Source organism: Garra rufa, chromosome 14 (genome assembly GCF_049309525.1).
Source record: "Garra rufa chromosome 14, GarRuf1.0, whole genome shotgun sequence".
Lineage (NCBI taxonomy): Eukaryota > Metazoa > Chordata > Actinopteri > Cypriniformes > Cyprinidae > Garra > Garra rufa.
Window position 1 is genome coordinate 14,501,179 of NC_133374.1, and position 72,089 is coordinate 14,573,267.

The window sequence follows — 72,089 nt, forward strand, 5'->3', positions numbered from 1 at the left end:
ATGAAAACCCAAAATTCCTATCTCAAAAAATTAGCATATCATGAAAAGGTTCTCTAAACGAGCTATTAACCTAATCATCTGAATCAACTACAACTGCAAAAGATTCCTGAGGCTTTTAAAAACTCCCAGCCTGGTTCATTACTCAAAACCGCAATCATGGGTAAGACTGCCGACCTGACTGCTGTCCAGAAGGCCATCATTGACACCCTCAAGCAAGAGGGTAAGACACAGAAAGAAATTTCTGAACAAATAGACTGTTACCAGAGTGCTGTATCAAGGCACCTCAGTGGGAAGTCTGTGAGAAGGAAAAAGTGTGGCAGAAAACGCTGCACAACGAGAAGAGGTGACCAGACCCTGAGGAAGATTGTGGAGAAGGACCGATTGCAGACCTTGGGGGACCTGCGGAAGCAGTGGACTGAGTCTGGAGTAGAAACATCCAGAGCCACCGTGTACTGGCGTGTGCAGGAAATGGGCTACAGGTGCCGCATTCCCCAGGTCAAGCCACTTTTGAACCAGAAACAGCGGCAGAAGCGCCTGACCTGGGCTACAGAGAAGCAGCACTGGACTGTTGCTCAGTGGTCCAAAGTACTTTTTTTGGATGAAAGCAAATTTTGCATGTCATTCGGAAATCAAGGTGCCAGAGTCTGGAGGAAGACTGGGGAGAGGGAAATGCCAAAATGCCTGAAGTCCAGTGTCAAGTACCCACAGTCAGTGATGGTCTGGGGTGCCATGTCAGCTGCTGGTGTTGGTCCACTGTGTTTTATCAAGGGCAGGGTCAATGCAGCTAGCTATCAGGAGATTTTGGAGCACCTCATGCTTCCATCTGCTGAAAAGCTTTATGGAGATGAAGATTTCATTTTTCAGCACGACCTGGCACCTGTTCACAGTGCCAAAACCACTGGTAAATTGTTTACTGACCATGGTATTACTGTGCTCAATTGGCCTGCCAACTCTCCTGACCTGAACCCCATAGAGAATCTGTGGGATATTGTGAAGAGAAAGTTGAGAGACGCAAGACCCAACACTCTGGATGAGCTTAAGGCCGTTATCGAAGCATCCTGGGCCTCCATAACACCTCAGCAGTGCCACAGGCTGATTGCCTCCATGCCACGCCGCATTGAAGCAGTCATTTCTGCAAAAGGATTCCCGACCAAGTATTGAGTGCATAACTGAACATAATTATTTGAAGGTTTACTTTTTTTGTATTAAAAACACTTTTCTTTTATTGGTCGGATTAAATATGCTAATTTTTTGAGATAGGAATTTTGGGTTTTCATGAGCTGTATGCCAAAATCATCAATATTAAAACAATAAAAGGCTTGAACTACTTCAGTTGTGTGTAATGAATCTAAAATATATGAAAGTCTAATGTTTATCAGTACATTACAGAAAATAATGAACTTTATCACAATATGCTTATTTTTTGAGAAGGACCTACCTGTATATGGACTGGGCTTAGCACGCTCCCTTTTACATGAAGGGTCCCTCAAGAGCGTAACCCCCGTTGGAGCACAGATGTTACTCCCTGCAGCTCAGGGTTAGGAATCTGTCCTCTGTCCTTATCCACCTTTTGGATGGTCAGTCGACTAACAGTTTGCGGACTGTCCGTCCTGATTGGGATGTAGCATCGCTCCCCCTGCCTAGTAGGGTAACCCCCCCTTCTATCACCTGTCATGATTGACAAGCCTGGAGCTCTAGTAGTGAAACCCCCTGGGAAAACACTCTTTTAAAATCCATTTGCTATGGTAAGTGTCCCACGCTAGTCTCTGGGCACTTTGTAAAATCCACAACAGTGGTAAGTGCACATGCAAGTCTCTGGGCACTTTCTAAAATCCACATGAGTGGTAAGTACCCACCAAGTTCTGGGTTCTTTTCTCAAATCCTATTTGGTGTGGGTTACGTGTTTCATTTCGTTCCCATCCTTGAGTTGTTCTTAAAACCCCGGTCTCCTTGGGCCCAACTCCACTCAGGTATCTTCTCTGATATCTCCTGACCATCCGTTATCCAGGGAGTCACATTGCAGTGGCCCAATTATTTAGAACGGTTTCATTTACCCACAGGACAGGTCCGTTGCCCTCAATCTGTGAGTCAGTTCCTGAGGGAACAAGACCCAGTGATAGCGGCAACTCCTTGTTCTGGTAAGTCTAAGTTCTCCTAGATATTTAGCCATTTCCCCCGAAGGAATCTCTTGATTCCAAGCTTGAGCTGTGCCCTGGGTCAATCCTTCTGACCCATCCAGGTAAGCGGGTAACAGTTCAGGCCTTTGGCCGTGGGGGATAACGTTACTTCTGGAGTTGGTACTTAGTGCTCGCTATATTGGCATGCACTCCCCTCAGCATGGCAGCGTGGTTATAACCATTCCCCTAGTGTCCTCTAGAGGACACAGTTCGAATTCCCTCGGAAGGGAACGTCTCAGGTTACGTATGTAACCATGGTTCCCTGAGAAGGGGAATGAGACCCCGCGTCCTCTAGTCTCGTCGCCATGCTTCGGACAAAAAGCTTCAGAAGAAGCAGCGAATGCTGCTGACCTAAGGGAGACTCGGCACAGATGCACTGGCACACAGCTGTGCCCGGGGTCTGTGCAAATATGCGTTCTCCCAAATGCGTTTACTGGCACAGACACTGTGCAAAGTCAGGGAGGATGAGGAGGACTTGCAAGTTGCGCCCAACAGGACCTGGTTCCCGAAACTAATTCTCCTCACGACCGCTCCTCCGTGGTGGATTCCTCCTTGGAAGGATCTGCTGGCTCAAAGATGGGGCACTAGTAATGCAGGGATCATGGTTATATCTCGAGGTAATCCACAAGTAATAAAAAAAATGAATAAAATTTCAACTTGTTTTAAAATGCATCTTTTTCCTCAGGCCTTCAGATGGGTTCAACATGTTTCATTTTTTAACAAGCGTGCAGTAACTTAACACTTCATTTATTTCTTTTTTCCTTTATTTCCACCTCTAAGTCAGAACTAGTGGCCTACAGAAACCTAGTGGCAGCATGTTACCATAACATATCATATTAAGACAACACAACAGTAGACCAATCTGACCAAAGAAAAACTTTTGTTATATAAATAAATAATCATTTAAAACCAGCCAAAGTTCAGCATATTATGTTGACGTTAGCCCATATGGCTCCAGCGAGGTTTTGTTCCTTCCTTGCTAGACACGTCTTTAGCAAAGCAGTGCGGAGAACCGCTTCTGGGGCATTTCTGAAATGTGCCACAGCGCGGCTGGTATTAAGACGAGGCCACGATCAGCTCCGGTGGCTGTGTCGGAGCCATATTGTCTACAAGACAAACTTGCACGTTTAAGTAGAACCTGTTCGTCAAGTGGTGTTCTTCTCACAGAGAGGACCCCTGAAGGTGCTCAATCAGAGCTGTGCTTTCTTCCTGCAGCATGGGTTAGAGCAAAGGTTTACTTTATAAAGTAAAGATATAAATAAAACAAATAAAATGCATTAAGAGTGTCACAAAAACATGTAACAATTTCTAAGGAGTAGAGCGAGGAGACATGGGAGTAAACTTAAACATTCTCTATGCTGCACGCAAATTCAGGCTAACTCAAAAACTTGCATATACAAGCTCAGACCTGCCGTGAGATTGGATTGTAGCCACTGCTCACGTCCATATTGATTAATTCCAAGTTTTGCTAGAAACGACCATATGCCCAATTTTCTGTCATACGTTTGTTTCATAAATGAGGCCCGCTAGCTCTGACCCTCCTCACAGAGATCCTTCTCAGAACTGACTTTAGACAGACAAAATGAACCTTTTCTGTGTCAGGGGTCAAACCAATTCACACTCAAAAGGGATATGGAAATTAGATGCATACATAAATACATACATTTACAATTGTCAGAAACATTCAAAATAAATGTTTTACATTGATATAGCCAAAAATCCAAAATAAAAATAAACAATACAATATGTTTCTTAATACATCATTCAAAAAAAGAAAAACAATAAACCAGTGACCACCATGTTTAACCCTTTTAGTGGTGAGTTTAAAATATTCTAGCGGGCCCCCGAGAGTGAGTTTTTTTTTTTTTTTTAAGCGACCATTATTTTAGAACGTTCGTCCTTATTGTTTCCATGGCAACGCGTCAAGCTTGTCATGTGACACAACACAGACACAATAACACTGTATGACACATAGATCACTTTTATTTCGTTTTTCCTTTTTTATTCAGAATACTCACACACTTGCTTATTGTCATGTATTGGTCGTCTTGTCATCATTAACTCTTGCACTACACATCATGGACTTCATTCCCCACAAGCCACTGCACTAATCACTGCATTCACCTGCTCCTTGTTTCTCACTGCACTGATTACCGCTCACAGCTGCACCTCATCACATTGACTGCATTTAAGCTTCTCACACACACAGCCACCTTGCGAAGTCTTATTGTTCCTAATGGTCTTTATTTCCGAGCGTTTCTTTCCGTGTTTGTTTTCCCGTGTATTTGATTCCTGGACTCCCTCCCGTGTTTGATTCTTGCTGCCAGCCCCGACCTTTCCGCCTGTTTTTTGACGACGATTTCTGCCTGCCCCTTTGTGTTTGTTTGTTTGAATAAAATGCTGCAAATGGATCCGCACGTCTCTGACCTTCCTTGTGACACTTATCATGCAATGAACTATCTGATATTCCGATTTACAAATATGTGTGAATTAGTATGTTTCGTCGTTTAAAATCTTATATAAATGCTCTGGATCGTGATCTGTAACGTGAGATGGGTGCAGCCATGTTTGTTCGCGCTGCGGTTCAGAGAGTCCTGTCAGCCGGCTTTAGAGCAAGTAAATTCATCCGTTTCTCCCGAAATACATGCAAGTAAGTGGCTGGTGAACTAGAAGAGGAATAGAGTGAACTTTTTAGTTACTTAGCCTATGTGTATGTGATATTAATAAAACACATCTGCAAATTATATTTGAATAGATTGTTATTTGCTGCTTCCATATATGTGTGTATTTTACAAACTCTAAATGTCTCCTTTTACTAGTACTTATATGTATTTAAATGTCTGAAACCTAAAATAAGTGTTATGTGGTTAAAAACACTGCATAGTTATGATTATATGACAAGCGTCCGTCTCTGGCTCAGTGCCAGCCAGCGCGCCAAAGCGCAGTTTGAATTTGTCAGTTGCGTGACGTCACCGAACGTTCTAAATCCCATATGTGGGACCGTACTCCCAGGGGCACAGAAATTAGAATCCCATATGTGGAACCGTACCGCTCAAAGGGTTAAATGGCCTAGTTTAGACTATGCCCACACTACCCATTGTTCTTCAGGATGGCATTAAATGAGGAACGGGAAGACCAGCACAAAATTCTGTTAACAACTTCTCACCCTTATGTCGTTCCAAACCCCTAAGACTTTCATTTATCTTTGGAACACAAATTAAGATATTTTTGATTAAATTCAAGAGCTTTCTGACCCTGCATACAGATCTGGCCATTAAAAATGCGTCTATTTTCACGCGGCAGCCTGCAATTCGGCACGCGTGGTCACGGATCCTCCTGCGGGCGCTTTTTCAGATTTTTTAAAAACATTGTTGCGCTTCATATAATATCCACCAGGTTGCGCAAGGAACAACATTCTGTAGCCAAACACCATGGCCAGCTCTAGGGGGTGTTGGTCACAAATACCAGTACAATAGTTCAATGATTCCTCTTTCCTGAAATTATGGTTCAAACTAGGGGTGGGCGATATGACCTAAAATTAATATCACGGTATTTTTCATCTTTTGAACGGTGACGGTATAATATCACGGTATTATGTTCCTGGTCTTGATCAAAAGATCACAAATATTGCCCCTGTTCTAGAGCGATACTCTCAGAGCCCTTTCTGTCTGAGAGTGCCACCTTTCAACTACTTTTTGGACATTGAAACGGTCCAACTCAGGCCATTCAATGCTGATGAATAAGAGTTTGTGGAGTGAATCCACTGAGATGTGGCTTCTCCAGTCAAGTCAATTTGCTTCATTGAACTGAAACCCCTATGAGGTAGTGCTAGTAATAGTTCAGCAAGTAATTATGATCAGCAAGATTTCTGTCTTCATTTTTATAGTGTCGTCCATGAAAATGAGGCTCAGAGGTGCCATGAGTGCAGTCAAATCTATAAATTCGTGTTGAGATTAGTGTTTTAAAAATAAAATTTGGAATACACAAGTATTTAAGATTTCAATAACTGAAAGGATCTACCAGCAGCTGGCGGCAAGACACTGAAATTAATTAGGCCTACTGATTCGTTTGAACAAATGGTTCATTCAAGTGACTCTCTTTATGAATGGGAAATTGAATCATTTCACTAGATTAGTTTAAAAATGCATGTTCACTTATAACCGCTGTGTTTGATTGGAGAACTGCGCATCTTCATTTAAACACAGCGGTGTGACTTGTTCCAGAATAAATTTTGACGACGAAGAAGAGAAAAATCGGGCATAGTGTTCTTTACAGACAATGTAAGTCACTTAATAACTTGTTTATTTAACGGCTGTATTAAATTAATATCTCATTTGCAAACTCCCATAAAAATATTAAAAGCTGTCCCTCATCTTAGTTTGCGATATCACAAAGCTGTATTATAATCAACGACGCTGTCTGTACTGCGATCAATCTCTTATTTACACTCTCTACACTATGTTTATAGAAGGAATCGTGAGATATGTCTGTGATACATTACTGTGCTGTGAACCTAGACAGGTCGGCGTTTCGCTTTCCGGTGCATTTTGAACTTACACAAGAGGAACAAAGCAGCGATCGTATTTATCCCCGCCATGGTGGATCGTGCCGGTTGTTATTCGTGCGAGTGATGGGGAAACCTCCCGCGGATAAACTAGAGTGAGTGACGCGATGCACATGCTCGCTTGGCGTTTGGTGAGAACGCACCGACTGTATGTGCGCACGCAATTGACGAACAGTCGCAGGCAAATTAAACTTTAGTGCCTTATTATTTAGAATGAACTATTATTGATTTAAATGCAGCCGTTCAAGGAACATAATTAATTTATTACGGTATTGACGGTATTAGAAAATCCATGTCGTGGCGCAATGTCACACCACGGTGTACCGCCCACCCCTAGTTCAAACCAATAGCAAAAAGATATTCATAAGCAGGTGCAGTTGTATTGTTATTTTCTTTTCTTTCTTTGTTTTCCTGACGAACATTTATTAGACTGCATCGGAAATAGAAATGTTAATTTCGGTTATTTTATTTTTCCCAACCGACAACTGACGTCGTTAAATTATTTATAGACCGACAAGATTGTTAAATTAAAATTAAATTTAAATTAATACGTGGCTGTGACACATTAAAAACAGCTAAATTCGTTTTCAGGGATTAATTGTACACAAGCAAGAAGCAGCATAAACATCAGAACATCACGCGCAGAGCTTATGCACAGAGAAAAACCCAATAAACTTATATATAATAATAAATAAAATAGGCCCATATGCGAAATAAATGTTTTTCTGAATGAATAATAATTTAACAAAACGAAATAAAATAAAATTAATAAGTAGCAAGCCTATACAGAATTGAAGGCAATTTATGTGATGCGCCCTTAAAGCAGCATCTTGTTTCCATTTTTTTTTACAAATACACATCTGTTTTTTTATTGTGATTGTACACAAATAAAAGAAATATGTAAAATAGCATAGTTTTGAGCAATGCCGTACTCTTGAACAAGTATTGTAAGCTGTATCCACTTTATTAAGGGGGAAAAAATCAAGTGATCCTGACGGCGCCGCGGGCAGTTAAATAACTTGACAACTTTCACCTTCAGAATAAAATACATTATATATTTCAGCGTTTTAAAGCAACATCAAATTAAGATATGCATGTTTAAGAGGTAGTTCGTCTTTTTCTTTTTCTAAGATACACAATTTTAGATACACTGACAATTACTTTGAGTAGAGAGAAATAGAAATGGAGAGGATAAATATAGACTACAGTTTTTATAGAGTTAAAAAATTGTTTTATTTATTTATTTATTATTATTATTATTATTATTATTATTATTTAGTATTATTTTGATTTTTGTTGCGATTTTGGTGCTGTACATTATGAAAGCGAGCTGCCCATGCCCTTTTTTTTTTTTTTTTATTAATTGAAGGAAAAGGAACTGTTTACAGTTAAACTGAAGTCAAAAGATGTAGCAATATGAGATCCTATCCTAATAGTCTATTTTGAGAGTAAAGGCATAACAAATTAAATTAAAAACTGCAGAGGACTGTATTTTAATAGCATGCGATTCATGAAATATTACCGCGCAACAAACGAGTAACAGAGCTGATATGCCTTGCGTTTTGGACTATGAACCCTGGCAAGATTACTACTTAAGGAAATAAAACAAATCAAAAACAAAAACTGTTTTATTATGTAGCTAGTCCTTAAAGATGCATTTCTCTCTAAATGCGCGTCCAACAAGGAGATGAGGAGGAAAACTTGCAGCAATGCATAGATTCCAATGACAGTGTACTCAAAATTACTACACCTCGTTCCAAATTATTATGCAAATTGGATGTAAGTGTCATAAACACACAGTTTTTTGTTTTTCAATTAAACTCATGGATGGTATTGTGTCTCATGGCTCTTTGGATCACTGAAATGAATCTCAGACACCTGTGATAAATAGTTTGCCAAATGAGCCCAATTAAAGAAAAAGTACTTAAGAAGGATGTTCCACATTATTAAGCAGGCCACAGGTTTCAAGCAATATGGGAAAGAAAAATGTCTCTCTGCTGCCGAAAAGCGTCAAATAGTGCAATGCTTTGGACAAGGTATGAAAACATTAGATATTTCACGAAAACGTAAGCGTGATCATTGTACTGTGAAGAGATTTGAGGCTGATTCAGAGCACAGACAGGTTCGTGCAGGTAAAGGCAGAATGAGGAAGGTTTCTGCCAGACAAATTCATCAGATTAAGAGAGCAGCTACTAAAATGCCATTACAAAGTAGCAAACAGGTTTTTGAAGCTGCTGGTGCCTCTGGAGTCCCGCGAACATCAAGGTGTAGGATCCTCCAGAGGCTTGCAGTTGTGCATAAACCTACTATTTGGCCACTCCTAACCAATGCTCACAAGCAGAAACGGTTGCAGTGGGCCCAGACATACATGAAGACTCATTTTCAAACAGTCTTGTTTACTGATGAGTGTTGTGCATCTTTGGATGGTCCAGATAGAGTAGTGGATGGAACATGTCCCAACAAGACTGCGACCACAACAAGGAGGTGGCGTTTTTGGCCGGAATCATAGGGAGAGAGCTGGTTGGCCCCTTTAGGATCCCTAAAGGTATTAAAATGACCTCGGCAAAGTATGTCGAGTTTTTGACTGACCACTTTCTTTCATGGTACAAAAAGAAGAACTGTGCCTTCCGTAGCAAAATCATCTTCATGCATGACAATGCACCATCTCATGCTGCAAATAATACCTCTGTGTCATTGGCTGCTATCTGCATAAAAGATGAGAAACTCATGGTGTGGCCACCATCCTCCCCTGACCTCAACCAGATTGAGAACCTTTGGAGCATCCTCAAGCAAAAGATCTATGAGGGTGGGAGGCAGTTCACATCAAAACAGCAGCTCTGGGAGGCTATTCTGGCATCCTGCAAACAAATTCAATCAGAAACTCTCCAAAAACTCACAAGTTCAATGGATGCAAGAATTGTGATAGCGATATCAAAGAAGGGGTCCTATGGTAAGATGTAACTTGCCCAGTTAGGATGTTTTTGATTGAAATAGCTTTTGATTTCAGTAAATATGACCACCTAATGCTGCAAATTCAGCAAATGCCCATTTTCAGTTCTTTACAACCTATACAATGTTTTAACTCTGTTGTGCATAATAATGTGGAACAGTGCATTTTCAGTTTTTTATTTTTGAAATAAATACTGTTATCATTAGGAGGTTTGTTCAATAAAATTCGAATTATACCCTAATGGTTGATGACTTAAAAATTATACTGACTGTCATTTGCATTGACTAATTATGAAAACCAGAGTAAGATATCATTTGCATAATAATTTGGAACGCGGTGTAGTTGCACAGAAAATGTGTCCTCTGTTAATTGCATTTGTTTTCTGGTTGTATTTTAATTAATATATGCTCAGAATAGGCTCAGTTGAAAGTTCTGAAATTAAAAAAGGTCTGCCACAAACTTGATTTTCAAAAGGCCACTTAGTAACACAGATATCTGTTAGTGTGTTGTACATCCTAAATATAACCACAAGAGGGTGACAAGGTAATACACATGATTACTTTAAATCTCCCATCCCTTATATACTGTTTGTTTTTACCACTAAGGCCTACAAATATATAGTTAAATTATTTACTGTACTAGTCAAACATTTAGATGCACTTTATTCTTATTACAATTTTCCAACATTTCTTAAGCAATTCTAAGAATCTAAATTATTTTAATAACCTTCTATCGGGAAGGGCTCTATGTGATAACATTTCACACTAGCTGTCCAAGTCAAATCAAATATCAAGGAAGGAAAAAAAAAACAGAACAAATACATTAAAGTATAAGCTTCAGAATTTAATGAGAGGTTGTAATTCTGTCATTATTTTTTTCCTTTGTGTCAAACAGGTTTTTTTTTAATTGCTTAGCTAAGTGTGTGTGTGTGTGTGTGTGTGTGTGTGTGTGTGTGTGTGTGTGTGTGTGTGTGTGTGCTCGTGTATGTGTGTGTGTTTTCATTTGTGTGAATAGCTGCACGAATTCCTCAAATTAATTCCCTCTGGATTGTAACAGTACCCTGAGGTACTATTACAACAGTACGGTAATGAATATTAATTGTATTTAGGTGCTTGCTAAATGCCTGAGAGGTCAATTTGTGTTTCAAATATCATCATTTAACAACACAGTTGTTTCAGCTGTTGGTTTGCAGGTCTGTTCTGCTGTACCCTGGACAGTAAGGAAAAAGATAGGTCAAATCCAAATAAAACAATGTAAAAATAAATAAATAGTCTTAACTTTTAGAAGGGACGTGACAACACTTCTTTTTGAAGGAACAGTTCACCGAAAAATGAATATTTGCTGATAAAAACATCACAATAATCCCCAACATGAGTCCAGTCCATCAGTTTGCATCCTGTGACTCAAAAAGCTCTTATGTCTGTAAGAAACAAATTGATCATTAAAGTATTTAACTTTGAAACTGTTTCTTCTAGCCACGATATCTGTCTATAATCCATAATAGTTCTACTTTTAGTGAAAAAGTCCATTACCTGGTGGTAAGTAAAGACAGTCTGTATTTTTAGGGATTAGTGTTAAGAAAATCGGTAAATGTGTAATCCCAGGCCTCATGACAGTGATTCACAGTTCTAACACTTATTTTAATAATCTCTTTAATGGGATTATTTGGAAGTCTCTAGACCAGTTAGACTACAAAATGATTAAATAATCAGTTAATTATTAGTTAATAATACAGCACATTTGGGTTCCCACTTCCCAGGACTGTATCTCTAAGGCATATGACTTAATAACCTATAATAATTGATTCCAGCTTAGTTGACAGTAAACAAATTAGGATTTTCTTGCATGGTTTCCCTACTTGCATTAGATGGTCATTGGCCATGGATCACCTGCTAAAGGCCATCAATGACATCTTACTTTAACAGCATAACAGGCTTTAGTCTTCCTGTCTGTTTTCTCGCTCTCTCTCTCTCTCTCTCTCTCTCGTGCGCATGCGTGGGCGTCTGTGGAGTGAGTGCGGGAGTGTGCGGTGAGTGCGTGGAGTTTCCCTCTGTACCCTTTGTTGTTTTGAAGTCACATAGCTTTTTGGTGTCTTTTTTTCTTTTTCTTTTTCTTTATTCTTTTTTTCTCCTCTTTTCTCTTCATCGTGGGGTTAGTTTAGTGTTTGTTAATCTGTGCTAGGGGGGCGGATTGGGCCGCGTGCTACCTGTAAGGAAACATGACGGCCCCAGGTGCACGGGTGTTGAATACACTCACGCGGCGTCATGCAGTGAAGGTGGCGTCGGCTGTGAGTGTAGAGGACTGTTGCATGGCCATAGGAGAAATTGTTGGGCATGAAAGCATTCTGTCGGCTTCAAAGATGAATAGTGCTACTGTTATTTTTTTAAACGCAGTAGAAAAAGCAAATGAGTTAGTTGAGCGAGGAATTGTTATCGATGGTTTGTTTACACATGTTCTGCCTCTTGCAATGCCGTCTAAAAAAGTTACGCTATCAAATGTTCCTCCATTTATCAGTGATGAAGTATTAATTCAGTCTCTTTCTCGTCACGGCAAATTAGTATCCCCGATCAAAAAAATCCCAATTGGAAGCGGATCCCCATTACTAAAACATGTTATTTCATTTAGACGATTTGTCTACATGATTGTGAAAGACGACGCTGAGCTGGATCTTACTTTTAAATACCGGATTGATGATTTTGATTATGTTGTATTTGCGACAACTGGTCAAGTTAAGTGTTTTGGCTGTAATAAAGTGGGTCATTTAATCAGGGATTGTCCCGAAAAAAAAAGAAAAGAAACGCTAATAACTACGGATGACACGACTGGTCCTCCTGAGCCAGTAGGGGCTGCGGGGGGGTATGCTGAGTCGGATGCGCTAGTGACGGAGCAAACCGAGGCCAGTTTAGTTGTGGAGGAACCGTTAAACCTTCAGCCAGATGTAAGAGTAGAAAGAGAATCTGTCAATGAGAAACCAAATGAATTGGAGACTATACAGTCTGTTAAAGACCAAAATGTCCCGTTGGACGGTATTGGAAGGGAACAGATTGTAATAGGTGAAACAAGCATGAATACGGGCAGTGGTGAAGAGAGTTTGATATTTAAGGTGCCGCGTAAAAGAAAAAACAGTGTAAATACCGGGGAATTAGGATTTAGCAAGAAAATGGACAAAATCGAAAGTGAAAGTCAGGGCGAGTCAGGGAGTGACAGTGAGTCGGACTGTAGTGTTTCGCTATCGCAAATTGAAAACATGAGTCGTTGTTATGAACTAGAGGACATCAAAATGTTTCTTAAGTCAACTAAAAACAGAAGAGGAGTGAGAGTGGACGAATATTTTCCTGACTTAAAACAGTTCATTGAAAAGACACGGTATTTGATGGCTGAAGGTTCATTTACCAATAAAGAAATTTACAGATTGAAAAAACTAGTGAGAAAAATTAACAATGAATTGAGTGATGGTGCTGAAAAGTAAGAATTTAATAAAGCTAGCTGCTTTTTTCTTTTTCTTTTCCTTTTTACTTTTTATGGCTGAAGTCAGTGTTGCATCTGTGAATGTAAATGGTGCAAGAAACATTAGGAAAAGAGCAGTGTTATATGAGGTCTTTAAGCAAAAAAAACTAGATATTATTTTTCTTCAAGAAACTCATAGTGATGTACATAATGTGACTGAGTGGACAAGAGAATGGGATGGAGTCTCAATTTTAAGTCATAACACTGCTGTAAGTGGAGGGGTTGCTATATTGTTTTCTAAAAATTTTAAACCAGTTAGTTATGATATTGATGAAATCATAAAAGGGAGGCTTTTGAAAGTTAAAGCTTTATTTGAAAATCACGTCTTCATATTTATTTGTGTCTATGCTCCAACTTCAGGAGTTGAAAGAATGTTGTTTTTAAATCAGCTTAATGCAATTTTGCAAAATTGTAATAGTGAAGAGTGGTTATTTGTAGGAGGAGATTTTAATTGCACTGAGGGAGAACTTGACAGGAATCATATCGAACCCCACGAACCCTCACGTAAGAGAATTATTCAAGTAATTAAAACACATGAGTTGAGTGACATTTGGAGACATCTTAATGGCAACCAGAGACAATATACTTGGTCCCATACTCGGGATAATGTTTTATCTCTAGCAAGATTAGACAGGTTATACACTTTTAAACATCAATGTGGTATTTTTAGTAAATGCTTTATTGTACCTGTAAGTTTCTCCGATCATAGTATGGTGTGTTGTAATTTTTTTTTGAATTCTATCAGACCAAAGAGTGCCTACTGGCACTTTAATTCTTCCTTGTTGTATGATAAGAATTTTGTGAATTCTTTTAAATATTTTTGGGTTAATTTTAGAGCCACAAAAAGTCACTTTCAATCCTTGAAACAGTGGTGGGATTATGGTAAAGCTCAGATTAAACAATTCTGTCAACAGCACACTCGAAACATCACTGTTCAGACGTTAAGAGATATGAAAACCTTGGAGACATCCATAATGAGGCTTCAAGAATCAGTTGAATTAACAGGGGAGAATAGATGCTTGGAAGCTCTTTCAATTAAAAAGACTCTGCTTAGTGATCTTTTAAGGGCAAGAGCACAAGGAGCTCTGGTTCGGTCCCGATTTCAGCAAATTGATCAGATGGATGCGCCGACTAAATTCTTTTTTAATTTAGAGCAAAAGAATGGTCAGAAAAGGTTAATCCATGCCTTGCGTTCTGAAGCTGGCATTTTATTAACTGATCCCACTGATATTAGAAAGAGAGCTGTTTGTTTTTATGAAGAACTGTACAAAGGTGAATGTGACTCAGAGCCTGCTGTTGGCAGTGGTTTTCTGGAAAACCTGTCAGGGGTGTCCGAAGAAGACAACCAAGAACTCAGCAAGGCCTTGTGCCTAGAGGAATTGTATGAAGCCCTGATGGGTATGGAGTCTGGAAAGGCTCCCGGCATTGACGGTCTCCCTGTCGACTTTTATAAGTCATTCTGGACAGTGTTGGGGGAGGACTTGCTCGCAGTGCTCAATGAAAGTTTGACCGAAGGGCGGCTGCCCTTGAGCTGCCGCAGAGCAGTCCTTACACTTCTCCCAAAGAAAGGAGACTTGACTGAGATCAAAAATTGGCGGCCTGTGTCCCTTTTATGTACAGATTACAAACTACTCTCTAAATTATTGGCGAAAAGATTGTCAGTGGTGATGAGACAGATCATTCACCCGGACCAGAGCTATTGTGTATCTGGCAGGTCTATTTTTGATAACATTTCTTTATTGCGGGATTTTTTAGATGTCTCCAAGATATTTGATTTAGATTGTGCTCTAGTTTCTCTAGATCAAGAGAAGGCATTTGATCGTGTTGAACATATTTACCTGTGGAAAACATTAGAATCATTTGGTTTTTGCCAAGATTTTGTGAATATGATAAAAGTCCTATACACTGATGTTGAGAGTCTGCTGAAGGTTAACGGTGGTTTATGCACTCCTTTCAAGGTTGAAAGAGGTGTAAGACAAGGATGTTCCTTGTCAGGAATGCTCTATTCAATAGCCATTGAACCGCTACTACAACAGATAAGGAGTAATATGAGTGGGGTACAAATAGCTGGGTCTAATTGCACTGTTCATTTATCAGCTTATGCCGATGATCTGATAGTGATGGTTAAATGCCAAAGAGATATAGATATTTTAATGAAATTACTTGATGATTTTAAAGGCTTATCTTCTGCTAAGGTGAATTGGAAAAAAAGCGAAGCTGTGGTCTGTGGAAAATGGAGGAGAGGAAGGTTAAAATTCCCTGAAGGGTTACATCTGAACACAGAAGGTTTAAAGTATTTAGGAATTTTTTTAGGTAATGAGAGTATCATTCAGAAAAACTGGGATGGAGTTATTGATAAACTTAAAGGACGGTTGGCAAAGTGGAAGTGGTTAGCCCCAAAAATGTCCTACAAGGGGCGAATTTTAATTATTAATAATTTGGTTGCTTCATCCTTATGGCATAAGCTAGCTTGTATTGATCCACCTCCAAAATTTTTATCAGATGTTCAAGCCTTATTAGTAGATTTTTTTTGGGATAAGTTACACTGGGTCTCTCAGAGTGTTTTATATATGCCTAAAGAGGAAGGTGGTCAGGGGTTAGTGAATTTGCAGAGCAGGACAGCAGCCTTTCGTCTGCAATTTATACAGAAACTTCTGTCTGGATCAACTCGTTTTAGCTGGAGAGCTGCTGCCTGTGCTATTTTACAGAATTTGGGTGGTTTTCAGCTGGACAGAGCTCTTTTTTTGATGGACCCTCTAAAACTGGACTTTGCCAATGTCCCAGTGTTCTATCGCAACCTCTTTAGAGTCTGGAGTCTTTTTAATCATCAGAGGACATCATCTTCGGACTCTCTTTTTTGGTTGTTAAATGAGCCTATAATCCATGGAGGCCGATTGGACATTTCTTTCAGAGACCAAAAATTTCCTGGACTGAGTCATTTACTATGTAAATCTAAGACCACTACACTGGGTCGATTGGTAAAGGTGGCTGGTCCCAATTTCATGAACAGCGAGCAAGCTGCTTTGCATCTTGGTTTTTTTTCCACTCGTAAAGTTGATGAATTTTTGACAAAGTTAAGGTCTGTTTTATCAGCTGAGGAAAGGAAATCTTTGACGGACTTTCATACAGGTGCAAGGAGTCCTAATGCTGAGGACTCCTTTCCAGATACAATTTTATTACCTAAACTAGATGATTGTATGGGGATTTTTTTCAAAACAGGTGAATCATTGTGTTTAAATTTTCTTTCAACTAATGGAAAAAACTTGTACAAAGCTTGTGTTCTGGTTTTTAACAAGAAATTATTGAATAACAAGGTGGATACGCCATGGCGTGCTTTTTTAAAATTAAATGAGGAGGTTAAGCCCGAATGGAGAATTTTGTATAAACCACCGTTAGATAAAAGAGTTGGAGACATACAGTGGAGAATTCTCCACGGTGCAATTGCTGTCAATGCCTTTATTTCTGTGTTAAACCCTGAAGTGAGTTCTGAGTGTCCTTTTTGTTTTAAAAGAGAAACAGTCTTTCATGCTTTTATGGAGTGTTCCAGGTTAAGTCCTTTATTCAGTGTATTAAAGAGTATTTTTGCTTGTTTGGATGAAACCTTGTCGAATGAAAGTTTCATTTTAGGTGTTAAATATGTAAGGAAGAAATGTAATAGATGTCAATTACTGAATTTTATTGTGGGTCAAGCTAAATTAGCAGTGTACATGAGCAGAAAAAATATGATTGAACGGACAGCTGGACAGAATGTTGTTGTTTTGTTTTTTGCTCTTGTGAAAGCCAGAATTTTAATTGATTTTAATTTCTACAAGTCAGTAAATGATCTTGCTTGTTTTGAATTGAAATGGTGTGACAAAGGAGCAGTGTGCTCTGTTTTTGAAGAAGAAGTGGTCTTTGCACACTTCTTATAATCATGTTTTATTGTTGAATCCGTTGGTTTATTGTTAATCTGTTTTTGTCTTTTGTAATAAAGAGTAATTTAAATTCAAACTCTCTCTCTCTCTCTCTCTCTCTCTCTCTCTCTCTCTCTCTCTCTCTCTCTCTCTCTCTCTCTCTCTCTCTCTCTCTCTCTCTCTCTCTCTCTCTCTCTCTCTCTCTCTCTCTCTCTCTCTCTCTCTCTCTCTCTCTCTCTCTTCTTTGTTGATCATTATTGAGATGTATCCAGTGTCTCTCTGGACCTTTACCGTGTAATTGCTAGGTGACATTCAGGGAAATTAATTGTAAACATAATGAAAGCAATTCTTTTGTGGCTGATAAACAGTCAGTAACATGCAAACAGTTGCCATAAAAAGCATCTTTTCTCCAGAGTCTTAATTTGCTACTTGTTGTTCTTTGTCCCCGAAGAGGCCTGCCTCCTTTATGATCACTGAGTGACATTTTGTTTATCAAACATTATTTTGTTTCTACATGTTTCTGTGCCTCAACACGGCTCATTAACAAGTGCAGTACAAAAAACAAAAAGTTACCCTGGAGCAAAAACCCTTTCAATCAAAGATGATGCAACTCTCACTCAAGTTTCAAAACACTTGCACAAACCTTTCAACATTGAGCACTAAATTATTAATTATTATTAGGAACGGAACTGGTGTATGTGATTTACTTTAATTTATTTGTGCTAAACAGATAAATGATCACAATACTTTTTAATACTCATACTAATACTTTTTCAATACTTTTTTTAGAATAATTATACTACATTTGTCAAGATATGTAAATAATAAAGCTATTCAGCCACATAGTACAGAGAGCTTATGCATTTCAGCATAGCAGTCTGATTAGTTAGTTAGTTGTGGCATTTAGTGTTCATATCCTGTCTACACTGGACATGAGTGAAAGATCAGACCTTTATCATGTTCCCCCGAAATTATGAGAATTCAAGTAAAACATCAGTGTAATTTAATTAGATATTACATATAATTTATGTATTTATTTTCACTTAATTAAATAAAATTTTGTCTTTTTTACATATAGACTAGTGAATTAACATTTAGATGTTTATTTTAAAATGCAAATTATTGAAAATCAGTATGTGGTAGGCCTCAGTGTGTAATCAAAAGTTCTACACACGTATTTGCATTCTTGCTTACTTGAAAACTTGAAAGTCATGCACAATGGTAAGCAAGCACTGCTTTGTTTATCTGCGTATATCTTATTGATCCTTGATTTCTTGGTTTCTCCTTTTAAATGACAAATATATACAATTGATAGCTGGTAATACAGACAGCTAATTCCTCTCATGCAGGCACAGAATGCACATGTTAGTTTCCAGTTGGCTGTAGTCTGTGCGGTGTGTTCAAGCACAAGCAACACAAGCAACAACACTGTCAGCTTTTGTCGACGCTAGTTCTGCTAAGTCAGCTCGGTGTGTCCTGGCCTTTAGCTTTCTCATCATTAGAGGTTAAGACCAGGGGCATCACAATGGGGTGAAAAGTGCATAGGGCCCAGAGGCTTAGAGAGGCCTGCAATACCACAACAACTTGATCTTGAGTGATTTTTGGATTCCTGCATTCATTTGTAAATCTGTTGTGCTAGTAGTGGTTTTCCTTATGACAGTGAAAAAAACATGACAATTCCAATTTAGGCTATAGGGTCCTATAGGCATGGCATTTGGAATGTTTCTGTTGTTATTCCTACAGGCTCTCCCAGAAACCGACCCAGCTTTTACTGTGTTATTTGCAACATATTCTCTTATTTTCCTTTAGAGAGGTTATGCCTCAATAAATGAGATAATAACAAAAATTGAGAAATTAAGATTTTATGTGCAGACCTTCTTTATCAATAAAAAGGATTCCTTATAAATAAACAGGATTACCTTAAGCTTGCATAAATAAATTGATGTTTTACAGTAGTTCATGTTTAGCTATTATTTTCTTATTGTACAGCAAATACAGAAATAACAAAAAGTTGAGACATTTCAACAGTTAGAACAGAGAATTTCAACAATTAAAAAAACTATTAGCAGATCTCAGACATACTCATGTGGAAAATTAATCCTTGGTTTGCATTATTTTTTAAGGATATGATTATGATATTAAACAAACATGACAGTTAGCAGCATTTGGTAGATGAAACCTTGGGGTATCCTGAAATATGTCAGCACTGCTCACAAAAAAATCTATTCAAATAGCTTATGCAATTTTCTGTTTTGTTGTTTTGTCTTGGGGTTGTTAATTAAGAACACAGTACATACACTTAAAATCAGATGGATTCTTTCATAAATAAACAGCATATCACCAACTCTACGTGTTAGGAGAGTAGCAGAGTGAATTATTTTCTGCTCATACAATTTTATTTTCCACATAATGAATCTAAGAACATTTATGAAAAAATATATTTAATTTTTGATCTAATTCCTAATGATGAAAGAACAAACAATTATTGCAGTCATTTTGATATGTTTTTTCTAATTGGCATAATTCTGTTTTTAAGCAGTTTTCGAATTAAGACTCTGATTTCAGCTGTGTTCAAAACATAAATTATGGGATTTAACATTGGTGGAAGAGTAAATGAAAAAGATGTGCTGATGATTCTGGCATTGAGAGTGAGTGAAGTAATTGATGAAGCAATGAACATGCATATTACAGGGAGAAAAAATATTCCAACCAACAAAAGGTGAGAAACACAGGTCTTCAATGCTTTTAAACGTGCTTCCCAAGTTGTAATTTTACTTAAGGCAGAAAAAATGCCCAGATATGACAGAAATATAATGAACAATGGTGCTATAAGGAACAAAGTTGCGATGAGGTTGTTCATAAACACATTAATGCTGTTTTCGTTGCATGCCAACCTCAACAGTGGTCCATAATCACAATAAAAACTCTGTACCACATTAGATTTACAGAATGAACGGGAGAGGAGACTGAATGGCTGAGTAACGGGAGACCTCACGTGACCTGGTGCGTGATCTAACATGGCGGCGCCCGTCTGCTAGACTGCAAACTACTTTTTTTTGTTTTCCTTTTCTTTTCTCTCGTGTTTTCTCCAATTTCTTTCATCGTACACATTTTTCGTTACAAAACTGGACTATAACATTATACAATCTGGATCATCTCGAAGGATACATCGACGCACACTACAACACACTCTGCGGCACCATGAACAAGGATAAATCAGAACACAACAAAAAAAGTAAAGGTAACCTCACCCCAATCACCAAAAGACCCCGTCCCGATTCACCTTCCAGTCCGAGTTTATCACCATCTACATCACCAAAACTGTCATGCTGCACGGAGGTAAGCGACATTCTAATCTCAATTGAAAATAAACTTTCCGGACTTGATACCAGGATCGCACTGATTGAAGTAATACACAAGGAACTCCAGGAACTACGACACAGTTTAGAATTTAGCCAAGAACAAATCGACACTCTCACTAAAGAAAATAATTTTTTAAAGGACTCAGTTCACGCACTTACCGCTCAACTCACGTCCGTTGCCACAGAAAACAAAACCATGAAAGAAAACATTTTGGACTTACAAACGCGCAGCATGAGGGACAATTTAGTTTTCACCGGCATCCCAGAACAATCTCCAGACGACCCCGAAAAATCAGTCAAGGACTTTATGATACAACAACTGAAACTACCATCCGAAACTGTACAGACCATCACTTTTCACCGTGTTCACCGCATCAGATCTCAAAACAACAACAACCGCCCACAACCGATCATCGCAAAATTTGAACACTATAAACACAAAGAACTGGTTCAGAAGCAAGGCAGGCAGCTTAAAGGCACAAACTATGGTCTCAACGAACAATACCCAAAGGACATTCTCACACGTCGAAAACAACTTTTCCAAATCCGAAGACAGAAAATAAATGAAGGAAAAAGGGCAATCATTACAGTGGACAAATTATACATAGACGGACAACTATATCGTGATAAGGACATTACCCCCTGGCTTTTTTGAACATTCCATTCCCATTCCTAAAATCAATAACTGCTTCAATGCTCTCTCTCTCTCTCTCTCTCTCTCTCTCTCTCTCTCTCTCTCTCTCTCTCTCTCTCTCTCTAACCTATAAGATGTGTTTTTGTCTATGCACCTAGGTCTCGTGTACCCCCCCCCCCCCCATGTTCCGCCAGATGTTTGCATTTAATGTTGTTGTTTTTTGTTTTTGTTTTTTGTTTTTGTTTTTTTTGTGTCATTTGTGCTATTGGTTTGTTTGTTTGTTTATCAATGTCCAATCTGTCGATTATTTTTGTCAGTCTGCCAACAACATTGCATCATTACATACATTCACACATACATTGCTACTCTCTTTCGAAATTACACACTCATACATATACAATACTAACAGGCTCACACATTCATTTACATCTGTTTATTTTTTTTATTTTTTCTAAAATATGTCATCTATCACTTTTGTAACCTGGAACGTTCGTGGACTTGGCTCTCAGACAAAGAGGATCAAAGTTCTTAACCATTTAAATAAACTACAAGCTGACATATGCCTATTACAAGAAACACATCTATCAGAATCTGATCACAACAAAATTAAATCACCAAAGTTCAATCAATTATTCTCGGCTCACTACAACACAAAACAGAGAGGAGTATGTATTTTAATAAGTAAAAAAATGTCATTTGTCCATAACTCCACCATTACAGACCCCGATGGACGTTTTGTCATTATAAATATCTCAATTAATAATAACCCAGTTACAATTGGCAATATATACGGCCCAAACACAGATGACCCATCTTTCTTTCATAACTTTTTTTCCCTCATTTCAAATTTTTCTAATTGTCCAGTCATAATAGCAGGCGACTTTAATACAACTCTAGACTCAACAATAGATAAATTGAACAGCTCAGACAATAAACGTATTTGGAAATCTGCAGAGACCATAAAACAGTTCATGAGTGATTTTGGTCTTGGCGATAGTTGGCGTTTACAGCACCCGAACGTTAAAGAATACTCATTTTTCTCTACTGTCCATCACTCATATTCCCGCATTGACTTTTTCCTTACAAGTAATTCTATCATGTCAAAAATTTCTGAAACAAAGATTCATCCAATAGTCATTAGTGACCATGCCCCAGTAACATTAAAATGGAACATAATTAGCCCACATAAACCAATTACTAGATGGCGGTTTAACACATCCCTTCTGAAAGATCATGACTTTGACAGTTATTTTAAAAAAGAGTGGGCATGCTTTCTAGAGATGAATGACTCCCCCGAATCATCTCCATCCCTTCTGTGGGAAGCAGGGAAAGCTGTATTAAGAGGAAACATCATTTCATTTTCTGTTTACAAAAAAAGGAAAGAGAAGGAGCAACAGGCAGAACTCGAACAAAAAATCAAAGAATTGGAAGACATCAACATAAATAACCCAACAGAAGAAACACAGGTTGCATTAAGAAAATACAAATTTAAACTGAATGAATTAATCAATAAACACACCCAATTTCTCATTCAGAGACTAAGACAAGAAAATTTTCATCATAGTAACAAATCTGGTAAATATTTGGCAAATCAAATCAAACAAAATAAAGAAAAAACAACAATACCAGTCATTACAGACACAGCAGGGAAGTCCACCAACTCACCAGAAGAAATAAATCAAATCTTTCAAAACTATTACAATAAATTATATTCTTCTGAAAAAGATCCAAGTCAGGACGACATCAATTCATTTCTTAACAATATCAACCTACCTCAACTTAGTAACCATCAAATAAACATTCTTGAAGCCCCATTAACAGAACATGAAATTTTTAATGCTCTTAATTTAATGCCGAACAATAAAGCACCAGGTCCAGATGGATTCCCTGCTGAGTTCTACAAACACTTCTGGTCCATCTTATCACCACTTTTTATCCGAATGATAAATGAATCAAAACAAAAATCTAAACTCCCAGATAACATGAATACAGCTACAATTTCACTCCTTCTCAAACCCAACAAAGACCCAACAGTTCCGTCAAGTTATCGTCCAATTTCACTAATTAATGTAGACATTAAAATCATCGCTAAAGCACTAGCTCACAGAATAGAAAAAGTCACACCATCCATAATCCATCCAGACCAAGCTGGTTTCATTAAAAACAGACTCGCATCAAACAACACACGCAGACTTTTTAACTTAATGTATTACTCATCAATTAAAAAAGCAAAAACCATCATAGTCTCCCTTGACGCAGAAAAAGCATTTGATAGAGTCAACTGGAAATTCCTGTTTTCCACATTAGAGAGGTTTGGTTTTGGGGAGTCATTCATCAACTGGATCAAAATTCTGTATACGTCACCTTCAGCCACTGTTATCACCAATGGACTAACATCACGTAGCTTCACACTGCACCGGGGGACTAGACAAGGATGCCCACTCTCCCCTTCACTATTCACCATCTTCATTGAACCACTAGCAGCAGCTATCCGTCAAAACAGTTACATTAAAGGAGTTCAAACATTAAATATACACCATAAAATAAGTCTTTATGCCGATGATATTTTATTATATTTACAAGACCCCCCCTCATCATTACAAGAAACGATTAAACTCATTGATTCATTCTCAAAAATTTCTGAATACTCAATCAATTGGAGCAAATCTGCTATACTTCCATTACACTCTTCCTGCTTAGATGTGACATCCCAGACACCACCGATTCCTCTGTGCACCAATTATATCACATATCTAGGTATTAATGTTTCCCCCAGGCTGTCAGAGTTGTTTGGACTAAACTACACACCATTACTCAAAACAATAGAAGATGATCTTCATCGCTGGATGAATTTACCACTATCTATTATGGGCAGAATATCAGTAATTAAAATGACTGTACTCCCGAAATTAAATTATTTATTCACAATGATTCCAACACAGCCCACCATTACCTGGTTTAAATCACTAGATTCAATAATTACCAAATTTTACTGGAAAAACAAGACCCCAAGAATCAAACTCACTACTTTACAGAAATCAAAAACACAAGGAGGACTGGAAGCACCACATTTTTATCATTACTTTTTGGCCAACCAGCTCCAATATATACATTAATGGATTCACCCTAACCCATCAGAAAACACATGGCTAGATGTTGAACAAACAATTTGTAAGGACATTAACACTTCAGAATTACCCTTCCTTAACCGGACAATCAAAAAACATTACTGTTATAAAATGCCAACAATAGCTGCAACTCTGACAGCCTGGTGGAAATTTCACCAAATAACAAACTCCACGCTTGCACCATCTAAATTCACCCCGATTTGGAATAACCCAGATTTTATAGTTAACAAGAAGCCACTTAATTTACGCACATGGGCAGAAAAGGGCATAACACAACTTCAGCATATCTTTTTAAATAATAACCTGGCACCATTTTCCCACTTGGTCCAGAAATACGGTATTGGGAGTAATTGTTTCTTGGAATATTCACAAATCAAATCATCAATTCAATCAAAAATTGACATTCGTACAACTAATCTAGACCTTTCACCTCCAATCTCAGAACTAATTAATATATCTTCCTTAAAAAAACTACTCTCCAAATTATACAGGTTAATATCAAAATCAGACAACACATTGAGCCTACCAAACGCAAAATGGGAATCAGACTTATCCATTACTCCTGATGCCGCTTTCTGGACACAAATCTGCAAAAATATCTACTTCATGACAAAAAATGCCAACCTGCAACTTATACAGTATAAAGTACTTCATAGATTTCATCTAACTGGACGCAAACTATTCAAAATGGGTTTTACTTCAGAAATATGCACTCATTGTACACAAAACACTCCAGACACCTATTTTCATGCCATTTGGCATTGCACCTCAGTTAAAACATTTTGGGAAAACATAACTGGCTCACTATCAAATCTTCTGGGATGTCACGTCCCACTGTCTCCCTCCCTCTGTTTACTAGGCGACATATCACTAACCAACTTAAATAATACAAACACTCAGTTGCTCTTAGTGGCCCTAACTATCGCCAAGAAAACTATCCTCATGAACTGGAAATCAAGGAATACTATACATATTGCATCTTGGAAAAACTACTAATAGAGTACATGTCCATGGATAACCAGTTCACTTCAATCACAAAAAATACATCAGAATTACACTCCTCTTGGTTATCTCTTGTAAACTTCCAACAATCATGAACCCACTCACCACTTTTTGTCTGAAACCACCATCAGAATTACAACCCTCTTGGTTAAATCTCATAAACAAGCTGACCCTCTTTGTCTGAAGCCACCCTCAACCATACAACTTCATCAATATCTAGAAGAAAAGAAAAATAAATAAATAAATAATAATTGAGGGGGTAAAGAGGGTTAAGAGGAGGTAGCAACATTGTTGTAATATCACACCTAATTAAGTATTTAAGTTTATTTAAATTATTAACATTACACACTATTATTATCATTATTAATATAAGTATAATTTTTATTTTATTTTTATTTTTTTTCTCTTATTCAAGCTCGCTCTCTCTTTTCTTCAACTCTCTTCCTAACACCACATCTACCCCCCCCCCCCCCCTTTTATTTTGTATTTGTTTATTAATTTTTATTTATTTTTTTCTCCCCTGTTTTCTCCTTTTCTGCCTCTGGGCCCCAGTTGGCTGTGACATCTGTGACCCTGTTCTATGTGGCTCGGATTGGCTGCAGGTGGGTGCACTGGGAGGCCGGGGTCCTTTTACCTTCAGATTACCCTGAGTTTATTGCCACTGATTAGCACTACATGTCTGGCTTTTTAATGCTTTATACATTAGTTGACATACACATACATATACATCATGAAGAGGAAAAAAAAAAAAAAAAAAAAAAAAATTACACATAGGGTAAGTGTGACTGCACAGGGATAGTCCCACGCTGCACGTCACACTTTTCTTTTAATGCATCTCACATTAGTTGAACATTCATCTATCACAAATAAAAAGGGTTAAATATTAAAAATAAAAGTACAAACAAATAGGGTAAGCTGGACATGTGTGCATGGTGGCCCGGGGGTGGGAGTTAGGGCCCTGTGCCTCCACGGCACCTCTACTAGATGGCCGTCCGGGTGACGTGAGCAGGGGATTAACTGGGCAGCTGTGTAATAACTCAATAGTGTTTTTTTTTGTTTTGTTTTTTTTGTAATATATATATATATATATATATATATATATATATTTATAATAATAAGGAATACCTTATTTTTATTTTATTTTATAGATATTCTATTTATATATCCTATATATTACTAAATTACTATATTAATAGAATTGCCCTCTTCTTGATCCTCAAACCTCCCCTCATTCTTGATTAAAGTAGTTCATTTAAAATGTTATTATTATTATTATTATTATCATTACTATTATTATTAATATTATTATTACTGCCATTTATCATCTTCCTCACCCTGACCACTGAGTACCATTCACACCCTCCATCCTCTAATTTTTGTTAATACTACTATCATCATTTTTATTATTTTTTTTTATTATGTCTGTGGTACTTTTCTACATGTTCCCTTGTGTTCCAACCTCGACACAGTTATAATTACCACTTACACGCACACTCACATGCACACACAAATCATGTTTACAGTCATGTATGTTTTGTTGGCCTTTGATGTATCACCTGTAAATAGTATATTTGTTGGCAATAAAAAAAAAAAAAAAAAAAAAAAAAAAGATTTACAGAATGAAAGTCTGGTCATCAAAGATGCTGTCAGAGCCACCAAAGAAGTGTTAAATGCCCATAATACTATAAACGCTAAAGACATGACGGTATTATTCACTATGGCATGATATCTTAATGGCAAACAAATTGCAATGAAGCGATCAAATGCCAGAACAACAAGAGTGGCACTTTGCACAGTAATAAAGAAGTTCACAAAAAACATGTTTGCCAAGCAAGCATTGTAAGACATGTACTGTGAGTCAGAAAAAAAAAAAGTCTTCATCATGTTAGGAATCACTGCATTAGTTTCGCCAAGGTCAGCCAAGGCCAAGTTAAACAGACCAATGTACTTTGGACTGTGCAGACTTCGTTGAAGAGCTATAATGAGAAGGACTATAGAGTTCCCAATTACAGCAATAAAATATGCGATAAATAAAAAAATATAGAAATAACTGCTGTACGGTATACCTGAAAGGCCAGTGATGAAAAAGTATTCAGTATACGAACAATAGACATATTCTGGACAAAACTTGCATTTAAAAAACTCATGGCAGCTTTGTATTTGATGTTTTGAACAAGCTGAAAATAGAAATTACCAAGAACACATTAACTAAATTTAAGGAATTGACAAAATTGTCATCTTACTCTAACAACTATTTTCAAATGATAAAATTATATATTTATGTGACTGTCTGAACACTTGTGAGCTGCTTTGCATGAATTTGCTCAGCTGTAAATGCTTGTCCTTATACGCTTGTATTGCAGAGGTCATCTTACGTTTACGTAATTGAATCCAAATATCTTCTGATTCATCTCTTGAGAGATTTCAGACAACACAATGATGTTATACTATTATGCTTAAGTAAACATCTGGCCACTGCTTTAGTTTTGACAGATTTTTTTCACTAGTCTGCAAACAGGCCACAAAATTGCCTTTTGTGTTCTCAAAAATGTCCATTGTGTTACATTAACTCAAGAATATAGTTAAAGTTGTCTACAATGTGACACTAGCAACTACATTACAACTAATTATTTTGTTCACGTATTGGCCGTAACAGCATAAGGACGAAATGGCTTCACTGAGGGGTCAGTTTAAATATGCATTTCTCTTAACAATAACCAGTGTTATGCTTGTTAATCAAAAATTATTATTAGTAGTATAAGTCATTACTCTTTTCAAAAGTATTATTACTTGAATCAAATACTGTACTTATCGCTCCCTACCAGCAGTAATTTCTTAATTACTTTTCCATTACATCCCACAAAATTAGTAGGCCTTATAGTGTCTTTTTCACAAAATTCTAACATTGCATTAGGGCTGTGCAATATATCTGTCATGGTACCTTGTTGGAGGAGGATGCAGGAGACGCAGAGATAATGTTGATAGTCTTTAATAAAATAAAACACAGGAGCAGGCAAACACCTACATAACTTGTAGACCAGACAAAACAGAACTGAACAGGAAGGGATATAAATACAAAGGGCAATTAATAACCACAGGTTAAGGGAATCTAATTAATCAACTTAACAAGAATAGGAAAATGACCAAATAAGGAAAGGTTATAAAGCCAACTCTAGGGATGGGAACAGGACGAAGTGCGTGACCCGTGCCATAAGGGGATTCGAAGAAAGAGCCCAGAGCTTGATGGGATCTTACCACATATGTAGATTTTGAGAAAGTGTCCCAGGCCCATGTGCACTAACCACTCTTGTGGATTTTTTGAGGAGATGCCCAGACGTAGCGTGGGACACTCACCAAAGTGGTCGGATTTAAAGGATAACTATTGCCAAAATGCAACCTGGGCTGTTTTTTTTTTTTACTGTAAACGAGACAAACATATATCTAAAAGCATAATTACGACAAACGAGCCGTTTTTGAGATTGACTCTGATTTTGTTTTTTTTTTGAGTGATTTCGTTTTGTTTTCAATGGCCGGTGAATGGGAATACTAGGGGCATGAATTTGAGCGCAGCAAAATCAATATTTTTACAACACTAAGAAGGCTCGACACACCATGAAACTTTGCTCGAAGTATCGCCTGGGTCTCTACACATGAACTTGAGCATTGAGAACATTGTTTGTGTACACAGAGTTTACTAAAAAGAAAGTTTTTGAACAACTCACTTTCACTGTTTGAGTTTCCACTCACAGCCGTCTTGCCAGTCAAGAGGTGTCGATCTCCAAATGCGAGGATGGATAGCTCCTAAAGCATATTTCCATATAAATGCACAGCTAATTTGTTGTTTTGTCGCAAGTGAAAAACAATATTAACCTTCTAGTTGTAAAAAGAGCCTCATATAAGCCTAATATGTCGTCCTATGGAGTCCATTCTTTCGCATTCGGAGATCGACACTTCTTGACCGTCAAGATGGCTGCGAGCGGAAACCCACAAGTTGCCTGTAGACTGCTGTCATGGAACTAGGACCATCCTTTAGTAGTGGACGATGGTAGAGGACAGACTCCTGACTCATAACTCTGAGCGGGGGTGCATGCCCAGCTTGGTTCACATAGCCTGTAAAAAGGGGGAATAACGCACTCAACCCGAAGTCAGGCAACCATCCATAAAAGGAAGGGGGAATCACCACCTGGGGGTGGTGCTCTGAGGAACCCTATTATTAAGGATGGGGAGCTATCACACTTTACACCCTGCACACAGGGAGGAACAAGGTTTTTATGCTCTAAATGGACCCTTTCCAGGGGAGCACTACATTCTTCTGCCTTGTGGAGATTTTTGGATATGCTCCAGAAATGCTTAGTAAGGACAGGTTCCTAACCCTGAGACCAGAGAGGAAAACCCGTTCTAACGGGGTGACACTTCTAGGTACATTTTCTTGGAAAGGGAAGTGAATGAAGCCTCGTACGCGAGGCCTGAGGAGTGAGAATCGACCTGAAGGTGCAAAAGATGAACTCCTACCCCTGAAGCAAAGGGAGAGCAATAGACTAGTCACAGAGTGGCACTCAGAATTAACCCTTTATGAAAAAGGGGAGCATCTATATTTCTATTTCTATATTTTTTTTTTAAGATAACAGGGGTTTTGGTTAAAGGTATTGGATACCGAATTATTCCTTCCTAGATTAAACCTTTTCCCTAGAGAGGGGGGCAGTTGTATACCTAGGTGACCCAGATTCTGTATAAAGCACTTCCCCTGCCCTTTGGGCATAGACTGGGGTGGCTGAGCTTCAGCGAAAAAGACTCTACACCAAGCACTTTCCCTGCCCGACCGGGTTACAAAGGGGAGGCTTGAGGTGTCAGTCACGGAGTGGTGCTCAAAACAGACCCTTTCTGCAGAAAAGGGGAGCATTTACACTTTGGTGACATAAAAGTCCCACCAAGTCCTTTCCCTTGCCCTCAGGCTTAAACCGGGAAGGCTGAGGTGTCAGCGACTAAGTGATGCTCAAAATAGACTCATTTTCCGCAGAAAAGGGGGAGCATCTACACTATCTATACCAAGCACTTCCCCTGCCCTCAGGTTTTAAATCGGAGACGCTTAAGGTATCAGTCACAAAGTGGTGCTCAGAATGGACCTTTTCCGCAGAAAAGGGAGCATCTACACATCTAGGTGGGCCAGAGTCTTCAGCAAGCACCAGCCTGACCCACAGCCGTGTATGCCCTGGGGCATATATATATATATATATATATATATCTCACGCAGTTTATCAAGAATAATTGTATTTCAAAGCGGCTTGCCGCCAGCCGGCCGCGGTCCATTAGACGGAGGCAACTGCCAAAGAAAATGAAGCAGTCGGCATCTCGCAAGAAATGGGAGTGACGTATTCGGCGGCAAACGTTTCATCCCCGCCAGCGGGACGCACCTATAGCCGACAGCTTAGGGCCGGCGGCAAAAAGAAGCCATGCAGATATTTTTTGCTAGCTGGGAAGGTGCTTGCTGATACTCTACTTAAGCGAACTTAACCTCCTGTCTCAACAGGGTGTATAAGGCTCCGTTCCGCAGAAACGGGAGACCGAAAGGTTATTCCTTGGAGCCGTCTATCAAAAGGATCCAGGGGAACCTCATGATAGAGACCCCTGGTTACTATCCGTTCACTTAAGAGAGGACACAAAGGGGGATTCTCAGTTCAGAGGCCTACTTTGCAGGAAATAGAGTTAAACATGCCAGGGGCAATCCTTAAAAATCAAATTTAAGAAGCTTACCTAGCTGGGGGAAGATCCTGTGTTTAACCACTGAAAAAGGTTGAAAACCTTAGAGTAGGTGTCCATGTGGATCGGAGTGTTGGAGAGCACAAACACCACCATAGCCAGAGACCAGAGGGAGGGGTACTCGTTGAAACTCAATGTCCTTTTCCTGAAAGGAACAAGACAACACACAGATGCAAGTCCACATAATGACAACAGTAATTTCTTATAAGAAATGAAGCTAGCGCAAGTTCTGCCAGGAAGACTCAATCGTTCGCGTCACTAATTACCTCCTCATCTTCCAATCATATCATTTACTGTAGCTTTAAAGGGTAGCGCTTAGCATGTCTGAGTTCGCAGATGCTGTCGCTCCAGCACACAGCCGTGAAACTGGAATCCAGCCGCAGTTTGCAAGGAGCGGAGCCGTTAACTCTCTCAAACTGACAGGATTTTATCACGGATACCATGGTTACTTCATTAAAAACGGCTGTCGGCATAGTTTAACGTGAACAGTGCGGTTCTCCCCCTCTGCGGATGTGTTTGCGGTGCAGGAGTCGTAACAATGTACCGTTTGTTCTCGCTGGCGGCGGTGGAGCGCAGCAGACAGAAGCAGCGGCTGGAGCTCAGTCTGGTGGGAATCTGTGAGCTCGAGCTGCTCAAGCGGCGGCATGAGGCTCTGATCGCCAGCGCGCTCGCGCTACACGCGCCCAACCCGAGCCGGAGAGAGCCGAGCGGCCGAGCGTCGACACGAACCCTCGATGCTCACCGATGCCGTCGCTCCAGTACCTCCATCCTCGAAGCCCAGCAAGCTCTCCAGTCTTGATCAAGGTAAATTCCTATTTTTCTACTGGTGGTGGTGTTTTGCAAAAGCGGATTGGCACTTTCACGAATTGTATGGCTAGCGCCGCTCACCCCCCTGGTTTCAGGACACTTTGGGAACTGCCTTCAGCGTTACCGGTTCTGAAGCTCCTACAGAACAAGGACAATGAACTTGACATTGGCCGGCGCCAGCCTATGACATCATTAACAAGGCGCCTACCAGTATAAAAGGGGCGCTTGTAAATACATCAACCATCTTTTTGTCTTCAGTCTCCTCGTTCGAAGCGTGAGTAGAATGACGACTCCCAGAGTGAAACAGTTCAGGAAGTGTGCAGCTCCGTGTCAGAGAAGTCTGACACCGGATGATGCACACAGCCTATGTGTAATGTGTTTGGGTGAAGAGCATGCGCGCTCTGTTCTCGAGGGAACAGAGTGCGTTCACTGTGAGAGCTTCCCTCTTAGGAAGCTTCGCTCTCGTTTGTCCCTTTTCTCGAGGGAATTGGGACATTCATCTGCCCCACGCGGCTCGGGTCCTGCGGCAGCCGAGGCTGCCCGGCGACTGAGATCGTGGGGTTCTCAGATGGAGCTCGCTGATGAGTTTGAGAGAGGGATTTGTCTCTCGCGCTCGCCAGCGGCTGACGAGGGCGTGCTGCTGGAGGAGGATGTATTATCTCTTACATCTTCCGATCCAGCAGCGAGTGCTCCTTTGGCTGCAAGCCAGGGCGAGCAGGATGTGGCTGATATGGATGAAGAGGAATCTTCTGAGTTCGTTCAGCCTGCCTGCCCCGCGTATGAGGAGTTGATGGATGTTATGGAGCGTGCTGCTGAGCGATTGGATCTGCAGTGGAGACGCACGCAGGGAGAGGTCGCTCATGGTAGATTAGATGAGCGATATCTTCCTGGCCATAACAGACCACCTCCTGCGAGCCTCCAATTCCTTTCCGACCTACATAATGAGGTCGAGAAGGCATGGGAAAAGCCATACTCGGCACGCATTCACAGACATCAGCATGTTAACTATGCTGATGTCGAGGGAATGCATGGGCACGGGTATGTGTCGATGCCCCCGTGGAAGATACGCTGGCTAGCTATCTTTCAGCAGGGGTAACATCGACGCTTAAGGCTCCGACCCTGCCGTCCAAACCTTAGAAAGAAACATCACGGTTGAATGGCCGGGCATACACGGCTGTGGGTCAGGCTGGTGCCGCCCTGCACACATTGGCAGTGCTGCAGGCGTACCAGGCTGATCTACTGAAAGATCTGGACCGGGGTCTGGGGCTTTCCCCTGACGAGGTGACTGAGCTGCACCGCACCACTGATCTGTCTCTGAGGGCCACCAAGCAGTGGTTGGCCGGGCCATGGCTGCCTTGGTGGCCACAGAGAGACATTCCGAATTGTTCGGCACGTCCATTGAGACGGTGGTCGAGAAATTCAGGGAGGCAAAGGCGCACTTAGCAGCTTTTAGATCCTTCATCCCTCGCCGGTCCGCGCCCCCACCCGAACGCAGGGGAAAGCCTGGCACGCCCTGGTCTGCGGGCCAGAGGCAGGGCCAGGCGGCTAGTGTGGCCACTCGAGGCCCTCCTCCGAGTAGGAGTAGGTCTCAGAGGAGACGTGACGCGTGGCGTTGGAGAGGGGATCTTAGGGAAACGATCCAGTGCAGGTGCAGTGGCAGGCCTGGAGCGGGTACCTAGGGTCTCCTCTCCCTTCCCCCTCACGTTCGTTCAGCCGACTGCCTTTTTCCCCCTCCTAAGACTCTGGGGCTGGGCCGATGATGAGATTGATAAAGCTCAATCTGATGGCCCGGTACATGAACTGACATATATAGGTGTGTATATATGTATATGTTTGTATGTTTGTTTGTCTACCTGCTCCGCTTGGGTGAGACTTAGTATTGGGCTCCATAACTGAGCCCTACTGTCCCTAAGTGATGAGTGTAGTCAGGTCTCCCCTCATTTGTGAGATAGTGTATCAAGACCTCCACTTGTATAACTCCTGTAGGAGTTAAGCGTTGTTAGGCTTCCTCTCCTTTTGGAGAGTTATCCTTTGAAGCCTCCGCTGTGTTGAGCTCGGTTTAGGCATTTGTATACCTGCATATGCATGTTTACACACCTACTGGGTGTGGAGATATCCACCCCTTTTCTAAAAAGAATAGTGTAAGCAACCTAGGGTTGAGTGTTGTAGGCTGCCTCTCATTTTGAGTCAGTGCACTGAAGCCCACGCTCCCCAGGGCTCTGCTTCTATGTTAGAGAAGGAAAGTTTGGTAAAACCCCCCTAAAAAAAAAGAATCAGGCCTCCCTGAGGACAGGGAACGAGACGCTGCGTCTCGTAGCCATGCTTCAGGCCCCACTTACGTCTCCATCAGACAAAAAGATGGTTGATGTATTTACAAGCGCCCCTTTTATACTGGTAGGCGCCTTGTTAATGACGTCATAGGCTGGCGCCGGCCAATGTTAAGTTCATTGTCGTTGTTCTATAGGAGCTTCAGAACCGGTAACGCTGAAGGCAGTTCCCAAAGTGTCCTGAAACCAGTAAATCTCCATCACGTGCGTTCAGCTGGAGCGTTCAGAGGCGTAAATCACTGACAAGCTACGCCAAAGTTTTGGTGTAGCTTGTCAGTGATTTACGTCTCTGTGTATTAATTGCCGCTCCAGCTGAACGCACGTGATGGAGATTTACTACTAATCAAAGTACCGGCTTCATTGACTAAACGCGCCTCACAACATCGTGCGATTAATCGTGCAGCCCTAAATTAATGACAGAATTTTTATTTTTGGGTGAACTATATGTATCAGCAATTATAAGACCCGCCTCTATTAGTTACTGTTTCCATATCTGTCCAGCCATGGCACTCTAACATCACACATCATGTTCTCATGTAGTAAAAAATACAACACAAAACAAAGTCTCCGTTTTCAATTTTTTTTTTAAGAAATTTAAACAATAAATATTGTTTTGTGGCTCTTCAATGTGTCGTGACAGATTGCTGTAGCGCCTCAATTCAAAAGGTATGTGAACCGATCATCTCTTTATGCTAGCTTTAGCACAAAATAAACATGAATGATCAGATGTGTTTTTAACAGTGGAAAGACATCAGTACACACAATTTCTTTATGTTCAAGTCCACTGACATTAATCTGCAAACTCTCCAATCTGGTTTGTTTGTCAGAAAAATGGTGGATTCGGTGTTGTGATTGATCAGATCGCCTGTCTAACTCCCTGTGAAGGGTGAATTCTGCACTCTTGTGAATTCTCTCACCATAAACAACAAAGTGCATAATCACACAGCATTTTGTTGTAGGATGCATGCAGCTATGATAAGATGATAACAGAGGAAAGAAAGCCATGCAATGCCTAAATAGAGTAAAGCTACAATTCCTTTTTAGTTTTCCATCTTTTACTTTTTCTTCTTCTAAGCTGGCTTTCTGAAATAGTGATGTCAGATACATGCATTGATTGCATGATTGAATTGTTAGATTTGTAATCAGTAGGGGTCGAGACCAGGGGTGTCACTACTGAGGCAAAAGTGCATAGGGCCCAGAGGCTTAGAGGGGCCTGCAACAAAGCCACAACAACTTGATCTTGAATGCTGTTTTTAGATTCATGTTTCCATTTGTGCATTTGACATGTTAGAAAAAAAAAGTAGAGTAGTTCAGTTAAAACATGACAATGCCTATTTAGGCTACAGGGGCCTAGCTGAATAGCATTGCATGCTATTATTAATGATGAATCGTGACATTTGGAGTGCTGCTGTTGTTATTCCTACAGTATCTCACAGAAGCTTACCCTGCTCAATGTCATTCTGTTATTTGCAAAATATTCCTCTATTCACATTTTATATTCATATTCACAGTTTATCTAGTAATACTAATACAGTCATTTGAAGTGCTGCTTTTAGAGAGGTTTCACCATAAATAAATGATTATAAATGAATGATAAAATTAAGAAACTTAGATTTATATGTGTAGACCACCTTAATCAATAAACAGGATTACATTAAGCTTGCATCAATAATTTTATATATTAGTTCATGTCTAACTTTTATTCTTTATTGTACAACAAATATAGAAATAACATAAGTTCAGAAGCAGTAACAGAGAGAAAGAAGCAGATCTCAGACATACTCATGTGAAAATGGGGCCTTGGTTTGCATTATTTGAATAATATTAATGATATGATATAAAGTCATTATTCACATGAGTTTATCTAGTAATACTAATACAGTCATTTGAAGTGCTACTTTTAGAAAGGTTTCCCCATAAATAAATGTGATGATAAAATTAAGAAATTTAGATTTATGTGTAGACCACCTTAATCAATAAACAAGATTACATTAAGCTTGCATCAATAATTTTATATCTTAGTTCATGTTTAGCTTTTATTCTTTATTGTACAACAAATATAGAAATAACAGAAAAAAGTTCAGGTGCAGTAACAGAAAGTAGCAGATCTCAGAACTACTCATGTGAAAATGGAGCCTTGGTTTCCATTATTTGAATGATATATACATATGAACAAAGATGACAGTTTACAGCATTTGGATGAATGAAACCAGAGTAACAAGAAATACGTCAGCATAATACTGACTGCTCACAAAAATGCATTTAAATAGTTTGTACAGTTTTTAGCCTAGTTCGTTGTTTTGTCTAGGGGTCAGTAATTAAGAACACAGTTCATGCACATTTAAAAAATAAATGGCATCTCACTGCTGTTCACCAACGATGTCTCAAACACCCACTACATGGAGTGTAACGGAATTAATTTAACTATTTTAATGGTCATACACTTTTATCTTCCACATAATGAATCTAAAAACATTAATGAAAAATACATGTATTTAATTTTCCATATAGGTAATATAATTCATAACAATGAATTAACACAAATAATCATTGCAATCATTTTGAAATGATCTTTCTAATTGGCACAGTTCTGTTTTTAAGCAGTTTTCGAATTATGACTCTGATTTCAGCTGTGTTTAAAACATAAATAATGGGATTTAACATTGGTGGAAGAGACAATGAAAGAGATGAAGTAATGACTCTGGCATTTTGACTGAAAGAAGTAATTAATGAAGCAATGAAAATGCATATGATAGGAAAAAAGAAAGATATAACCAACAAAAGGTGAGAAACACAGGTCTTCAGTGCTTTTAAACGTTTCTCCCAAGTTGTAATTTTACTTAAAGCAAGTAAAATGCCCATATATGACAGGAATATAATGAACATTGGTACTACAAAGAACAAAGCTAGTACGAGGTTTCCCATAAACGTATTAATGCTGTTGTCATTGCATGCCATCTCCAACACTGGTGCATAATCACAATAATAATTCTCTACCACATTAGTTTTACAGAATGAAAGTCTGGTCATCAAAGACGATGACAGGCCCACCAAAGAAGTGGCAAATGCCCATAATATTATAAACACTAAAGACATGGCAGTATTATTCACTATGACATGATATCTTAATGGGAAACAAATTGCAATGTAGCGATCGATTGCCAGGACAGCAAGAGTGACACTTTGAAGAGTAATAAAGAGGTTCACAAAAAACATGCTTGAGAAGCAAGCATTGTAGGATATGTACTGTGAGTGAAAAAAAATATTCATCATGTTAGGAATCAATGCATTAGCTTCACCCATATCAGCCAAGGCCAAGTTAAACACACCAATGTACTTTGGACTGTGCAAACTTCGTTCCAGAGCAATAACGAGAAGGACTACAGAGTTCCCAATTACAGCAATAAAATATGAGAAAAATAAAAAAATATAGTAGTAACTGCTGTATGGTATACCTGATAGTCCACTGATGAAAAAGTATTCTGGATGAACAATGGACATATTCTGGACAAAAGTTGCATTTAAAGAAATCATGGCAGTTTTGTGCTTGATGTTTTAAACAAGCTGAAAATAAAAATTACCATAAAGACTTCAACAAAATCCAACAATTATTTCCCGATGCTGACATTATACCTTTATGTGAAGTTTCTTCATAGTATTTCAATCACAGACCTGTATACATAAAGTTTTAGAGCCAGATAAAAAAATGACTGTGAATGTCTGAACACTTTGAGCTGCTTGTCCTTTTTCTCTTATGTTACAATGATCACTAGACATTTGCGTCATTGATGCATCTCTTGAGATCATCTCTCTGATTCATCTCTTGAGAGATTTCAGACAACAAAATGATGTAATGCTACTATGCTGAAGTAAATGTTCTGGCCATTGATTTAGTTTGGATAGTTTTTTTTAACTGGTCTGCAAACTGGTCAAGAATTGCCCTTTGTGTTCTCATTAATGCACATTATATTACAGTAACTCTTAGATAATGTTAAGTCTATAAAGTGACACTAGCAACTGCAGTACTTCTTAACCCGCTACCGCATGGTGTTGCCATAGGGCAACATGCTCTTTATGTTCATTTCCCTGCCACTGTCTCTTTAAGACAAACATTCTAATTTTTTGTTGGAAAGAGAAGACCTTAGTTTAGCCATGTGCTTTGGTTAAGTCACTTGACGTGCAATGTTTTTCTGTAGCGCGATTTCTGACAGACTGACATCTAGTGTGAGTAGTTGCTGAATGCACACAAAAACGTCAATAAAAACAAAGGATCAACTCGTGTCACATCCACAAAAAAATCAGAGACATCACCTCCAGGAAGTTATGATGACATATTCACCACTCAAAAACGTTTTTATGAAATTATTTTTTTGTAAATCGATCAAATGTATGTGTTGCCAAATGGCAACACTGCGCAATAGTGGAATGTGCAATGTTGCAATAGGTTAGATAGTTAGCAAGGTCAGCTGTGATCTTTTAAGTTGTAACAATAACAACATTTCCCTCTCAGTAGGTCTCATCGACGTCACTTCGGAGACCGACGAATTGGGATATCGCCTAGAGATACCAATCCTCTTCGTGTGTAAACTAAACAAGCCAATGCACATTGGCATGCATGATTGCATCCAGCTGTCGTTGATCACAGCGTGAGCATAAATACACAGCAGGTGCAATGCATAGACAGCATTTCGCATCGGAGCCGATCTTCGGATGGTGTCTTCAGCGAGCAAGAAAAAAAAAACTCTTACCTCTCTGTGTTGGCGGCACGGCGCTTCAGCGGTGGTGGTCTTCTGTGGGTGGAAAAGCGCACAGTCAAGGACTGCACTACCCGCCTTCTGTGTCGCGGCGGCCATCTCCCCTGTGCGCTTCAGCACCGAGAGCAGTTTCTGAAAGAGTGACACGAGTGAACGTCTTTATAAAGACGAAGCATTTTAAAGAGCAAAAATGCCTTTTCACCCGTGCATTTCTGGGTGCGGTCGTTACCTGGCGCCAGGCGATGGTCACGATCGCTGTCTGATGTGTCTGGGCATTGAGCACGCTCAGGCAGCGTTCGTGGATGAGTCATGCCGTCATTGCGGCGGCATGTCCATCACGGAGCTGCGGACCAGACTCCGCTTCCTGCAATGGGGCGGGGTGCCAGTTCATCTGCCCAGATCTACCGTTCCCCCCGGCAAATGCGTGACGGTGGGAAATTCCCTGTCGGGGGTTTCCCCTTCCACCGACACTCCGCTTCCAGTGGAGCTCCCAGGAGAGTGTGGTGGACCTCCTCGTGGGGTACCACTCATTACTTTTGGGGCTCCCCCTGACGACCAGATGTCGATCGCGGAATCGGGGGGAGAGCCAGACCTCTCGGGAGAGGATGATTTCGGATCGCTGCCGTCCACCAGGCGGTCAGCGGTACCGGATACCGATCCTGAGATGATGGCTATGCTTTCCCGGGCCGCCGAGAAGGTTGGGCTTGAATGGAACCCTCCATCACGTCCCGATCCTTCCCGGCTGGACGATTGGTATCTTGGGGTGGCCCGCGCTAGTTCTCAGTGTCCCACCCCAGTGCCCTTCTTCCCGGAAGTGCATGACGAGCTCACTGGGACGTGGATGGCACCTTTTACTGCCAGAAACCGCTCCAGTGGCACGTCCTCCCTCACCACCCTTGATGGCGGACCAGCCCGGGGGTATTCGGCTGTCCCGCCAGTGGAACGTGCGGTGGCGATGCTATTGTGTCCCGGCGCCGCTTCCACTTGGCGGGGCAATCCGTTGCTCCCCTCCCGAGCCTGTAGGCACTCGTCGGCGCTGATCGGCAGTGCCTATTCGGCTTGTGGAGATGCTGGCTCCGCCTTAAGCGCTATGGCGTTGTTACAGGTCCATCAGGCTCAGGCACTGAAGGACCTGTACAAGGGTGGCCACGATCCAGAAGTTCTACGTGAACTTCGTATCGCAACGGACCTCGCGCTACCAGCAACGAAGGTTACGGCGCGGTCTCTGGGTCGTGCTATGTCCACGATGGTGGTTCAGGAACGCCATCTCTGGCTGTGTCTGGCCGACATGAGGGAAGCAGACAAGGTCAGGTTCCTGAATGCCCCTGTGTCCCAGACCGGCCTATTCGGCAACGCGGTAGAGAACTTCGCCCAGCAGTTCTCTGCCGCACAGAAGCAGAATGAAGCGATTAGCCACATCCTGCCCCGGCGTGCCCCTGCTGCTGCCTCCACCCGGCCGCCGGCGGCACCTCAGCCTGCTCGTCGCCGAGGGCGGCCCCCTGCTTCCGCCTCCGCTCCACAGCAGCCAGCGCAGCAGCCTTCAAAGCGGCGCCGTGGAGCCGGTCGCAGGGCACCCGCCCCGCCCGTCCAGGCTCCCACGAAGACCAGTGGGAAACGCAAGAACAAGCGTCCCTGAGACGGGCGACCCAGAGATGGAGGAGGCTGCTCTTCGGGAGATGGTGAACGCACCACTCCCTCCCCCGGAGAAGGGCCGGGCAGAGAATCTTTTGTTCCCCTTAAAGTTTCTTTTAAGAAACCAAAATTTTCAATGAAAGAGCAGTTTCCACTATCTCTGGGTCCCCAGAAGGGACAGCGGGTGTCGCACGGGTCAACCCCGGGCCTCACCCCCTCTCCCCTCCCGCCAGCATATGGCGCTGGGTGGTTGGAGAGTGCTGTAGAACGGACTAGTCACGCACCAGCTGCCAGAACGCAGGTAAATGTCTCGCACACACCACACACAGACATACTGACCTCGCTTCGGACTGGCACAGAGGCGCCGGAGCGGGGTCTCTGCGTTCCACTTCGCTGCTCCCCCGCGGGTACTTCGGTGGTTCCACTGGTTCCGCTTGCCTGGCTAGAGCTTCCCAGCCCGTCTTGCTGGCTCCTCTGAACCATTAGACTCGGCTATGCGATTCAGTTCGCCCGGCGTCCTCCCAGGTTCAGGGGCATCCACTTCACTACAGTGAAGCCAGTAGATGCCCCTGTCCTGCGTGCAGAGATTGCTACCTTGCTGGCGAAGGAAGCTATAGAGCCGGTCCCTCCAGCCGATATAAGGGCGGGGTTTTACAGCCCCTACTTCATAGTGCCCAAGAAACGCGGTGGGTCACGACCGATCCTAGACCTGCGCGTCTTGAATCGAGCCCTTCACAAGCTACCTTTCAAGATGCTCACGCAGAAACACATCTTCAGATGTGTCCGTCCCCAGGATTGGTTTGCAGCGATCGACCTGAAGGACGCGTACTTCCATGTTTCGATCCTTCCGCGCCACAGGCCTTTCCTGCGGTTTGCGTTCGAAGGCAGAGCATATCAGTACAAGGTCCTGCCCTTCAGGCTGGCCCTCTCGCCCCGTGTCTTCACGAAAGTCGCGGAGGCGGCCCTTGTTCCCCTCAAGGAACAGGGCGTTCATATCCTCAACTACCTCGACGACTGGCTGATACTAGCACAGACCCGAGGTCAGTTATGCAAACACAGGGACCTGGTGTTGGCACACCTCGCCCGCTTGGGCCTTCGGGTCAACTGGAAAAAGAGCAAACTCTCGCCTACGCAGAGGATCTCTTTTCTCGGTGTTTCTCGGAACTGGACTCGGTCAACCAAACAGCCCGCCTCACGGAAGAGCGAGCTCAGTCGGTGCTGAACTGCTTGAATACATTCAAGAGCAGGAAAGTGGTCCCACTGAAACATTTTCAGAGGCTCCTGGGGCATATGGCAGCAGCTACGGCAGTTATACCACTTGGACTGCTCCACATGAGACCACTTCAGCACTGGCTTCATGGCTGAGTCCCGAGGAGAGCGTGGCAGCGCGGCACTCTCCGGGTCAAAGTAACGGGCAGGCAGTGTCGGGGGATTGGACGGGCCCCCAGCTACACTGGCACATTAACTGCCTAGAGCTGCTAGCAGTACGTCTTGCCTTGAACCGTCTCAAAGGGCGCCTTCGAGGCAAACACGTGCTGGTCCGTACGGACTACACTGCAACCGTTGCGTACATCAACCGACAAGGTGGTCTGCGCTCCCGTCGCAGGTCGCCCGTTCTCTCCTCCTCTGGAGTCAGAAGCGTCTGAGGTCGCTTTGTGCCATTCATATTCCGGGTTTGCTCAACCGTGCAGCCGACGAGCTCTAACGAGCTGCGCTTCCCGGAGAGTGGAGACTCCATCCCCAGTCGGTTCAGCTGATTTGGAGATGTTTCGGAGAAGCTCAGGTAGACCTGTTTGCTTCTCCAGAGACGTCCCACTGCCAGCTCTTTTACTCCCTGACCGAGGGCACACTCGGCACGGACTCCTTGGCATGCAGCTGGCCGAGGGGCCTGCGCAAATATGCGTTCCCCCCAGTGAGCCTTCTCGCACAGACACTGTGCAAGGTCAGGGAGGACGAGGAGCAGGTCCTGTTAGTGGCTCCTTACTGGCCCACTCGGACCTGGTTCCCAGAACTAATGCTCCTCGCGACAGCCCCTCCCTAGCAGATTCCTCTGAGGAAGGATCTACTGACTCAGAGACGGGGCACCCTGTGGCACCCGCGTCCGAACCTCTGGAAACTACATGTCTGGTCCCTGGACGGGACGCGGAGGTTCTGAGTGATCTACCCCAAGGAGTGGTAGACAAAATCACTTCGGCGAGAGCTGCATCCACGAGACATGCTTACGCCTTGAAGTGGAACCTATTTGTCGAGTGGGCTTTCTCTAGAAATGAGGACCCCCGAAGATGCCCGATCAAAGTCGTGCTCACCTTTTTGCAGCAAGGGTTGGAGCGTAGGCTGTCTCCCTCCACCCTTAAGGTCTATGTAGCCGCCATCTCTGCAAACCACGACCCCGTTGAAGGAAGATCGGTGGGTAAGCACGACCTGGTCATCAGGTTTCTCAGGGGAGCGAGGAGGTTAAATCCTCCTAGTCCCCCCTCCGTACCCTCTTGGGACCTGTCTCTGGTGCTCACAGCACTACAGCGGGTCCCCTTTGAGCCTTTGCAGTCAGTCGAGCTGAAGTATCTCTCTATGAAGACTCTGCTCCTGCTTGCATTGGCCTCCATCAAGAGGGTAGGGGACCTGCAGGCGTTCTCGGTCGACGATTCATGCCTTCAGTTCGGGCCGGCAGATTCCCAGGTAACCCCGAGGCCCCGGCCTGGCTACGTGCCCAAGGTTCCCACTACTCCCTTCAGGGACCAGGTGGTGAACCTGCAAGCGCTGCCCCCGGAGGAGGCAGACCCAGCCCTAGCTTTGCTTTGTCCCGTCCGAGCATTAAGATGCTACGTTGACCGGACGCAGAGCTTCAGGACCTCAGACCAGCTCTTCATTTGTCACGGTGGACGGCAGAAGGGGAATGCCGTTTCCAAGCAGAGGATGGCTCACTGGATAGTGGATGCCATCGCCCTGGCTTACCAAGCCCAGAACGTGCCCTGCCTGCTCAGGTTTCGAGCTCACTCGATTAGAAGTGTTGCATCCTCCTGGGTGCTGGCGCGTGGCGCCTCGCTATCTGACATTTGTAGAGCTGCGGGCTGTGCGACCCCCAACACGTTCGCTAGATTTTATAGCCTTCGTGTAGAGCCAGTCTCCTCCTGTGTTCTCACCTCAAACGGGTAGAAACACAGAGTGGCACTGGTTCAGGTCGGCTTGCTACCTTCTCCAGAGTGTCCATACAGTTGACCCTGTCGAGTTCCTCCTTCCCCGGCTCCTGACGTAGCGGAACGTCTAGGCGCCAGGGCCTCTCTCGATGAATCCTTCAGAACCGATAGAAGGCTTGGGAATTTATGAGAGATTTAACAATCCCATATATCTTCCACGGTACCCATTGAGGCCGTGTTTCCCTGGTAGACCACCTACCTTCATTACGAGGGTTCAATCACCTCCAATCTACCATATGTCCTAGTATGAGCCATATGAGTATTGCTCCGAACCTCCTGCAGGATGGGCAGGAGCTCCGCGCATTCCCAGTGCTCCAGCCTCACTGAAGTGGGTAGTGCTATGTTATACAGTGACTAGTCTCTCCTGATCTGCCCTTGGCCTTAGCAAAAAAGTGCCAAAAAGTGCAGTTCCTAGAGCTCCACTGCCAGCTTTCTACTCCCTGACCAAGGCCCCCTTTGGCAGGGACGCGCTGACACACGGCTGACCCCGGGGTCTCCTCAAGTACCCCTTTTTTCCCAGTGAGCCTCTTTACAAAGACCCTGTGCAAGTTCAGGGAGGGCGTGGAGCAGGTTCTAATGGACTCTATCACTCAGAACACAACATTCGCTTCTTTGTCTGAAGCTTATGTCTGAAGAAACTAGAGGATGCAGTGTCTCATTCCCTATATCAGGGAACCATGGTTACATACATAACCTGAGGCATTCCCTCTCGCAGGAACTCAAACTGCGTCCTCTAGGGGCCGCTAGGGGAATGGTTATAACCACGCTGCCATGCAGGATTTAAGAAAGTGCCCCAAAACTTGGTGGGCACTTACCACTCATGTGGATTTTAGACAGTGCCCAGAGTCTAGCGTGGTGCACTGACCATAACATTTGGATTTGAGAAGGTGTGCCAGAGAGGTCACATTTGACAGAGCTCCAGTCTTGTAATTAATGACAGGGGTTGACCCTCAATGTGAATCGGGACAGACAGTTTGCAAAACTCTTAGTCGACTGATGGTATTGCCATGGAGCTATACTTGACCATCTTTTTAAAATAGTGGATATCAGTAGAGGACAGGCTCCTAACGCTGAGATACAAGGAGGAACACCTGTCCCACCAGGGAACTGGCGCTCTATAGGGGACCCTCAGGCCTGCCAGAGGGTGGCGCACGAAAGGTGACCCTTCCACAGTGGGGTGTGTGCCATGCCCCATACAAAAGGCCTGAGAAATGAGAATCAACCTAGGATGTAGTAAAGGACAGGCTTTAAAGAGAGAGGAGGAGAAAAACCTGACCCACCAGAAGGTGGCGCTCTATAAGAACCCTTCCGCAAAAAGAGGAACATGCTCACCCTGTCCTTTATCCTCTAAGGCTGCACAGAAAGCATTTTTCCCCTGCTTCTGAAGGTTTAGCTAAAACCAACGCAAAAGTGGACTAATGCTTCTGTCTCAACATAAAACATGGGGCTCTGTCCCGGCAGATTATCCCCTAATCTGCTAGATCAGGAAGCCTGAAAGAGGTTACTCCTCAGAGTCAACCCTCAAGAGGGTTTTCGCAAAAACCCTTACAGTAAAACTCACTCCGCAGAGAGGTGATACACTAGTCCACTTAGAGAGGGCTGGAAGCTAAGAGGGGATTCCCTCAAGGCGGGATTCTCAGTGAGGAGGCTTGTAAGGTCCAGCGTTAAACTGCCTAGGGGCATTCTTCCAAGACTTAGGAAGCTTACCTGGAAGAGGACATAGGTCATAAGTTTACCGAGCTGTAACGGGGGACCTGGAGGCCAGGAGGTTCCATAGGGACCTAGGCACAAGTTACTGTCGACCCTCAATATGACGGGAGCAATGCTATGCACAATCAGGACAAACATTTCGCAAAACTCGACTGATGTCGACTGATGGTATTGTCATTGATCTTTACTTGACCATCTTTTTAAAATAGTGGATATTAGTAGAGGACAGGCTCCTAACTAGGACTGCACAATTAATCAAATTTATAATCACAATCATGATTACGGATGTCACGATTATGTAATCGTCCAAAGCCGCGATTACAAAAAAACGTTAATTATTCTGTATTCTTAAGATGCCTGTTTAAAGCATGTCAAGTTGTGAGAGTCGAATCGATATTGTTATTGTGGGCACATCAAAATACCTAGAATACTTATTTATAACCAATTATTCAGAATTTTAAATGCATTTTAAGATAACTTTCCCATCAACTGGTCACAATGCACAACACCGCTGTATGCTGAGTCAAAAATGCGTTTACACTCTAGAGGTGAACATGCACATAATAAAAGCACATGGTGGAGCACGTGAGAGGTGCTTTATTCTCTGACAGCAGATGGCACTAAACATAGTATAACTGTGTTATTTAATGTGCTAACATGAACTAAGAATTGTATTTTTTTTAAACAAAAATAATAACTTATAATTATGATAATTAATAACTAATGTAAACTAATAAATAATGTAGCAACTATAGCTATTGCTCATTGTGAATATTGATGCATTAACTAAGGTTAACTGTGAGATCTTACTGTAAAGTGATACGTATTGGTTTTAATCGACAATTATGATTTTTCTCATAATCGTGTAGCCCTACTCCTTACCCTGAGATACAAGGAGGAACACCTGTCCCGCCAGGGGAGTGGCGCTCTATAGGGCAGTGGTTCTCAATCCTGGTCCTGGGGGACCCCTGCTCTGCACATTTTGCATATCTCCCTTATTTAACACACCTGATTGAGATTATCACCTCATTAAGAGAGAGATCCATGAACTGAACTAACGAGCTGATGATCTCAATCGGGTGTGTTAAATAAGGGAGATATGCAAAATGTGCAGAGCAGGGTTCCCCCAGGATCAGGATTGAGAACCACTGCTATAGGGGACCCTTTTTGTAGAGAGGGGAGCGTGCCAAGCCTAATTCATGAGGCCTAAAAGGGAGTTTCAACATTTGGATATCAGCGAAGCGCAGGCTCCAAACCCTGAGAGACAGGGAGGCACACCTGACCCATCTATAAGGGACCCTACTGCAGAAAGGGGAGCATGCCAAGCCCTATTCACAAGGCCTGAGAAGAGAGAATCAATCCTGAAATTAATAAGGGACAGGCTCCTAACCCTGAAAAACAGGGAAGAACACCTGACCCACTAGGGGGTGACACTTTATAAGGGACCCTTCCGCTGAAAGGGGAGTATGCCATGCCCTGTACACGAGGCCTGAGGAGTGAGAATCAACGTTGGATGTAGTAAAGGACAAGCTTCCTAACCCTGAGAGAAAGGGAGGAAAACCTGACCCTCCAGAAGGTGGCGCTCTATAAGAACCCTTACGCAGAAAGGGGAGCATGCTTACCCTATCCTTTAACCCTTAAAGGTCCACTGAAGTGACTTGAAACATGCAGAGTTATTATATGTGATGATGTAATTTTAACTGAAACAAAAACATATCGCCTAGCTTCGCCCACTTCTTTTGAATAGCCAATAGCGTTCCATTTATATCTGCTCGGGCCAGAGCAGTTGAGCTCAGTAAAGCCGCATTTGTAAGTTTATGACAGCCACAGTCTTATAAATTACCCCATAGATTAAATATGAAACTCTTGCTAAAATAAAATAGTGATCATAATCAAAGCACATTTACACTGTCTGAATCGTTCTCTATCGCCTACATTGTGCACTACATGCCATTCACCAAACAGAAAACACTTACACTGTGAACAAGTGACTGATCTTAGCCGCAGATTCAGCATCTATTTATAGTGTAGGGGCAAGACTCTACAGACACTAGAGAGCATTTGATTGGACAGAACGTTTGATGAGAAGCTGAAGTGCACAATCAAAATCGTTGATTCATATTGGCTGAAGTGACGAGACTGTAAGGTTTGAATGCTCATATCTTGTAAATGCGAATTTAGTTGTTGTTTTGAAGCACACTAGTTTATAGACAACCTTAAGGCTAACATATTCATACTAAAAGCCAAAAAACTTTAATTTTGATTTCAGGGGGATTTTAAGGCTGCACAGAAAACAATTTTTCCCTGCCCTTGGGCTAAAACAAGGTGCTTCTGTAGAAGGAAGCCTGAGAGAGGTTACTCCTCAGAGTCAACCCTCAAGAGGGTTTTCGCAAAAACGTCTCGGGTTACTAATGTAACCTTAGTTCCCTGAGGGAACGAGACGCCGCATCATAGAACGCTATGGGGAACGCCATTGGCGGGCAGCACTCTGAATCATGTCTTACAACCAATGAAATGACGGGAGTGACGTCACAGGCGCGGTGACGTCATCGACCGGGAAGTATAAAGCGCGTGCGTTTGACGCCCACGGCAGCTCTTTTAGGAATGAAGCGAGTGCCGCAGGGTGCGGGAATTATGGTCCGAGACGCGGCGTCTCGTTCCCTCTGGGAACTAAGGTTACATTAGTAACCCGAGACGTTCCCTTCCGGGAACTCGAGCCGCGTCATGGAACGCTATGGGGAACGAGACTACCAACGCCCCCATAATTTCCGAGCCCTGCGAGTGTCTGCTCAACCAGGGTGGAAAGAGAGAGAGCCCTTGTCTAGCATTACGCAGACAAAAAAGGCCCTGTAATCCTCGGCCCTCGGGTACACGAGGAATGGTAGTCTTCCTCTGTCTGGTCGCCAGCCAGAGCGAGAGGTACTCCGCGGCCCTCGGGCACACGCAGAGTCTTAGTCCTTTGTCTGGGGGTTAGCCAGAACAAGAGGGACCGAATGACCACTGTCTAGCACTCGGCGGACAGATGGTGTAGGTAGTCCTTGGTCCAAGAGGACAATGCACTCGACCTCGAGAGTGCTCCCCGGCCCGCAGGCACACGGGGAATGGGGTTCTACCTCTGTCTGGTCTCCAGCCAGAAAGAGAGGTGCTCCTCGGCCCTCAGGCACACGAGGAGTCTTAGCCCTTTGTCTGGGAGTAGCCAGAACAAAAGGGACTGCAACGACCACTGTCTAGCATTCCGCGGACAGATGGTGTGCGTAGTCCTCGGTCCGTAGACCCATGAGGACAGTGCACTCGACCCCAAGAGTGCTCCTCGGCCCGCAGGCACACGAGGAATGGAGGTCTTCCTCTGTCTGGTCGCCAGCCAGAACGAGAGGTACTCCGCGGCCCTCAGGCACACGCAGAGTCTTAGTCCTTTGTCTGGGAGTTAGCCAGAGCAAGAGGGACCGAATGACCACTGTCTAGCACTCGGCGGACAGATGGTGTAGGTAGTCCTCGGTCCGCAGACCCACGAGGACAGTGAACTCGACCTCAAGAGGCTCCTCGGCCCTCAGGCACACGAGGAGAGGGTGATACTTTGTCTGGGGGTTCAGCCAGAACAAGAGGGATCCAAGGCTCGGCCTGGAACTCCGCCGGGCACACGGGGAAGGCAGTAGGGGCCTCTGCGTGGTAGCCAGCCAGCGCATGAGGCACTCCTCGGCCTTATTTTAAGGCAGACGAGGAGTCTTAGTCCTTGGTCTGGGAAGAGCCAGAAACCAGAGGGACCGAAATACACTCGGTCTGGTAGCATCCTGCGCCAGAACACGAGGAGAATTGAGCCATTGTCTAGCATTCCGCGGATAAGAGGGCTGTACAGTTCTCGGCCCTCAGGCACACGAGAACCGTGGACCTCTGCCTGGTTCGCCAGCCAGTGCGAGAGGTACTCCTCGGCCCTCGGGCTCACGAGGAGTCTTAGTCCTTTGTCTGGGGTTGCGCCAGAACAAGAGGGACCGGAAGCTCGGCCTGGTAAGCCTACCGGGACGCGAGAGTATGAGCCTTTGTCTAGCATTACACGGACAAGAGGCTTTTAGGTCTGCTCCTCGGCCCTCGGGCTCACGAGAATGCAGGGACACTCCTCGGCCCTCGGGCACACGAGGAGCGTCGTGGCGAAAACGACTTCTCTTCTTTCCGCAGAAAGAATGCGCCTTGAGAAGTCTCCTCCTGGCTAGGGAGGTGGCTGACTCTCTAGACCTGGTTCTAGGTCGAGAGCACAGCGGAGCCTGGAGTGGCTCTGAGGTCAAGTTCATAGTACCTGACGAATGTCAGGGGCGAGGACCAACCCGTGTCAGGGGCGAGGACCAACCCGCAGCATTGCAGATGTCCTGGTTTTAGGGGGACACCTGCTGACAGAGCTTTTTAGAGGCAAACAGCCTCAGTAGGAGTAAGTCTTGGCTCCCCATGGAGCTGGGAGACCAGAGGGCTTGGAAGTAGTGGGAATGGCATCCGTGATCCATCTACTGATAGCTCTGATCGTGCCACATGCTTTCTTTTGTGGCCGTATGTGCCCAGTGCTCACACTGGACAGATATACTTCCCATTGGTCGCACTCCAAGAATGGAGGTAATAGAGGCTTGAGACCCCTCGGGGTCTCAACCTGAGTGCACCACCGAGGAAACCATACCGACGAGCCACCACGAGGGGCGTGGTAGGCCAATAAGCCGCCACGAACACCCTCAGGATGGAGTGAGCTGGTTTAGTGGGTTTGCGGGGACTCTAGTACTGTACCAGCGGGCAGTAACTTGGTCTAGATGGTGTTCGTGACACCATGAAGCAAACAAGTTCCACTTAAGGTTTCCTCGTAGAGGGAGCTCTGGATAGGAGCAGGGTCTCAACAACCTCGGTTGAGAGACCCGAGTCGATGAGTTGCGCCCCCCCAGGGGCCATACTCATAACTTTCCACTTCTCCATGTGGGGGTAGCAGACCGCGCCCCCAGCTTGAGAGGGGAGGTCCAAAACCATGGTTGGACTAGCCGTGTCGATGCCGGCATGCTCTTTCCAGAACTCCAGGGCGCACAGCGATCGGGAAAATGCGTACAGACGCAGCCTCGGCCACGTCTGTACTATGGCGTCCAGTCCGGGCGGACCTGGATGTACTAGGGAGAACCAGAGAGAACATTGCGATATCTATTGAGTCGCTAGAGGTCCCATCTTCTGAGTCTCCATGCTTCATCACTTCCTGATGAAGCTTCGATCTCCCGACCGTGGAGGAAACGTGTGACCAGGGGACTTTGCCCACTAACCTTCTTATTTTTATTTAGGTTAGTCCCGCGGACGGTGAGACTGCGGAGACTCCAGTACTGTACCCAACGGGCAGTAAACTGGGTCAAACTGGTGTGGGTTACACCGTGCGGTCGATCACTTCCTATAGGTCATAGGGTTTCCTCATATGGGGAGCTCTGGAGTGAGGGATGGTCTCGGCAACCTTGATTGAGAGACCGGCCTCTATAAGGTGTGCCCCCTCGGGGGTCACACTTGTTCCAGAACTCCCGGGAGCAGAGTGATCGGGGAAAGGCGTACAGACGAGGCCTCGGCCACATCTGTACCATAGCATCCAGTCCCGCAGGAGTTGGAGGCACTAGAGAGTACCAGGGGGGACATTGCGATATCTCTTGAGTCGCAAAGAGGTCCACTTGAGCCTGGCTAAACACTCTCCAGATCTGCTTCACTTCTGGGTGAAGCATCCATTCCCCGGGCCTCGGCCCCTGCCTCAACAGGACGTCTGCTCCCATGTCCAGAGATACTGGACTGCTCTCAGGGAGAGAAGTCTTTCCTTAAGACCATAGGAGAATCCGGTACGCCAGCTTATATAAGGGGCGTGAGCGGATACCTCCTTGATGATTTATATAATAAATCCCCGCAGTGCTGACTGCAGCACGTGACGGTTTCTAGGTCTGGAAGGAAACACTTCAGGGCGTGGAACACGGCTAGCATCTCTAGGCGATTTATGTGCCAGGAGAGATGGAGATTGCTCCACAGGCCTTGGGTTGAGCGGCCACTCATGACCGCCTCCCCATCCAGTGAGGGATGCGTCCGTCGCTAGCATGACGCGGCGACGAGGAGCTCCCAGAACCGGACCCTGAGAGAGAAACCAGGGTTTCTTCCACATGGCCAAGGCACGTAGGCAGCGCCGCGTGACCTTGATCTTGCGAAATGGGTTTCCCCTCGGGGAGAACCCCCTGGTTTGAGCCACCACTGAAGCTGTAGACAGTGGGTGACGGGCCTATCTTGACCGCATTTACTGCAGTAAGGATCGACTCGAACCGAGCAGGTGACATTCGTGCCTGCATCGTGGTCGGATCCTAGATTACACCTAGATAAGTGGTTTGGAAATCACACTCCTCTTGGTGTTGAGTCTCAACCCCAATTCTTTCATGAGAGCGAGAACAACACCTCGATGTTGAGCCGCTAACTATTCTGAGCTGGCCGGAATCGACCAGTCGAGTATGCGGATGCCCTGGAGTCGCAGTGGAGCCAGCGCAGCATCCACACACTTCGTGAAAGTTCGGGGTGAGAGAGCTAGGCCGAAAGGAAGTACTCTGTATTGGTGAGCTTTGCCCCTGAAAGCGAACCTGAGAAACTTCCTGTGTTGAAGAAGGATGGAGACGTGGAAATATGCGTCTTTTAGATCTATCGTGACAAACCAGTCCTCGGACCTGATTTGTGACACGACCTGCTTGACTATAAGCATTCTGAACTTCAGTTTCCTGACTGAGAGGTTTAGAAGTCTGAGATCTAAGATGGGCCGAAACCCCCCATCCTTCTTCGGAACAATGAAGTACCGGCTGTAGAACCCGGATTCCCTATCTTGAAGAGGCACCACCTCGATGGCCTCCTTCCTCAGAAGAGTTTCTACTTCCTGTTCCATTACCAGACCCTGCTCGGGGCTTACTAGAGTTGGAAATACCCCGCTGAAAGGTGGCGGCTTGGCGCCGAACTGAATAGCGTAACCTTTCTCTACAGTACGCAGGACCCACTTTGAAACATTTGGCAGTAGTTTCCACGCTGCCAGAGAGTTTACTAAGGGTACCAGCCTCTCGAGACTGGTGTCTGGATTTACTCGAGGAACTAACTCGGAGACCTGTAACAGCAAGCTGGCAGGAAGCTCCTGAACTAGCTCCTCGGAGGACCCCCGCGGGGGCTGCGAACCCTCCAGGGCCGCTACGTTTCCGGGCGGGACAGCTAGAGGATGTTCGCGGGAGATCGCCGTGCCCTGTAACACTGGCAGGGTTAGCTGACAAATCTCCTGAGGGCCCCGAGGGGGTTGAAACCTGCACCTAAGGGTACGGTGCAAACCCCCTCGAGCGGGGCTGCCCTCAACGGCCCTGAGCCACAACCGTCAGGGCCGTTTAGCCGAGGATTTCCTGGGTTGGTGGACGACCCTCAGGTCGAACCTCTTCTTTTTCTTGGAAGCCCCCGACTTAGAGCGTTGCTTTCCGGGTCCTCTAGGCATAGCCGGAAGAACGCGGGCGGCAACGCTCTGTTTCTGCGCCTCTGATGTGGGGAGCTGGTACACGGTTGGGGTTTAATTTTTTCCCGTCAAGAACCCCGACACGTGTTCATTTGCTCATCAAGCCTGAAGTTTTATTAGGCGGCCTGAAGAGCAAAGACGGAGCTTTCAAGGATGATGCCAGACTGGGCGACAGATAGCTGATAGCGTCTGTCCAACCCGCGGCGTCATCTTTACTTTCTAGTTTTTCCTAGATCTAAAAAACTCAATGTAGATCGGGAAGGACAGAAAGCTCCGTTTGGAAGTGCTGACTTAGTCCGCAGGAAGCAGAACGTTTGCTTTTCTGCGGCTCATATTGCTTATTTAGCTAAGCGGGGCCAGACCCGCGAGAAACGCTGGCGAAGGCTCCCTCCTCGAAGAGAGCTTTCCGTGGAGCACCCGCAGTGGAGATTTTTACGCTCATACTGTGGACAGTCAGCCTTTTCGAGGGCTGACTGTGCGTGCTCTACACTCAAGCAGACCACACATAGACTGTGTGTATCCCCACCAACAATGAAGGTTTGGCAGGGAGGGACACACTATCTATGTGGCTGCTTGTACCGCCTTAGTTTCTAAACTTTTCTTTCCCCCTAGGTTGCATTTAAGAGGTCATACTACTCAAATAAAAGCCATGCAAACTGGCACGAAAAAACAGCAGTATGACCGGGACAGACACAGACACAGAGCGCTCTCGCTGAATGACAAAAGCTGCCGCGGGCGTCAAACGCACGCGCTTTATACTTCCCGGTCGATGACGTCACCGCGCCTGTGACGTCACTCCCGTCATTTCATTGGTTGTAAGACATGATTCAGAGTGCTGCCCGCCAATGGCGTTCCCCATAGCGTTCCATGACGCGGCTCGAGTTCCCGGAAGGGAACCCTTGATACCCTCGTCCACTTAGAGAGGGCTGGAAGCTAAGGGTGGGATTCTCAGTGAGGAGGCCTGGAAGGTCCAGCATTAAACTACCCAGGGGCATTCCTGTGAAGAAAAAGACTTAGGAAGCTTACCTGGCAGAGGACATAGGTCCTAAGTTTACCAAGCTGTGTCAGGGATGAACTTTTATTAAAAACTCAAAACCTTTTAGATCCGCTGCAGTTTGCTTACCAGGCCAGAAGGGGAGTTGAGGATGCCTCATCTACCCTGTTAAACATGATTATGAAATATCTTAAGGGAAGCAAAACCCATGTTAGATTGCTTTTTGTAGATTTTCTTTAGCCTTTAAAGGGGTGCTATTATGCTTTTTCACTTTTTGAACTTTAGCCAGTGTATGGTGTGTATGTTTGGGCATAAAAAACATCTACAAAGTTACAAATCTCAAAGTCCACTCCAAAGGGAGATATTTAGTTTTTAAAAAAGTCCCTTTTCAAGAACTACAACGAACGGCTCATTTGGACTACAGCGTTTGTTTTCCGCATGCAATGATGTCACAACGCGGTATCCTGCCTACAGAAATTCAATTAGTTAGCCGGTTGGAGATTCGCCTAACTTTAGCATGCATTATGCACAGCCGCTTCTGGGATGCTTCAGCGAGCCGCAGGTCGTCTCAGCTTTAACTAAAGAGTCTATGAACTGCTCCGGAATCCATGCTGGAGCGGTGCCATTGACGTGCGGTATAGAGGTTTCAAACACACGCAGAGTCGCGGCTGATGTAAACACGAACATTGACTAGTGATCATCCGTGCACGCGTGTTTCTCTCCATCAGTCCCAAACAAGTCAATCCATAATGAAAAAGTGCCGGGGGCGGTCGGTAAAAGCTTCCTTTAGCGATTCGATGTGTTTTTGTAAGAAAAATATCCATATTTAAAACGTAAGAATCACTTTAATCTAGTTTGCTGCTTTGGGAAGGGGCGCGGCAGGGCGGAACGTGGTCTACGCTGTTTGCCAATCACAACGCAGTGGGACTTCTGACCAATCACAATACATTTGGTTTTTTGGAAGGTGGAACCTGGAACTAATCAAGCCGTTTGTGCCAGCCTGGGGAGAAAGCTATTGTAATAATGTAAATTATGTGAAAAATTATGCGTTTTTCAAACCACCAAGCATGACAGCATGTTCAAGTACACCCCCAAAGCAAAATAAAGACTTTGTAAAAGAGCATAATAGGACCCCTTTAATACTATCCACCCCCATGTTTTAATAAAGCAATTAATTTCAGAATTTAAACTAGAATTAAAGATAGTGGGATGGTTATTAGATTTTTCAAGTAATAGAATGCAGAGAGTGAGAGTAAGCACATTTTCTGAAACCCTACAGGTTCTCCTCAAGGGTGTGTTCTCTCATTCTTGATTTATATTTTATATACTGAAGATTGTGTAAGTAAATACACTGATAGGTTCATTTTAAAATTTGCAGATAATACTGTTATTGTTAGTTTGCTGACTAAGGATAAGAATTGTCTATTCTTGCAGATTGCACTCATCCACTGTTTCATGAGTTTAAAATGCTTCCTTTGGGCATAAGTTATAGTATGCCTAAACTTAAAAGCAATCGGTACGGACATTATTTTATTCCCCAAATTTTATGCTGCACCAACAACCCTTTGGGCTTATAATAAACTTTAAACCTTGAACCTTGAATGACAACATGGCAAATGTAGTTTGTTTGTTTTCCCTCTATTTCCCTCGCTTTTCTTCACTTGTAAATAGCTTGTAAATGCCCGTACACATTTTACTTTCACTTTTCACAGCAATTGTTTAGCAACAATTTGCCGTTAATTGACTGAATTGACAACAACAAAACAGTGTGACAAACTCACTTATTTTAAACATAGAATGATTCATTTAATAACAAAATTAATAAAAATACACCATGATTTAGGCCCAATGTAAAATAACAAATATCTTACACAAAGTTTAATTTTAAAACATATTAAAATCAGTAAACACAGTGGTACCAAATAAATACGAAAAAAAAATATTGTTCCAATGAGCTTTGCATGCTATGGCGTTGCTTCAGGTCCAAAGTGCTCAAGGACATGCACAAGAGTGGTCACGACCCAGCAGTTCTACAAGAACTGCATACAGTGACCAATCTCACGCTGTGAGGGACAAAGGTCACTACGCATTCTTTGGGTCGAACAATGTCCCAATGCACAGAAGCAGACGGGGCAATCAAATACATCCTGCCCTAGTGGACAGCTGCTGCGTCTAGCCGGCCACAGTACTCCAGTCTGCTTGTTGCAGAGGGCACCCCCCTGCATCTGTCCCCACTCTACGCAGCAGTACTGTATGACTCACATCTTCCTCTATTACCAGCTGGCAGCAGTGAGTGGTTCTAAGGTACGTCTGTGGTTCCTTTGGTCCCGCTTGCATGGTCTCTGAGAGTCTGTCTAACACTCCGCAGTCTGTCTAACATCCAGTTCACCTCAGTGAAGGCTGACGGTGCTCACGTCTTGCACACGGAGATCACAGTACTAAGAAGAACACGATTGAGCTGGTCCCTCTTGCCGATATAAAGAAAGGGTTCTACAGACCATACTTCACTGAACACAAATTAAGATACATCTAAATAATTTAATGTGGTAGGACCTTAGCTGTCTATGATTTCTCGGTTTCATCTTAATTATTTTAATTTGTGTTCCAAAGATGAACGAAGGTCTTATGGGTTTGAAAATGGTGGATTCGGTGTTGTGATTGATCAGATCGCTTGTCAAAACTTGTGAAGGGTGAATTCTGCACTCTTGTGAATTCTCTCACCATAAACAACAAAGTGCATAATCACACAGCATTGTGTTGTAGTATGCATGTGTCACAGGGAGTCAGACTGAGACGTGCGGATCCAATTGCAGCATTTATTGAGAATAGTCAACAGGCAGGAATAATCACCAGGAACAACGTAGGAAATCCAGGAAACAGTTCGATACACAGGCAATGGTCGCAATGGCAGGTAGCAGGAATCGTCAACGGGGTACACAGTCCAGAGTCATACACAGAGAAACCAACACAAGGGAAAACGCTCGGAATTACGACCATAGGGAACGGTAAGACTTCGCAAGGTGGCTGTGTGTGTGAGTGGCTTAAATGCAGACAGTGTGATGAGGTGCAGCTGTGAGCAGTAATCAGTAAAGTGAGAGCAGGTGAATGCAGTGATTAGAGCAGTGGCTTGTGGGGAATGAAGTCCATGAAGTGTGGTGCAAGAGTACATGAAGACAGGATAGACCAGATACATGACAGAGCCCCTCCCCAAGGAGCGGCTTCCAGACGCTCTAACCACCTAATACAACCTGGAGGGTGGTGGAGCGGAGGCGGAACAGGGGGAGGGATGGAGGGCCAGGTCCATGTAGGGGTACTGGAACCACGAACTGAGGCGGAGCCGACGGAGGGAGAAGCCATGGCGGAGGAAGGGTTGGCTCCTGCATGGGGCCGACCGACGGAGGTGGAGCCGGTGGAGCCCGAGGCGGAACCGGAGAGTCGATGGTCCTAGGTGACACCGAGGATCTGGAGGGCCAAGGCGGAACCCAAGGCTCTGGCGACCCCGGCGGAGATGGAGGTCCGGAGGGACGCAGCGGAGCCGGAGTGACAGAGGATCGAGGCTGTGCCCACGGGAGGGAGGAGGTCCACAGAGCCGGCAGGACGGAGTGACGAGGCGCAGCCGGAGGAGTAGAGTCCAGAGGCGAAGGTGGGGCGACGACTGACCGGGGCGGAGCCGGAGAGACGACGGAGCCCGGAGGAGCTGGTGGGCCGACGGCCGACAACGGAGACGAGGGAGCACAGAGCCGGGGTGGAGCCGCAGGGTCGGAGGGCCGAGGTGGAGTCCAGGACTCTGAGACTGGAGGTGATGGTGAGGGATCCCTCAGTCTGGACACCGATGGAGACTGGCAGTCCCACGGCAAGTCCTCTGCACCGAAGGTGGGATGTGGGTGAGCAGAGGGACTGTCAGGAGACAGAGGTGGCGGGACTGGAGCAGCAGGGAGGGTGGGTGGGAACAGTCCATGCATGAGCTCCGTGACCAGAACCGGGCAGACAGGAATCTCAGGACGACTGGATGGAACCAACGGAGTCTCTGGAAGGCTGGGCGGAACCAGCGGAGGCTCTGGAAGGCTGGGCGGAACCAGCGGAGGCTCTGGAAGACTGGGCGGAACCAGCGGAGTCTCTGGAAGGCTGGGCGGAACCAGCGGAGTCTCTGGAAGGCTGGGCGGAACCAGCGGAGTCTCTGGAAGGCTGGGCGGAACCAGCGGAGGCTCTGGAAGGCTGGGCGGAACCAGCGGAGTCTCTGGAAGGCTGGGCGGAACCAGCGGAGGCTCTGGAAGGCTGGGCTCTGGACGACGCTCTTGAGAAGCGGGCTCTGGAAAACGCTCTTGAGGAGCGGGCTCTGGAGAACTGGACGACCCCAGCGGAGATTCAGGAGGGCTGGGCGTCTCCAGCGGAGACTCTGGAAGAGCAGGCTCTGAGCGAGCGGTCACTGGAGGGGCGCTCTGGCGGCGCAGTCACTGGAGGGCGCTCTGGCGGCGCAGTCACTGGAGGGCGCTCTGGCGGCGGGGACTCTGATTTGACGGTAGCCATCTTAGGTGCAGACTCAGGTTTGGCGGCCATCTTGGCCGGGGACTTGGCGTGGCAGCCATTTTGCGAACAGGCTCTGGACTAGCAGACATCTTAGGCTGTGGCTCTGAGCTGGAACTTACTGTGGGAAGATGGTCCTCCTCCACAATTCCCACAGTAAAAGGAGAGCCACACAACGAAAGAGCAAGATCCATATAAGATTGCAACGTCCAGCCCGGTTCAAACATTGGCATGAGGGAAGCCAATGGCTCTAAGAGTCCTCCACGGAAGAAAATCATCAGGCAGTGATCATCCATTGTAGACCGATTAGCCAATTCAATGAAGGCCATAGCATAATCCTCAATAGTCCGCTCACCCTGCTTGAGAAGCATGATCTGCACCGTTAGATTCATGCTGGAACCGGATAACTCCACAATAGCTGCTGGATCCTTGTAGTGGCGAAGTCTTCTGTCACAGGGAGTCAGACTGAGACGTGCGGATCCAATTGCAGCATTTATTGAGAATAGTCAACAGGCAGGAATAATCACCAGGAAAACAGGAACAACGTAGGAAATCCAGGAAACAGTTCGATACACAGGCAATGGTCGCAATGGCAGGTAGCAGGAATCGTCAACGGGGTACACAGTCCAGAGTCATACACAGAGAAACCAACACAAGGGAAAACGCTCGGAATTACGACCATAGGGAACGGTAAGACTTCGCAAGATGGCTGTGTGTGTGAGTGGCTTAAATGCAGACAGTGTGATGAGGTGCAGCTGTGAGCAGTAATCAGTAAAGTGAGAGCAGGTGAATGCAGTGATTAGAGCAGTGGCTTGTGGGGAATGAAGTCCATGAAGTGTGGTGCAAGAGTACATGAAGACAGGATAGACCAGATACATGACAGAATGCAGCTACAGTATGATAAGATGATGACATAGGAAATAAAGCCATGCAATGCCTAAATAGAGTAAAGCTACAATTCCTTTCTTTTAATTTTTCATATTTTAAGATGGCTTTCTGATGTCAGATGCATGCATTGGTTGCATGATTGAATTGTTAGATTTGTAATCAATAGGGGTTGAGACCAGGGGCGTCACAACTGTTGAAAAAGTGCATTGCATGATATTATTAATGATGAATCATGACATTTGGAGTGTTGCTTGCAAGTGTGCCGCATGAGTCTCGAAAAGTGAAGCCAAAAGTTTTCGATCGCCCCCAGGTGGCTGGCTGCAGTATAGGTCAGAATCCCCGCCCTCTCCATGTAATCTAATGGGACATGAGCCAAACTAAATATTCACATATGTGACCCTGGACCACAAAACCAGTCATAAGGTTAAATTTGACAAAACTGAGATTTATACATCATATGAAAGCAATAAATAAGCTTTCTATTGATGTATGGTTTGTTAGGATAGGACAATATTTGGCTGAGATACATCTATTTGAAATCAGAAATCTGAGGATGCAAAAAAAAATCAAAAAGACTGAGAAAATCACCTTTAAAGTTGTCCAAATTAGGTTCTTAACAATGCATATTACAAATCAAAAATTACATTTTGATATGTTTACAGTTGGAATTTTACAAAAAATCTTCATGGAACATGAACTTTACGTAATTTCTTAATGATTTTTGGCATAAAAGAAAAATAAAAAATTTTGACCCATGCAATGTATTTTTGGCTATTGCTACAAATATACCCCAGCGACTTAAGACTGGTTTTGTGGTCCAGGGTCACATATGATTTTATCTAGTATTGCATCAATAATTTAATATCTTAGTTCATGTTTATCTTTTATTCTTTATTGTACAATAAATACAGAAATAAGTTCAGACGCAGTAACAGAGAGAATGAAGCAGATCTCAGACATACTCATGTGAAAACGGAGCCTTGGTTTGCATATGAATGATATGAACATATGAACAAACATGACACATAACAGCATTTGGATGGATGAAACCAGGGTAACATGAAATATGTCAGCATAATACTGACTGCTCACAAAAATGCATTCAAATGGCTTGTATTTTAGCAGTTTTAGCAATTTTGTTGTTTTGTCTAGGGGTTAGTAATTAAGAACACAGTTCATGCACATTTAAAAAATAAATGGCATCTCACTGCTGTTCACCAACAATGTCTCAAACGCCCACTACATGAAGTGTAACAGAATGAATTTAACTATTTGTCTGCTTATACATTTTTTTCTTCAACATAATGAATCTAAAAACATTAATGAAAACATATATTTCATTTTTCATATAGATAATATAATTCATAATAATGGATTAACACAAATAATCATTACAATCATTTTGAAATGATCTTTCTAATTGGCACAGTTCTGTTGTTAAGCAGTTTTCGAATTAAGACTCTGATTTCAGCTGTGTTTAAAACATAAATAATGGGATTTAACATTGGTGGAAGAGACAATGAAAGAGATGCACTGATGACTCTGGCATTTGGAGTAAGAGAAGTAATTAATGAAGCAATAAAAATGCATATGACAGGAAGAAAGAAAGATATAACCAACAAAAGGTGAGAAACACAGGTCTTCAATGCTTTTAAACGTCTATCCCAAGTTGTAATTTTAATCAAGGCAAAAAAAATACCCATATATGACAGGACAATAATAATCACTGGTGCTACAAGGAACAAAGCTAGTATGAGGTTTGTTATAAACATATTAATGCTTTTGTCGTTGCATGCCATCTCCAACACTGGTGCATAATCACAATAATAATTATCTACCACATTAGTTTTACAGAATGAAAGTCTGGTCATCAACGACGCTGCTAGGGCCACCAAAGAAGTGGCAAATGTCCATAATACTATAAACACTAAAGACATGACAGTATTATTCAGTATGGCATGATATCTTAATGGGAAACAAATTGCAATGTAGCGATCAATTGCCAGAATAACAAGAGTGACACTTTGCAGAGTAACGAAGAGGTTCACAAAAAACATGTTTGACAAGCAAGCATTGTAGGACATGTAGTGTGAGTCAGAAAAAAAATATTCATCATGTTAGGAATCAATGCATTAGTTTCACCAATATCAGCCAAGGCCAAGTTAAACACACCAATGTACTTTGGACTGTGCAGACTTCGTTCCAGAGCAATAATGAGGAGGACTACAGAGTTCCCAATTACAGCAATAAAATACGAGATAAATAGAAAAATATAGTAATAACTGCTGTATGGTATACCTGAAAATCCAGTGATGAAAAAGTATTCTGGATGAACAATTGACATATTCTGGACAAAACTTGCATTTAAAGAACCCATGACAGCTTTGTGTTTGTTTCGAACAAGCTGAAAATAGAAATTACCATTAAGACACAAACAAAATTTAGTGAATTCACAAAATTGTTGTCTTACTCTTGTAAAAACTTGCATAAATATCTAAGGTATCTGCGTAATATTTAAATCACAGACCTGTATACATTAAGTTTTAGAGCCAGAGCAACCTGACCGTGAATGTCTAAACACTTCTGTGAGCTGCTTTGAATAAAATTTCTCAGCTGTAAATGCCCATCCTTATTGGACATGTGTCATTGAATGCAAATATATCTTCTGATTCATCTCTTGAGGGATTTCAGACAACACAATGATGTAATACTATTATGCTGAAATAAACGTCAGGCCACTGCTTTAGCTCTTTTGTTTTTTTAACTAGTCTGCAAATATGACACAGAATTGCCTTTTTCACTCCCATGTTCTCATTAATGCACATTATATTACAGTAACTCATAGATAATGTTAAGTCTATAATGTGACACTAGCAACTACAGTACAACTTAATTTGTCCATGGGAGTGATAAGTACACTATTTGTTATGTTACATTTCCATTACACCCTACAAAGGCCTAATTGACCCACTTTAGTTACTGCTGCTATGTCTGACAAGCCATGGCACTCTCAAGCCACACATCATGTTCCCACTACATTTCAGAACAAAGAGGACACTGACAACACACCAACAGACAAGACAGAGACAGTTAATTCTGATATTAAACAAGGTCTTAACTTTTTTTTTAAATCAATAAATACCATTTGTTGGCTCTTTAAAGTGTTGTGATAGATCACTTTAGTGCCTAAGTTAAAGTGGCACGTGAACCGCTCTTTTCATATGTACTTATAGCATGAAATAAACATGAATGAACATCAGAAACAATAAGAAAGAACATTTATTTAAACCGTGGAAAGATGTCAGTACACACCATTTTCTGAGCCCACTGAAGTTAATCTACTCTCTTGTCTAATTTGTTTGTCGGACAAAATGGCAAATTCTGCATTACGATTGGTCAGATCGCCTGTCAGTCAAGCTGCCTGCGAAGAGTAATTAGGCGAAATTGTGTCCAGGGTCCTAGCAGCCTTTTTAAAATTGGGGGTGAGGGCAGCTGTCAGGTGATGTGATTCTCAAAGGCAGGGCAATGAATTAAAGTACTAAAATCTGATAAAGTATGACAAGATAAGTATTCGAAGCAAAACAAATTTGCTTTATTGGGAAAGAATAATTCTCCTCTGGATGCGAGCACCACAATGCATCTTATTTAGCAGACAATTTTATCCAAAGTAACAAGTAGTAGAGCATTTAACACACTGTATCCGGCGCGATGTGACAAGGTTCTTAACGGGTTCTATTGTCTTTTGTCACATTGCATGATCACATTGCTTGCATCCAGATGTTACAGTAGGTTAAGTCATAACATGGAAATTTAATTGTGTGATTTGTGTCATCACGATATGCGTTATAAATGTAACACATACTTACAGTGTGTGTTTGAAAAAACAACGTAATCATACTCTGCTTTTTCTGGGGTGCATTTTACCTCAGACTGCCAAAGAGCAAAGAAATGAATGAATGAAAGAAATTGTGAGAGCAACAGGATATTTGAAGCTCACGGCAGACGCACCCGAGAGATGATTCACCTTGCAATTGGCTGAATGTTAGTTAACTCAATTCTAAGTAATAAATCAGAACACGGGCGAAAATATTGGCGGTGGGTCAAAAAAAATTTGGGGGAGAGAATCACCTGTTTCTAACAGTGCGGGGGATTGAATTGATTTAATATAACTCCGATTGCATTCGTCTGAAAGAAGGAAGTCATATACACCTAGGATGCATAAAGGGTGAGTACATAATATGCTATTGTTGGTCCTATCGTCAGCATACGAGATCGTGGATACGTGACATTATCATTATTGTGCTAATGTATTTAATTATTTGCATGCCTGAAACCATAAGGCTAGTGAAGCTATCTACACTGTATGATAAATAAATCTCTTACCACATACTGCACATATCTACGGCGCGGCGTAGACATGTGCTAGTTCGTGTTTACATGAGCCGCGGATCTGCGTGTGTTTGGACCCTCTGTACAACACACGTGAATGGCGCTGCTTCAGCACGGCTACCGGAGCAGTTCGCGAACCTTTAGTTAAAGCTGCGTTTAAACGAGCCGACCTACGGCTCGCTGTAGCATCCCAAAAGCGGCTGTCCATATTACATGGGTAAAGTTAGGCGAATCCCCCACCCGCCAACGTATTGAATTTCAGTAGGCGGGATACCGCGTTGTGACATCATTGCATCCGGAAAACAAACGCTGTAGTCCAAACGAGTCGTTCCGCTGTAGTTCTTGAAAAGTGATTTTTTTAAAAACGAAATATCTACGTTTGGAGTGGACTTTGAGATTTGTAACTTTGTAGATGTTTTTTATGCCCAAACATACACACCACACACTGGCTAAAGTTCAAAAAGTGAAAAAGCATAATAGCACCCCTTTAAATCTCTTATCCCTTATATACTGACTTTTTTTTACCTATAAGGCCTACAGATATATAGTTAAATTGTTAACTCTACTAGTCAAAAATTGGGATGCACTTACTTCATTCTTATTACAATTTTCCAACATCTTTTAAGCAATTTTAAAAATCTAAATTATTTTAATAACCTTCTATCAGGATGGGCTCTATGTGATAACATTTCACACTGGCTGTCCAAGTCAAAAAGGGAAAAAAAAGGTTTGTGATGAATAGCTGCACTAATTCATCAAATTAATTCCCTCTGGATTTTAACAGTATCCTGAGGTACTATTACAACAGTACGGTAATGAATATTAATTGTTTATGTTTTATGTTTGTGAATATTAAGTGCCTCCTAAATGGCTGAGGATTGAACTTCGGTTGCATGTGTTTGCACATTACGCCTCATTTTTTCTTTTTATTCTTTTAGTGATGCTAGAGGTGAAGTTATCATTTAAAAATCTGATAATAAACTAATTAACTAATTAAACCCATGTATACACTTTATGTAGACAGTCTTTATTATTAGAGGGACTGGTGTTAGGAAAATTGGTAAATGTGTAATCCCAGTATACTCCACTGACAGCAGGCCACATGACAGTGATTCGGAGTTCTAACACGTATTTTAATAATCTCTTCACTGGGATTATTTGGAAATCTCTAGGCCAATTATACCACAAATTGATTTAATAATCAGTTAAGTATCAGTTAATAATTCAGCACATCTGGGGGTCCCACTGCCCAGGACTGTATCTCTAAGGCATATGAATTAATAACCTATAATAATTAACTTCTGCTTAGGTCACAGTAAAGAAGGAATTGTTTGAATGGTTTCATTACTTGCATCAGATGGCCACTAATCATGGATCACCTGCTAAAGGCATCAATGACATCTTGCATTAACAGCATAACAGGCCTTAGTCTTTCTGTCTGTTTTTTTTTTTTCTCTCTCCCTCTGGACCTTTGTTGATCATTATTGAGATGTATCCAGTGTCTCTCTGGACCTTTACTGTGTAACTGCTAGGTGACATTCAGGGAAATGAATTGTAAACATCATGAAAGCAATTATTTTGTGGCTGATAAACAGTCAGTAACATGCAAACAGTTGCCATAAAAAGCATCTTTTCTCCAGAGTCTTAATTTGCTACTTGTTGTTCTTTGTCCCTGAAGAGGCCTGCCTCCTTTATGATCACTGAGTGACATTTTGTTTATCAAACATTATTTTGTTTCTACGTGTCTTTGTGCCTCAACACGGCTCATTAACAGGTGAAGTACAAAAAACAAAAAGTTACCCTGGAGCAAAAACCCTTTCAGTCAAAGATGATGCAACTCTTGCTCAAGTTTCAAAACACTTATACAAACCTTTCTACATTGAGCACTAAATTATTAATTATTATTAGGAACGGAACTGGTGTATGTGATTTACTTTCATTTATTTGTGCTAAACAGATAAATGATCACAATACTTTTTAATACTCATACAAATTTTTCAATACTTTTTTAGAATAATTATACTACATTTGTCAAGATATGAAAATTATAAAACTATTCATCCACATAATACAGACAGCTTATGCATTTTAGCATAGCAATCTTCATATTCATGACATCATTTGATACACAGTTATTCGGAATAAGTGATTCTGGTTAGTTACTTGTGGCATTTAGCGTTCATGTCCTGTCTACACTAGACACAAATGAAAGATCAGGCCTTCATCATGTTCCCCTGAAATTATGAGAATTCAAGGAAAACTTCAGTGTAATTTAATTAGATATTACATATAATTTAGTAGCAAAATGTATAGTGATGCATTGTATTGGTTAGAAATGAGTATGTGTATTTTGTAAAACTGTTTATTTTCACTTAAATAAATAAAATTGTGTCTTCTGTTACATATATAAACTAGTGAATTAACATTTAGATATTAATTTTAAAATGCAAATTATTAAAAAGCAATTTGTGGTAGGCCTCAGTGTGTAATCAAAAGTTCTACACACATATTTGCATTCTTCTTGCTTACTTGAAAACTTGAGCCACATATAGTCATGCACAATGGTAAGCAAGCGCTGCTTTGTTTACATTTTTTATATCTACGTATATCTCATATATGCTTGTTTCGATTTATGCTTTGACCTTTGTCCTTTGAATGACAAATATATACTATTGATAGCTGCTGATATAGACAGCTAATTCTTCTCATGCAAGCGCAGAATGCACATGTTTGCAGTTGTGTTCAAGCACAGCTTTTTGGTCCAGATGCGAGGCAACAACACCGTCTGCTTTTGTCGCCGCTAGTTCCTTGAACTTTGAGCTTGGTGCATCCTGGCCTTTAGATTTCTCATCAGTAGAGGTTGAGACCAGGTGCATCACAATGAGGGCAAAAGTGCATAAAGCCTAGAGGCTTAGAGAGGCCTGCAACGATACCACAACAACTTTATCTTGAATGCTACTTTTGGATTCCTGCGTTCATTTGTAAATCTATTGTGCTAGTAATGGTTTTCCTTATGATACAGTAAAAAAAGTTTAGTAGTTGAGTTTAAACATGACAATGCCTACTTAGGCTATAGGGGCCTAGCCTAATAGCATTGTATGATATTCTTAATGATGAAGCATGACATTTGAAATGTTTCTATTAGGTCATTCCGTGTGAAATCATCCCTGGCTCAAATTTTTGATTTTGCTAATATTTTTTTCTGAGGAAAGATAGACATGTATAGTGATGAAAGCCAAAGTATTAAATGTCATGGATGAATATTTACTGAGTAATCCACTATTTTGTAGAGGGAGGTAAAAATGGCAGTTTTACCTTAGATTCAGAGTCAAGTTACAGGGGGGTAAAAATGACTTCAGAAAGATGCCAGCATCATTATCTTATTTTTACATGGAGACTGGTAGTTCTGTTAATACAATCTATTGAATTTAGCAATGCTTGTTGCAATATGTGCCAATGGTGACCATTCAAAAATGGGAAAACAGCATTTTTTTAACAAGTTTTTCTCCAAAGTTTGCATCTGGTAGTAATAAAATGTACATTTTCAGTGATCAACAACCAAATGTGGGTAACTTTGAAAATATATGATACTTCTTTTAAAGTGGAATGTCTGAAGAACAAATAATGTTAAAACTAAAGATGTATCTCTCTAGTTGCATGCCTGTAACTCAATACTTCTTGAGTTACAGGCATGCAAACTTTGGAGAAAAACTTGAAAAGTGCTGTTTCCCCATTTTTTAATGGTCACCATTGGCACATAATGCAACAAAGATTGCTAAAGTCAACAGATTTTACTAATAGAACTACCAATCTCTGTGTAAAAATAAGACAATGATGCTGCCATCTTTCTGAAGTCATTTTTACCCCCCATAACTTGACTCTAAATCTAAGCTGAAAATTGCCATTTTGACCTCCCTCTGCAAAAAAAGTGGATTACTCAGTAAATATTGATACGTGACATTTAATATTTTGGCGTTTATCACTATACAAGTCTATTCTTCTTCAGAATAAATATTAGCAAAATCAAAAATTTGAGCCAGGGACCTCTGGTTGAGTTGACACGGAATGACCCTATTGTTATTCCTACGGGTTGTCCCAGAAATTGACCCAACTCAATGACAGTAATTGCAACATAGTCCCTTATTCATGTGTCAATTCGTGTGCTACTTTTAGAGAGGTTGCCCCTAAATAAATGAGATAATAACAAAAAATTAAGCTTGCATGAATAAATTGATATGTTTAGCTTTTATTCTTTATTGTACAGCAAATACAGAAATAACAAAAAGTTAAGACATTGCAACAGAGAGACAATAAAAAAACCTAATTAGCAGATCTCAGACATATTCATGTGAAAATGGATCCTTGGCTTGCATTATTTTTTAATGATATGAACATGATATGAACAAACTTGGCAGTTAACAGCAGTTTTGTGGATGAAACCTTAGGGTAACGTGAAATGTCAGCACTCCTTGAAATAGCTCATACAATTTTCAGTCTATTTTGTTGTTTTGTCTTGGGGTCAGTAATTAAGAACACAATACATATACACACTTAAAAAAAAATCTGATGGATTCATTCATAAATAAATAAACACCGTATCACTGCTGTTCACCAACACACATTAAGTCTCGCATCACACTCACTCTACATTTTAGGATTGTAGCAGAGTTAATTTACCTATTTTATGCTCAAACACTTCTATTTTCCACATAATGAATCAAAAAACATTCTTGAAAAAATATATTTTTTTTAATCTAATTTCTAATGATGGAAGAACACAAACAAGCATTACAGTCATTTTGAAATGTTCTTTCTAGTTGGCATAATTCTGTTTTTAAGCAGTTTTCGAATCAGGTCTCTGATTTCAGCTGTATTTAAAACATAAATGATGGGATTTAACATTGGTGGAAGAGTAAATGATAGAGATGTGCTGATGATTCTGGCATTGGTAGTGAGAGAAGTAATTGATGAAGCGATGAAAATGCATATTATAGGTAAAAAAAAAAGTTCCGACCAACAAAATGTGAGAAACACAGGTCTTCAATGCTTTTAACCGTGCTTCCCAAGTTGTTATTTTACTTAAGGCAAAAAAAAAAAAAGCCCAGATATGACAGGACTATAATGAACAATGGTGCTACAAGGAATAAAGCTGCGATGAGGTTTGTTAAAAACATATTAATGCTGTTGTCGTTGCATGCTAACCTCAACACTGGTGTGATGATAAGGAATGAGATGGGAAGCAAATGCAAGTGAACACAAATATTTATTAAAGACAAATATAGTGAACACAAAACTCCGTAGTGATGATGATAAACTCCGTGGTGATGATGGTATCTCTCGGCTGGGTGGCGCAGAGGCTTGATGGCTGGTAATGACGTGGCTTGAATCTCCCGTGATAAAATACAAATCCAGTGAAACGTACTCGGTTACTAACGTAACCTCTGTTCTCTCTAGAGAGGGAACGAGTACTGCGTAAGTATCTTACGCTAGGGAAAATCCTTTTCTGCGAGATATTGAAGCCAAAAATTATCCTTAATTTTGAAATAATGTAAAGCGCATTGCAGCAGCATACAGATATAGGCGAAACAGCTTGCAACGCCGTACTCTTCCACATAGTGCAGCGTCACTCAGACGCTAAGTAAACGTACATACAGGGCGGGGTTACGGCCTGAGCTGATGTAAGAATAAGGGTCTTCACACAGTTTGCCCAGGCACATCTTGTGCTATTACTTTCACTGTCGACCCTAGAGCTGTGCTCAGTAGACGCAGCATTCCGAGCTGATAACATCAGGTCAGACAACACTGAATATCTAGACTGACAGCAGTCTGGCCTGTAAGGCGGGAACCTCCAGGTTGTAAAACCTTATAAATGTAGACGGAGAGGCCCAGCCCGCCGCCATACAAATATCTTGCAAGGCAATCCCACTCGACCAAGCCCACGATGAGGCCACGCCCCTCGTGGAATGTGCTCTGACACATAGCGGGCACTGCATGCCTTTGGAAGCATATGCCAGCGCAATAGCATCAACTATCCATCTGGATAAGCTCTGTTTCGACGCGGCCAGTCCCTTGGGACACCCGTAAAACGAAACAAAAAGCTGTTCTGTCTTAAAGCAGACGAGCGAGACACGTAAGCTCGCAATGCCCTGACTGGGCATGGGAGGCTCGCGTCAATTTCCTCATCAGTGACCGGTAGGGCTGACAGCGCGATGACCTGTGCCCTAAACGATGTGTTGAGGGATTTTGGAACGTAACCATGTTTGGGTTTGAGTATGACTTTAGAGTCGCGCTCACAGAGAGCGCGTGCAAATCCCCTATGCGCTTCACTGAAGCGAGAGCCAGTAGAAATACAGTCTTAAGAGACAGGTATTCCAAATCAATCCTCTGCAGAGGCTCGAATGGTCCACCTTTCATGGCCTCTAGTACCACAGAAAGGTCCCATACGGGGACTGTGGGAGGTCTGGGGGGATTCAGTCTTCTAGCTCCCCTCAGGAAGCGAATAATTAAATCGTTCCTTCCTATTGACTGACCTAGCGTTGTCGAAAACGCTGTTATGGCCGCCACATAGACTTTGAGCGTGGAAGGGGTTCTGCCCTTGTCCAGCAGCTCTTGTAGAAAGGAAAGCACCTCCATCACACCACAGTTAGTGGGTGACGAGCCGCGGGCTGCGCACCAGCCCGAAAACACAGACCATTTTGAGGAATAGAGCCGTCTCGTAGAAGGGGCTCTAGCCTGCGTGATCGTGTTTAATACTCCTTTAGGGAGTTCATCATATATTCGCTGGTGGCCCAGACATGAAGGGACCACAGCTCTGGGTGAGGATGCCAAATCGAGCCGCTGGCCTGAGAGAGAAGGTCTCTCCTCACTGGTATCGGCCACGGGGCAGTGCTCGTCAGCTGCATCAGTGCTGGGAACCAGGGCTGGTTTTCCCAAAACGGTGCTACCAGCAGTATTGAACATCCTTTTTCCCTGACCCTCTCTATCACCTGAGGTAGGAGAGAGACAGGGGGAAAAGCATAGAGATGACGGCGGGGCCATTCGTGGGCCAGCGCGTCTCTGCTTTTTGAGTAAAATTCCAGACAGTGAGCGTTGTTCGGAGACGCAAACAGGTCTACTTCCGCTCTGCCGAATTTTTTCCACAGTAGTTGTACTGTCTGTGGTTGTAGAGACCATTCGCCTGCTGGAACATTGTTCCTGGACAGTCTGTCTGGCCCTATGTTTAGAAGCCCCGGCACATGCGCTGCTTTCAGCGAGCGCAGGTTGCGCTGAGCCCATACCAGGAGGCGTTCTGCAAGTCTGTATAGGTTTTTGGACCTGAGACCGCCCTGGCGATTTATATAGGAAACCACTGACATGTTGTCCGAGCGGACTAGTACATGGTTTCCTTTTATTTTGGACAGAAGCGCGTCAGCGCGTTCTGTACTGCCAGCATTTCGAGGCAGTTGATATTCAGGAGCTTTTCCCGTTCTGACCACTGGCCAAAAGACGGTCTGCCCTCGAGCAGAGCCCCCCATCCCGAGGTGGACGCGTCCGTAGACACCACTTTTATTCTCGAGGAAGTCCCCAGGCTTACACCTGACTGGAACCAGTCGACTGCTTTCCACGGTTTCAGGGCTGTGACACATTTCTGATTGACCGTGAGACGAAGCCGACCAGACGCCCATGCTTGACGTGGGACGCGCGCTTTCAGCCAGAACTGCAGTGGGCGCATGCAGAGCAGACCCAGCTGTAGAACTGATGACGCTGAGGCCATGAGACCCAGCATTTTCTGAAATTTTTTATTTTTTTTTAACGAGCCCGCTGTGCGCTGAATGTCTGCTGCGCGCTGTGGTGACAGCCGCGCTATCACAGCGAGTCCAATTCTGTGCCCAGGAAGGAAGTCTTCTGACTGGGGGCCAGAGAGCTCTTCGCCCAATTGACTCTGAGACCCAAATTCTCGAGGTGATCGAGTAACATGGTCGTGTGCTGTATGAGCACTGAGCGAGACTGCGCTAGAATCAGCCAATCTTCCAAATAGTTCAGTATGCGCACGCCTTTCAGTCTGAGAGGAACGAGCGCTGCGTCCATGCACTTCGTAAATGTACGGGGTGCCTGGGACAAACCGAACGGCAGGACTGTGTACTGATATGCCTGGCCCTCGAAGGCGAATCTCAAAAACCGCCTGTGATGTGACGCTATCTGTATTAAAAAATACGCGTCTTTCAGATCCACTGACACGAACCAGTCTCCTTGGCGAACTTGCGCGAGGATTTTTCTGGTCGTGAGCATCCTGAACCGACGCTTCACCAGCGCTTTGTTCAGCTGCCTTAGATCTAAAATGGGTCTGAGACCACTGTCTTTTTTCGGTACCAGGAAATATCTGCTGTACAGCCCTCCTTCGCTTTGAGCTTGA

The 72,089-nt window shown here is 42.9% G+C and overlaps 1 protein-coding gene and 3 pseudogenes across 1 annotated transcript; all 4 read right to left on the minus strand.

The window, feature by feature from the left end:
* Positions 1-19,582: 19,582 nt before the first annotated feature.
* LOC141284921 (olfactory receptor 1496-like) lies at positions 19,583-27,364 on the minus strand (annotated as a pseudogene).
* Positions 27,365-36,664: 9,300 nt separating this feature from the next.
* Positions 36,665-37,642, minus strand: LOC141285211 (olfactory receptor 52E8-like). Its single transcript, XM_073818252.1, has one exon. The coding sequence runs from the start codon at positions 37,640-37,642 to the stop codon at positions 36,665-36,667; it is 978 nt and encodes a 325-aa protein (XP_073674353.1).
* A 23,063-nt stretch (positions 37,643-60,705) lies between these two features.
* Positions 60,706-61,685, minus strand: LOC141284560 (olfactory receptor 52E8-like; annotated as a pseudogene).
* Positions 61,686-68,491: 6,806 nt separating this feature from the next.
* LOC141284559 (olfactory receptor 1M1-like) overlaps positions 68,492-72,089 on the minus strand; it is a 6,819-nt pseudogene continuing 3,221 nt past the window's right edge.

Excerpts from the sequence above, each read along its gene's own strand:
- LOC141285211 (XM_073818252.1), bottom strand. The coding sequence starts at position 37,642 with ATGATTTCTTTAAATGCAACTTTTGTCCAGAATATGTCCATTGTTCAT.